This window comes from Ictalurus furcatus, chromosome 6, assembly GCF_023375685.1.
Source record: "Ictalurus furcatus strain D&B chromosome 6, Billie_1.0, whole genome shotgun sequence".
Taxonomy (NCBI): domain Eukaryota; kingdom Metazoa; phylum Chordata; class Actinopteri; order Siluriformes; family Ictaluridae; genus Ictalurus; species Ictalurus furcatus.
In genome coordinates this window covers 33,501,130-33,573,172 of record NC_071260.1, presented here as the reverse complement: position 1 = coordinate 33,573,172, position 72,043 = coordinate 33,501,130, and the positions used below count along the sequence as shown (strand labels likewise).

The following is a 72,043-nucleotide window of genomic DNA, read 5'->3' as shown; positions in this document are numbered from 1 at the left end:
TAACATGTGGGATAACTAACAAGGACTCAAGTATGTGTGTTCAGCGTGAGCTTGATTATAGGCAATTCAGGAATTGTCATTTGGGGTCCAAGCAGGGATACGAGTAAAAGCATACAAGTTTAGGGAGGCAGGACAAGGGTTCTTGCTGGAGTTGGAGTGACGACATCCTTGTTGGAGTGAGTTATAAGACTGCACGATGATGTCTTTACAAGAATCGGGAGGTGAAGTAATGACATCCTTAATGGAGAGGGGAAATTGAGCAATGATGTATTTGCCAGAGCCAGGAAGTGGAGCAATGACATCCTCAGTGGCGTCGGTAAATGGTGTGATGATGTCTTAGCCAGAGTTGGGAGGTGAAGCAACGACATCCTCAATGGAGTAAGGAAACAGAGAAACGATGTTATTGTCAGAGGTCCAAGCACGGATCAGGGCACAAGCAGACAAGGTATGCATATTCAAGTCATATTTATGTGACATGCTCAATGCTGGTGTTTACAGTCAGCAGTAGACACCAGATAATTCATATCACTTAATTTCTTATAAAATTCTTATAGGCCAGAAAATTTGGCTTGAAAGGCAGGACCAGGTACAGGCAACAAAACTAACACCTTGTCATGAGGTTTCAATTCCCGTGGCACTGCTCGCTTATCAAAACAAGCCTTCATAGTGGACTGGGAAGTGCACAAGGACATATGGGCAACAGTACAAGCATTATGGAGCTTTTCATGGAATCACCTCACATCGTCTAGCAAATTCCCTTTTCAGTGTTCTTTTCCTTACAACAACTTACATTATCCATTAGTCATTTTAAGGGACCACGCACTGTGTGAACAAACACCAGCTCTGCTCAGCTCAGCTCTCAGGACTAAACCCTATTGAATCCTGAACAACCTCACAAAGAGCAAACATAAGGAGAGGTAACCCATCATCCCACTCCTTCCCAGACTCAAGACAGAACGTATGCAGATGAGACTTTAATGTCTGTTAAAACCATTCAACTGTTTCTTGTGATTCGGTGTGAAATGCAGAAGAGGTTCTTTGCCTGACATTCAGTTGTTGAAGCTGAGCTTTGCCAGGCCTTTACTATAGCCGACTTCAGTAGCTGCTTGTTTGTGGGTCTTTCTGCCTTCAGTTTTGTCTTCAGTAAGTGAAAAGCAGCTCAATTGGTTGAAGGTCAGTTGACTGACGGCTATTTAAGAACCTTAAGAAGCTCCTGGGTTGCTTTCGCGGTATGATTTGGGTCATTATCCATCTGTACTGTGAAGCACGGACCAATCAGTTTTGCAGCATTTCACTGAATCTGAGCAGAAATTATAACTCTATACACTTCAGAATTCATCCTGCTCCCTCTATCAGATCAACAATCAACACCAGTGACCCAGTTCCACTGGCAGCTGTACATGCTCATGCCATAACACCTCCTCCACCAGGTTTGAGAGATGATGTGGTGTTCTTTGGATCATGAGCCCTTCCTTTCCTTCTCCATACTCTTCTCTTCTCATCATTCTGGTACAAATTAATCTTGGTTTCATCTGTCCAATCTGGGCAGGCAGAGTTTTTTTTATCTTTTTATTTTGTTTAGCAAAGTCTAATCTGGCCTTTCTGTTCTTGAGTGTTACCAGTGGTTTGCATCTTGAGGTAAACCGTCTGTATTTACATTCATGAAGGTGTCTCTTGATTGTAGACTTTAACAATGATTCACATACCTCCTTGGCCACTCCTAAAGTTTCTGCTATTTCTCTAATAGGTCTGTTTTGTTTTCTTCATCTTAATGATGGCCTCCTTCACTTGCATCGACACCTCTTTGCACCACATATTAAGAGTTCCCATGAACAGCTACCAAATGCAAATTCAACACTTGGAATCAACTTCTCTCTTTTCTGTGACATCTCAAAGGTCCGTGATGCACCAGCCCAACTACCAGCAGGCCCAGGGGCAGCCATAGAATTCACACCACAAAAGACGATTTTATATATTAGGACAAATTCATCTGTTTGTAGCCACTTTCTTCTCATTCAGATAACCACTATTACTATAGGCACACAGTTAAAAAAAAAAAAAAATAGTTCACAGGATGGCACTTTGGAAACATTACACCATTTTCCAAACAAGCCTATTTTCTAATGAACAAACTCAACAATGGTTTGATCTGAAGATTTTATTACGAGACCGAAACCGTTGTCTATAGGTCTCAGGCACTAAATCATATGTTCAGCGTACAGCTGCTTTTACCGTACCATAATCCAGGCTTTGTTCCACACTTAAGGATGAACACACTTCCTGGGATTTGTCGTCCAGTTTACACTGAAGCAGTAAAGGCCACATGTCCTTGGGCCAATGTAGAGTAGCTGTCACCCGATCAAAAGTAAGTGAACTCCTGATACTCTAAATGGAGGCACCAGTGAGATATGTTTGCTTATATCAAAATCTGAAGATAAAACACACCAGGACGTGTTGTAATAGGAAAATAATCAACTTTGTGTGATAACAGTAACTCTGTTTCATCACCACGTCATTATTTTGATATAATAAATAAATGACCCCAAGTATTTATTTCTTAGTAACATGCTGTGATAATTTCCCCCCTAATTTATCTGGACTTTAAAAACAAAAATCAAAACTATCTAATTCTAAATTCTAACCCTTTTCACACACACACATGCACACACACACGCACACACACACGCACGCACACACACACACACACACACACACACACACACACACACGTTGCAGCATAATTACATCATCTGTATTCCATGAATTCTAAGTGATATTTGATAAATTATATTTCTATTGTGGGGGATCAGGAGCTAAAATGCTAACATTAAATAAATAATGGATTTTTTGGATGCAGTGTCACACTGAAAATAACAATGTCACAACAACGCACATATTGATTCAAGTCATAGGTTATAAAGAATATCAAAAGCACATTATTTCTCTGAAACTATTGGCAGTGTGTTGTTTAATGATTATGTATATTTTGTAATCTTTTTTTCACATTTAGAATGGCAAGTAATGTGACAACTGTGAAAACTCATTAGTCACAGCTTAAGTTGTTGCTTATTAGAGCTACAAATTTGATTAAAAAAAGGAAAATGCTTAGTTGCAGGGATTTTAAGCTAAATTGCAGTTTATCTTCTTTTTTCAGAGAAATAAAGCTCACATTATTAGCATTTATTCTGCTTCAAAAGCTTGACCTTTGATCTTTATGCTAATTGGTAACACCTTTTCCCACAATGGTTCTTTGCATCGCCTCTTTTGTCTGACCTCCAGAAACCACAGAACAAAAACACAGGAAGTAGCATAAGGCAAAAAAAGATTGTAATTTTTCCTACCCTCTTTGTTCACTCTCTTATCCTCCCCATTGTATTGGTTTTGTCTTTGTATTTTATACTTCTTTTCAAATTATTTCTCCCTCGCATACATTCACACAATCAGGTGTGAGTGAATGAGTGAGCACCCTGTTTTATTTAAAGAACAGGGATCTATCAGAGTCTGATATTCACAACACATGTCTGTGGAAGTGTATCATGGCATGAACAAAGGAGATTTCTGAGAACCTTGTTGAAGCTCATCAGGCTGGAAAAGGTCACAAAACCATCTGTAAAGAGTTTGGACTCCACCAATCCACAGTCAGACAGATTGTGTACAAATGGAGGAAATTTAACACCATTGTTCCCCTCCCCAGGAGTGGAGACCAACAAAGATCACTCCAAGAGCAAGATGTGTAATAGTCCACGAGGTCACAAAGGAACTCAGGGTAACTTCTAAGCAACTAAAGGCCTCTCTCACATTGTCTAATGTTAATGTTCATGAGTCCACCATCAGGAGAACACTGAACAACAATGGTGTGCATGGCAGAGCTGCAAGGAGAAAGTCACTGCTCTCCAAAAAGAACACTGCTGCTCATCTGTGGTTTGCTAATGATCACATGGATGAGCCAGAAGGCTAATGGAAATATGTTTTGTGAAACTTTTGGTTTAAAAGAGAAGCATTATGTTTGGAGGAAGGAAAACACTGCATTCCAGCATAAGAACCTTATCCCATCTGTGAAACATGATGGTGATAGTATCATGCTTTGGGCCTCTTTTGCTCCATCAGGGCCACGATGTCAAATACCATAAATGTAATGTAATGTAAAAATGAATTCTGAATTAAAGCAGTGAATTCTACTGGAAAATGTCAGGACACTGATCATACAGATCTATGAACTGAATCTCAAGAGAAAGTGGGTCATGCAGCAAGACAATGACCCTAAATACACAAATTGTTCTACCAAAGAATGGTAGTGATGTGTGTTACAAACAGGAAATCAAACCTCAGTGAGGAAACAAAATGCCCATCTTCAACTATTTGCAGTACATTGTCAACTTAAAAATGCTGCTTATGAGCCTTAGCTAAAGTGCATGCTGCCACTCAAGACATGCATACAATTAATTAGAGAAACAGACATCATGAACAAGAACAAGAGAAGCTGTCATGTAGTTTTCTCAGGAAAAGTAAAAAAAAAAACCTCCCCTTTGCTGTACGAGGTGGATAAAACGTTCATGGACTGCAAATCCAGTATGCTCTGGGATGTAACTGGGATGCAAGGTCATACGGGTGATGTAGGTCAACAAGAGGTTAAGTTGATGGATTGCTAATCCACAGTGCATAGCCCACATAGGTTTGGATACCGTTGTTCTTGGAAAGACCTTGCTTAAACATATTTGGTAATGGAAGCGTGCACGGTCATAAGTTACCTTTTCCAAAGAAAGTTACCTCGCTAATCTGGGCACTTAGTAGGTAGTGGAACCTAGTCACCCAACGATTTGATTGGGTATGTCTTACTATGGAATTGTCCTGTCCTCTGTGAACTTTGGGCCATCTCGCCACATCTGCTCCCTTCAATTTCTATGACAGCACATCGCATGCCTCAAGACATGCATACAATTATTTAGAGAAGCAGTCGTAGCAGTATTTGTGGCCAATAAAACACCTCTGTCTTGTAAGTTGAAGGCCTTCGATAATGTGGCCAAGAGGTTAAGGCGATGGACTGCTAACTCATTGTGCTCTGTACACGTGGGTTCCAATACCACCCTTGTCGTATGTGTGTTGTTTAGCATCCTCTTAACAGCAAAGTCTGGGTTTGTTGTAGTCTGTTTCACCCCTATGAGGCCAAGAATTGGGATGCTTGAGAATGAGACTGCACTGGAGTTAATTGAGAAATGGAAAAAGCTAGCATTGCGTGTTTCACAACCGTGGGCTCTATTGCATGTAAGTTGGCCATGCTAGCTATGTCAACAAGAGGTTAAAGTGATGGACTACCTATCCACTGTGCATAGCCATGTGAGTTTGGATCCCGTTGTTCTTGGAAAGACCTTGCATAAGCGCATTTCTTAAAGGACATGTACATGATTCAGACATTTTTCTGATTGATTCATTCTCAAGAAAGAAAGAAAGTAAAACAGTTCACTACATAAAACACTGAAACTGCTACTACACTTACTATGTCAATCTACGTTTCTATGTGAGTCACCATGGCAACACGAAATGCATTGTCCGGCTGTGGCTTCTTTGGGAACTATTCTCTGAGCAAAAATAAAGATGTTGTATAAAAGCAATATGATACTCACAACCCTGCTGATATTCACTACAACAACATGACTGTGGTTACCTGTGGCCTTGTGACTACAGCCGAATCACAGCCGCGCTGATCTTCACTACAACAGCACTCTTGCTAGTGTGATATTGATTAATTATGATGCCATCAACTGAAATTCAAACTTTCCAACATTCGGTCAGTGTGTTCTGAGTGTAAAGAATATTTAAAATATGTTTTATATTTTTAAAAGCAGAACTACTGTATCCACAGTATACATCTGCAGTTGTTTATCATTATTTCTCTTCTTCATCTCGTTATTATTCTACCGCCATGTTTCTGATTAACTTACTTCCATTGTTTAAAGAACTTACCAATGAAAACACTCACGTATTTATAACAATAATTGTGTGATCTGACATACATTTACATTTAACTCAGCTTACAAGGATGTGATCTAGCCATGTGATTAAGAGTTTTAGCATTAGCATATAAATTACATTGCATCTGGTAATACAGTCACCATTATGAGATTAGTTAACATCAACTGACCCTATGAAGGAGCCAACACTGGCTGGAATAGTTAGCGTTTAACTAATACCTTAACCCCATATTTAATACAATCCTCATTCACATTTTAAATTCCTCTTTTGAGTGACTAAAGAATGTTGCTCTTTGATGGATATATGCAGGGGTCATGGTTCTTATGCCAAAAAATACTCTATGGCCACCAAGATCTTTTATATATATTATATATCAAACAATCGGAATTAAATCTGATAAATTTCCCCAAAAACAAAAGTAAAGTGTAAGAGCAGACAGTGCGTGTATGACATACAGAAACATTTCTATTGTAAGATATATTGGAAAGATTGGGAGACTGAAAGGGGGTTATGAACTGGAGATTGCTCGGACATCAGAAATGCACATGCACCAGGGTCACCTTGTTTCCATACACAAAGGCTGAGAAAAAGAAGAAGAAATATGTCTCCCTTTTCCAGTGCCTGAATTTCTCCGGTTAGCTACAGTACAGGTCTTTGTGTAATTTCTGAGATGTATTTGGGCTGGAAATGTTCCTGAAACATCGCTGGTTAGCTCTTTTGTGTTAGATCACACTGGATGACTGTATGTTGTCGACTCTCAACCGCCTAATACAGAGTTACTCTAAAAACTCTAATATCACAGGTGAATATTTAAAGATGATGCGAGTGTTAATTCAGATCAAATGAGTGTTACTGTCTGACTTATCCAGGTTCACTTGAGGAGACACTTTTCTTTCTTTGGCTTCTTGTCATTTATTTCACTACACTCTGTTTGATGTTCTGTGTGTTTTTATCTTTGAAGAATCAGGGCGCAATGTGGCCTCCACCCAGAACACACACACACATACACACAGCAGGATGAAACACAGGCGATTAAAGTATTTTGTATATAAACAGTTTAAATAAAGCTTTATCAGTAACTTTAACTCAATAAGAAAATGCGATGCAAAACTATCCAGGGAAAGATGACTTTATTTCATAATGAATGATAAAGATCGGCCCTTTGAGGTCCAAATGAACACAGCAAAATGATGTTAATTACCATATTTGTGCACAAAAGCAAACATGCATACCCTTAAATGTCCCAGCGGAGGTTGGACAAAAAAAAAAAAACAACCACAAAATAATACTGAGGACAAAGAAAGAAAGTAAATGAGAGCAGAAAGAAACACACTGTACACTGAGTCAAACTATTAACACTGGAGAGTACGCTGGTATCTATGATGCTACTCTGGCGTCACATATTTGTCGCGAATAACAAAATATTCTTAAAAAACAGGAGATTTATGACAACTAAATTGATTTAGCTTTAGTCCACAGTCCTAATGTGAAGACACTCACAGTTTTCTCCTTTGTGTGAACTACTTTGTGTATAAATCTTTGTTTGTTCCTCATCCTCCTTTGCCAAAGTTCTTCCTGTTTGAAGAAGTTGATCATAAGTGCATAAATTCGGCATATTTTGGGAAATCCAGCAATCATCGTCATAATACCAGGTAGAGAACAGGCAGACAACAAAAAACTAGAAAATTCCATAATCATCAACACAGGCATGGGTCAAAACACGGAAGTAACTACAGTTTTAAAAAAAAAACAGGGAACGCTGGAAACAAAGGGTCAGATACACACATACTATGGACGAGAGTTTGTGACAAGACAAAGGAGCATGAGGGCATATAAAGACAAAATAATCAAGGGATGAACTCAGAACAGGTGCACACATTAGGTAAGTGATGATGGGAATGATGGGACAGGGCCAGAGACAGAAACAACAGGCACATGAAACTCAAAACAAAACATTTGCTAAGATGTGGAATGTCCTTAAGCTGTTGGAGGTCTACAGCAGGGCAGAAACGTTAGAGGGCATTGCTTGGGAGGAGCAATGACATCCTCAGCAGTATCAGGAAGAGTCACGACGTCAGGGTGAAGCAATGCGACAACAACGTCCCCTGCAGAGTCAGAATGGTGTCCTAAAGAACCAAGGACAACATCAAAGGACCTACAGGCCTCTGTCGCATCAATCAAGGTTTAGTGTTAGTGACTCCACTATCAGAAAGACACTGGGGGAAAATGGCTCCATGGAAGAGTGGCGAGGTGAAAACCACTGCTAACCCAGAAGAACATTAAGGCTCATCTGAATTTTGCCAAAACACACCTTGATGATCCTCAAACCTTTTTGGGAGAATGTTCTGTGGATGGATGAGTCAAACATGGAACTGTTTGGAAAACAGGAGTCCCATTACATCTGGTGTAAACCAAACACTGAATTCCACTAAAGGAACATCATACCTACGGTCAAACATGGTGGTGGAAGTGTGATGGTGTGGGGATGCTCTGCTGTTTCAGGGTCTATACAAATTGAGGGAAACATGAATTCTGTTCTCTATCAGAAAAACCTAAAGGAGGATGTCTGTTCTTCAGTCGGTAAATTGAAACTCAAAAGCAACTGGATTATGCAGCAAGACAATGATCCCAAGCGTAGTAGTCAGTTCTACTCCTAGAAGTAAGTGAAAGTCTGATCTCCAGTTATTGGAAGCGTTTGGCTGCAGGTACTGCTGCTGAAGGTAGCACAACCAGATTTTAAGGGGACAATAAAATAAATAACTAAAAAAAACTATATTGTGTGTTTACTCAGGTTGACTTTGTTTTATGTTGTATTTTGTTCGAAGATCTAAAACTAGTTAGTATTAGATATACCCAACAACAGAAGAATGGGTGCAAGATGGGGCAAATACTTTTTCACAGCACTGTATATGTTTTGTTTGTTAAACAACACATTTTTGTTTTTTTGTTTTTTATTATTAGTCATAGATGTGGATCATCTCTGTGAATGAATGATTACTATAGAAATGATAACATATTAGAACAAGCACATTATATACCTGTGATGTACAACCCCAATTCCAAAAAAGTTGAGACACTGTGTAAAATGTAAATAAAAAGAGAATGCAGTGATTTGCAAATCTCATAAACCCATGTGTTATTCACAATATAACATAGAAAACATATCAAATGTTTAAACTGAGGAAATCTACCATTTTAAGGAAAAAAATAAGTTAATCTTAGATGGGCAGAGTCTCACAGAAGTAAAGATGGGATGGAATCTGGATGGAAGCAGATCTGTATATACCTTTCAGCATTGATGGTGCCTTTCCAGATGTGCAAGCTTCCCATTCCATAGGCACTAATGCACCCCCATATCATCAGAGACACAGGCTTTTTAACTGAGTGCTGATCAAAAGCCGGATGGTCCCTCTCCTCTTTAGTCCTCTTTAGTTTAGAGGACGCGGCATCCATGGTTTCCAAAAGAATTTCAACTTTTGGCTCGTCTGACCACAGAACAGTTTCCACTTCGCCTCAGTCCATTGTAAATGAGCTTTGGCCCAGAGAAGACGGTGGCATTTCTGGATCATGTTCACAAATGGCTTCTTCGTATGATAGAGCTTTAATCAGCGTTTGTGGATGGCACGGAAAACTGTGTTAACAGACGATGAGTTCTGGAGGTGTTTCTGAGTCCATGCAGTGATTTCCATTACAGAATCATGCCTGATTTTAATGCAGTGCCTCCTGAGAGACTGAAGATCCTGGGCATAAAATATTGATTTTCACTCTTGTCCCTTGTGCACAGAGAGTTCTCCAGATTCTCAGAATCTGTACTGTAGATGATGAGATATTTATAGTCTTCCCAATTTTACGTTGAGGAACATTATTCTGAAATTATTCCACAAATTGTAAACAGAGTTTTTTCTCTTTTTATACCCGATCATCTTACTGACCTGTTCCCAATTAACCTCCAGCTGTTTCTTTTTAGTAACACTTACTTATCCAACCTTTTGTTGCCCTGTCCCAACTTTTTTTGAGACGTGTTGTGGCCATCAAATTCAAAATTACATTTCCTCAGTTTAAACATTGATATGCATTCTATGTTCTATTGTGAAAAACATAAGGGTTTATGAGATTTGCAAATCACTGCATTCTGTTTTTATTTACATTTTACACAGCATCCCAACTTTTTTTTTGGAATTGGGGTTGTACGTTACAGCCAGAGCTACAGTCAGAGATGCAGCTCTAGAAAATTATTCTGATTCAAGAATTCAACACGCTGTGATATAAGAACTCAGAAATACATTTTAAAAGGTTTGATTTTTGATTTCTGCCACTTTGAGAACCACTGCACTAGAGGACGGACTGCCATGGAAAAATTTAGTTCAGCGCCCACTTCAGCCTCCATCATGAACTGCACTTGATGCCAACTTTGTTTTTCATTCGCATCTTTATCAGTTTAAAAAACATAAAAAATCTTCGACTACATCCTTTCTGAAATTTGTTTACTTCTCTCCTCATAGTCATGTCATGTCGTATGTATACCCTGCCTGTCTGTCCTCGCTGTGAGTGCACTCGCATGACTCTTATTCAAACTGCTGCAAACGGCACATAATACTGTGGCAGTGCTGTTTTTTTTTTTTGTTTTTTTTAGATAAATAAAGTGCAAGAACATTGTTCAAAGTGGATTTCATAAGATGTCTGTTGTAATCCTTCATTCTGTTGTTTTTCAGAAATCTATGAAATGTAAATTTCCCTCAGAGGTGCGGGCCTCCAAATCCACTCTTTCCTCAGAGTGATAAACCTGTTACACTCATTGTGTCCATGAGGTTTCACTTTATTACCTCTGACAACCATTTAAACAAAGACTAAAAGGCGCAAAAGTGCCAATGGGATTTTTCCCCCCCGTCCAGCTCTAATACATTCAGCAAAACAGAGAGAGGGTGAATGAGTGACCGAGTGTGGCTCTTACTTCCTGAAAAAGTGAAAAGAGCGCTGGATGAAAAGGTGAAAGAGCGACTGAACAAAAGCACTTTGTCCCAATGACGGCGCTTTTTTTTTTAAATTGTGGCTTAAAGAGTAAGTGTATGTGTGTGTGTGTGTGTGTGTGTGTGTGTGTGTGGGTGCTTTAACAATGCGGCACCATACACTGAATTACGGCTTTTATTGTGACACTCGTTTTTCACCCGTCGCTTCACATCAGTGAATGACAAACTGTAGCAATCTCTCATCACCTCTCTTTATCCTTACTTAACATTTAATAAAAATATTAGCATGAGTGTCATAGTTCAGAGGAAACCGCTAAACCAGCTTTGAGGTGTGTCTGTGTGTGTGTGTGTGTGAGAGAGAGAGAGAGAGACACACAAAATAACAGTAAGAAATATCCTATAATGAGCCTCTGTTTGCAAAATGCGGAGGATGTCAGAGGATTTGCATTATTTTAACCACAATAAAAACATTGAATAAAAGGCTTTTGTATAAAAGGTCTCGTGTTTTTGTGTCTTTTGTCAGGAATCACTATTCTGTTCTAGGTTATAAAGAAAAGGTCATATCGACGTGTCGTTTGAGAATGAGTCGACTCTTTTAGGTGAACGACTGGAGTTGACTCTGGAGTCGTTTTATTTTTTTTGACGCTCTGGCTGAAAACGTGTCCGTATTCTATATTCATGACTAAGTGCACTTAGAACGCTGCTTCCACGTCATATCCAATTGTTTTGGTTCTAGTCCTGTCTCCACCCCTGTTCTGTCACTGGCTGTTATCTTACTGTGTGTACCTGTCTTGTGTTTCATGCTCTGTTTATGCAATGTCCAGTCCTGCTCTGAATTTTTTATGTTGTGGTTTTCTCTGTCCTGTGATTATGCTGTGTGTCTGTGTACTGAACCCCTACATGGAGATTATCGATAATATTACCGTGCATTCAAGTCCTCCTAGGAAGTTCATATTTAGTACTGAGTTGGGAAGTTGTAATTACGATGCCAGGTGCATTCAAGTCACTTTGGTCGGAGCAAGATGGCGGTGTACCGTCTATTAACTAACTATAAAAAATACAGCAAGGTTTTTAAAGTCTACTTCTGGAAAATTACAAACAAAGAATGCGCCTCGGGTGTGTTTTTTTTTTTTTTTTTAAATGATTTTAATCAATTTATGAAGCCACTGTAAAAATATTACCATTACATATTATATCGTGATTGTACAATGCTGCAACATATTTTGCGCAGGCAATTAGCTTGTTTTATTGTAAATAAAAAAGCAAAGATTTATTTTTTTTTGTAATATTTCATCCTTGTTGTTTTATTATTCATTCATTTTCGAGTATTAATTTGAGCTTGAGTTATGAAAATAAATTCATTGCTTTATTGTTTTCCACATTTTGTTCATTTACAAAAAATTTATTTTTTAAAGAATTAATCATGCTATGTAGCTAAATGCTAATCATATCCACAGATTTTCCACATTCAATTAAAAACTGTTTTAAAGTAGTGTGTACACTGATGGCTGTAAGCTACAGTAATGATATATATTGCGATTGTACACAAAGCATTATTTACTTGTTTTGGTTACTTGAGCAATGCTTTTATTATGGTGTAGTTAGCTCTTAAATGTAGCATTCTCTTCGTAGCGCCTGCTTTTTAATTAAATAAGTGTAATAATCTGTGCTTGCTACAAAAATCTGTGTGCTCTATCTCATCTAAATTTAGCCTATTAGCTAGCAGGCCTTAATGTACTAGAGGACAGGCGAAAAGTTAAGATGTGCTCTTTTCCAGCAGCTCGTCTTTGCGACACTCAAACCACGCGTTCTTTCACCGCCATTTTTTATCCCTGTCTCCGCTGCACAACTTTTCTATCTCTCCTCAGTGGATGTTTCTTCTCTTTCTTCTCGTTTTTTTCTTGCTCCGTCCTTCGTTCCACTCGTGCTTAATCTGTTCAGGCTGCGTAATCCGTAATCCGTCAGGAAATTGTTTCCAGATTAAAGAAACTCAGAGCATGACGCAGTTTTATTCAGGCATGAAATTACGTCCCGAAATACGAAAAAATATGAAAAACACACACACCTGGACGAGTTTTCATACTCATACACAGCAGAATGGACTGTTAGATATTACTGTTAGAATCGTTAAATTTATTGGCCTTCGAGAAAGTTCTACAGATATAAAGTGAAAAAACAAACAAAACAAACAAACCCCAAACAAAACAGGTCTTAATAAAATTGATTGGAGAGATTAGGCACATGTTTGTATTAGAATTCTTCTTCTGTTATCTGTATTTATGTAGTTTATTTAGCAATTCATAAAAAGCAAAAATTAACTTCCATATTAGCTCACAGCCCTGTCAAAGCTAGTCATGATTAACACTTCTGAAGAAAAGCAAATCAGTAAAATGCTCGGACACACACACACACACACACACACACACACACACACACACACAAACACACATCGTTCATATTTCATTCCCACACAAAGGTTTTCCTGCTGAAGTTATGCCAATATAAATAGTGATTCAGTGTAGATACTGCACATTCTGTGAGTGTGTGTGATATTTGTTCTGTCATCAATATAAAAGTGTATTGCTTAAATAAGACTGTAGTTGGAGATTAAAAGCTGCTGCGTGTTCTTCTGTGCTTTATGACCCGTGTCTTTGTTCAGTGTGATTGTGTTACTATTTGGAGGAAACACGTTCGGTAAAGGTTTAATATGAAATACTGTGCGTTTGATAAGTGTGAGAGCTAATGTGTGTGTGTTCTATCCAGAAATATTAGCATCGACAGACATTGTTTCAAATAAAGAGAAATGATATGAAATAAATATGTATATATACCTTTTTAATTGAACATGTGGCAGCCTGGGAAAAGCCTTCATGTGGCGAAATTTTGAGGTTTTTAAAATGATATATATATAGTTCTGAAAACGTCAGGATTTCTTGAACTGTTTCTCTTTTGCTTCAGAAGTAAAGATATAGCATTTTAAAATCTGATTCCCTCCGAAAGTTAAAAAACGGAACAAAAAAAAATCTCATTTAAATTTCACTGAAAGACAACACACTGACTGTCGTAACACAAACGAGGAACGTAATCTAATAAATAAAGGCATGATGTGATGAAACAGAGTTACAGTGACCACCCCAAAGTTTTCCAATAACAGTGCAGACATCATCATTATTATCTATTCATACTGTTGTTACATTTACCGCTGTGGAACATCCGGTTCTCGTTTACATTACGGCAGCTCGCCTTTCTTCAGCTTTCGTGTTAAGGATGCTAAACCGATGAATGACTCTGCACTCCTTATATTCACACACATCATCTACTGTGTGTTGTGTTTAATACTGTGCTACTGTATGATCATGAATAAATATGTAAACTAAAGAGCTCTATGAGTGTGTATGCGGACGTGTTGTGAGCTCGTTAATGCGTAGAGTTGTCTTTGGGTCAAGTCTGAGACAGAGTAGGTTCTGTACCAGGCAGTGATGCTACAGGTCAGTTGAGGATGGGAGTGCATGCAGGAAATAGAGATACTGTTGTGCCTTTCTTCATGATGGATAAGGTTCTGAGGGACAATGACAAGTTGCCCATGTGTAGAATGGTGTGAGATGCTCAGGTCTTCCTGAAGTCATCTCTTGCTAACATTCGGGCTCACTAATCTTTTTTTTTTTACCTCCAGTAAAGATGTGTGTAAATGTTTGCGAAAGCAAAACTCGATTAATTTCGAAAAATTCTCGAAAAATTTCCACTAGAATTCTACTCACGCATTAATTAGCAGGCACGTCCACAGCAAAGCTGATTTCCATTTGGTGACGCCCACTAAACTCCATATAAGGCATAACTCGTACAGCTGAAATGACGAGTAAACGGCAGAAAGTCAGAAAGACTTCCTCAGAAGTCGAGGGGAAAGTTATTTTGAGCTATATCTATAATAAAAAATATATTATGTAACAGTGTAAATGCAGCAGAAAGACCCGAATCTGGAGCTAAATTACAGAAGAAATGAATTAGAAGTGAATTAACGTATGAATGTATTTCCAATATTTAAACAGGTTTGTAGTGCGACGTTTAGTCATAATTCAGCGTGAGCTGATTAACACTCGGCCAAAAGAGGAGTAACTTTTAAAAATGTTTAGAGGTGCACAGTCTTAATGAACTAGTGTTAGCGTTCGTGCTCATATACCATAAATAAGGCGACTTTACGGTGCTCATTTCATGGAAAAAAATGGAAGAGACAGTATGGAATGGAAGAAGTAGGTGTTTGTGTTTGTGTGTGTGTGTGTGTGTGTGTCTGTGTGTGTGTGTGTGTAGAACTCCAGTGGTGATTTGTGCCATTTTTTCCTGCCATTTCAGGAGCACATGCTACCTGCTAACTGTCATGTTCGCGTGGCGAATTGTACTGTCCTGTTCACATCCAGATAAAGAGGACACTTTGTAGAGCTCAGTGTGTGTTTGTGTGTGTGTTTGTGTGTGTGTTTGTGTGTGAACTCCAGGTGTGTTTATTCTTCACAGTTAGAGGAACACATGGTAACGCCATGGTTCGTGTTGCGACTCATACTTTCCTGTTCACATCCTGATAAATCTGGGTCTCTCTCTCTCTCTCTCTCTCTCTCTCTCTCTCTCTGTGTGTGTGTATGTGTGTGTGTGTGTGTGTGTGTGTGCGCGCTCAACTGGACGCTAATAAACTCTTAAATCCATTCTCTCCACCCAGGCGTAGCCTTTCACACATTTAAACTGGAGAAATGCGTGTGGAGGGAATGTATTAGCAGCTCACACACACACACACACACACACACACACACACACACACACACACACACACGCTATATCATTGCAATATTCCAATGAGAATTATTTTTACATTACGATGTCTTTTGATATTCAAGTGTGTTTTCTATTAGAGACACCTCTTAAAGAGCCAGAGGTCAAAGGTCAGAGGTCAGAGGATAGAAACCGCTACTTTTACGAATTCAATCACTTGCTAAAGAAGAGCTCTAAACCGACTTCTGGTCCTTTTTCCAAAGCGGTTACAACAGAGAGGGTGTGTGTGTGTGTGTGTGTGTGTATTAGTTATTGTTATTATTATTATTATTATTATTATTATTAATAATAATAATAATAATAATAATAATATTATACAAACATTCACTTTACTGAACTGAGTGTGCACTTTTTTGAAACACACACACACACACACACACACACACACACAGAGCGTTTGTCTAAATGTCAGATCGGCTTAAAGCCGGTATTCAAACATTAAAACAGTGACAAACTTAAAACACAATGCCACATTACACACAGGTAGTGTTTACTTTCAAACGGCTGTGGCACTCTGACATTAGAACACACAAACACACACACACACACACACACACTCTCTCTCTCTCTCTCTCTCTCTCTCTCTCTCTCTCTCTCTCTCTCTCTCTCTCTCACACACAGACACACACACACACACACACACATTTCTTTAATCCCAGCATGCACTGTAACACTACCAAATCAGCTTCAATAAGGTCGGTATTTATTATTAACGCAGAAATGAAATGAATGAAATGAATGAAATGAATGAAATGAACGTTCATCAGAAACTTTGGGAGCCATTGAACACTTCACCAACAGTGTAAAAGTCAACATTTACACACAATGACAGGAGTAGTTCAATCAATATTGAATTTACGTTTACCTTTCAGCACTCCATTGTTCACACACACGACTCATAAACAGCCCTTCAACACCCAACCACATGATATAATTAACTCTGTGTGCAAATGTCATATCTATGTTAAACATACTTCAGCACACTCACTGAACTCACTGTGTACATAATGACTTAAACCCCTGACAACTGACTTATTCCCACTGTAGTCATACATATAAAAACAGTAACGCAATATGAATTATTACTATTATTATTATTATTATTATTATTATTATTATTATTATTATTATAAACAGCAATTATGACTAATAATAAAAGAATGTGAACATTTTGTAACACTAAAACCTTGTGTCAGCTTTGACAGGAGTTCAAATACAGGTTTATATTAATGTGTTCGTACTAGCACATTAACACTAACTCACATGGGGACTTATACGGCGGACGTCCCACACAAACAAGTTCAAATTCAGTGTCATCGTTAATACTAGAGGTCGAGTGATAGTGGCTTAATCAACCCATAGTTTTTAAAATTTTTACTGAATGAAAACATAACACTCGAAGTATAACTTTATTGCAAAATAAAGAGTGCTGACTGTACCATGAAAATGTACTGTAGTTTTAAAAACGTTATACAGTGAGGGAAAAAAGTATTTGATCCCCTGCTGATTTTGTATGTTTACCCACTGACAAAGAAATGATCAGTCTATAATTTTAATGGTAGATTTATTTGAACAGTGAGAGACAGAATAACAACAAAAAAATCCAGAAAAACGCACATCAAAAATGTTATAAATTGATTTGCATTTTAATGAGGGAAATAAGTATTTGACCCCTCTGCAAAACATGACTTAGTACTTGGTTTAAAAACCCTTGTTGGCAATCACAGAGGTCAGACGTTTCTTGTAGTTGGCCACCAGGTTTGCGCACATCTCAGGAGGGATTTTGTCCCACTCCTCTTTGCAGATCTTCTCCAAGTCATTAAGGTTTCGAGTCTGACGTTTGGCAACTCGAACCTTCAGCTCCCTCCACAGATTTTCTATGGGATTAAGGTCTGGAGACTGCCTAGGTCACTCCAGGACCTTAATGTGCTTCTTCTTGAGCCACTCCTTTGTTGCCTTGGCCATGTGTTTTGGGTCATTGTCATGCTGGAATACCCATCCACGACCCATTTTCAATGCCCTGTCTGAGGGAAGGAGGTTTTCACCCAAGATTTGACGGTACATGGCCCCGTCCATCGTCCCTTTGATGCGGTGAAGTTGTCCTGTCCCCTTAGCAGAAAAAAAACCCCAAAGCATAATGTTTCCACCTCCATGTTTGACGGTGGGGATGGTGTTCCAGGGGTCATAGGCAGCATTCCTCCTCCTCCAAACACGGCGAGTTGAGTTGATGCCAAAGAGCTCCATTTTGGTCTCATCTGACCTCAACGCTTTCACCCAGTTGTCCTCAGAATCATTCAGATGTTCATTGGCAAACTTCAGACGGGCATGTATATGTGCTTTCTGAAGCAGCGGACCTTGCGCGCGCTGCAGGATTTCAGTCCTTCACGGCGTAGTGTGTTACCAATTGTTTTCTTGGTGACTATGGTCCCAGCTGCCTTGAGATCATTGACAAGATCCTCCCGTGTAGTTCTGGGCTGATTCCTCACTGTTCTCATGATCAATGCAACTCCACGAGGTGAGATCTTGCATGGAGCCCCAGGCCGAGGGAGATTGACAGTTCTTTTGTGCTTCTTCCATTTGCAAATAATCGCACCAACTGTTGTCCCCTTCTCACCAAGCTGCTTGGCAATGGTCTTGTAGCCCATTCCAGACTTGTGTAGGTCTACAGTCTTGTCCCTGACATCCTTGGAGAGCTCTTTGGTCTTGGCCATGGTGGAGAGTTTGGAATATGACTGATTGATTGCTTCTGTGGACAGGTGTCTTTTATACAGGTAACAAACTGATATTAGGAGCACTCCCTTTAAGAGTGTGCTCCTAATCTCAGCTCGTTACCTGTATAAAAGACACCTGGGAGCCAGAAATCTTTCTGATTGAGAGGGGGTCAAATACTTTTTTCCCTCATTAAAATGCAAATTAATTTATAAAATTTTTGACATGCGTTTTTCTGGATTTTTTTGTTGTTATTCTGTCTCTCACTGTTCAAATAGAACTACCATTAAAATTATAGACTGATCATTTCTTTGTCAGTGGGCAAACGTACAAAATCAGCAGGGGATCAAATACTTTTTTCCCTCACTGTATATATATACATATATATATATATATATATATATATATACACATATATATATATATATATATATATATATATATATATATATATATATATATATATATATAAATTAACTATTAATAAATAAAGTAAATAAACGATATACGTCCAAATTGAACCAAAAAGGAACACTCCAAATAACAAATGAAAATAAAGACATCCAAAACCTTTACTACTCTTTAAAGAGTACTAGTAGTCTTTACTTCTGGTAAAGAGTAGGGGTGTAACCCCGGTGTCCTGGCGACTTTCCCCCATTGGCCCTTCTCTATCATGCCCCCCTAATAATCCCCATCTCTGAATTGGCTACATCACTCTCTACTATCCACTAATAACTGGTGTGTGGTGGGAGTTCTGGAGCACTATGGCTGCCGTCGCATCACCCTGGTGGAGGCTACACACTAGTGGCGGTTGAGGAGATTTCCCCATACAATGTAACAGCAGTTTGTGCGTCTAGACAAGCGCTATATAAATGTAACTGTAACTAACTCACTAACTAACTAACAAAATGAATCAAAAAACACTTCAGATAACACAACAAAATTTGCCAGTGCTATTTTTTATTTCACCTCTAAAGGCCGCTCTTGTACTGTATAATGACAGCTCCTGCAGCGGACGCAACCGGGAAAACTGTAGGTGTGGATTTTTGCTGATAACTGATAGTTCCTGCAATCAGTTATCTGTGCCGATTGATCGGCAGAACCGATCAGTCAGTTGAACTCTAGTTGTTATGGAGATGTTTATGCAACATTTATGGAAGGAGTCTCCAGTGTCAGCGCTGTGTAACAGTCAGAGGTAAAGCTGCAACTTTACATTTTCTGACATCTTCAGGACAGAGGAGTTTACACTTCTTTACTGTTTCTCTGTAACACAACAGTCTCTGTTTTCAAGAGAGAGAAAAAGAAAGTAACAACAATAATGAGACCATATGGCCAAAAGTATGTGGACACCTGAACATCACAGCTATATGTGCCCATTCCAAACCATGGGCATTTACACAGAGTTGGTCCACCCTTTGCTGTTATAATAATAAGCTCCACTCTTATGGGAAGGCTTTCCACTAGATCTTGGGGTGTGGCTGTGGGGATTTGTGTTCATTCAACTACAAGAGTGTTATTGAGGTTGAGGTCAGGCGCTGATGTTGAGACTTCAGTTCCAGTTCTTCCCAAAGGTGTTCAGTGTGGTTGAGGACAGGGCTCTGTGCAGGACACTTGAGTTCTTCGTCCATCTTGTTCCAATCTTCACACACCATGTCTTCATGGAGCTCACTTTGTGCACTTTGTGTCTCGCTGGAACAGGTTTGGTTCCACCTAGTTCTTAGGGAAATTTTAATGCTACATCATACAAAGAAATTCTGTACAGTTGTGTGGCAGCAGTTTGGGGAAGAACCACATACTGTGTGGGTGTGATAGTCAGGGGTGCACATACTTTTACCATATAGTGTAACGTGTTTCATGCACCTTCCACAACATTAAATGTGACAAAAAATGCATAAAAAGTATGACAAGTATTCTTTAATTAAAAAGATTTTTTTTTCTTTTAGGTGAGTACGTGTGTTTGAAGGAGTTGGTCTCTAGATCAGGGTTTCTTAATCAGTGGTCCGTGGACCCCTTGTGGTCAGTGGCATATTTACATGGGGTCTGTGTTTGTGTTTCTAAAAATATTTCAGATATGTCTAAGTACGTATGTGGTTTTGTTAAATATTTCAAAATATACTTTAAATACATATTTAGGCTCATTACATTTCAGAAAAGCCACCAATAATGATAATTCAGAGTGATAATCACATTGTGTGTCATGTTAGCAATAAAATGTCTGGACATTTTACTATTCACGCTCAGCTGCGAAAACCTCAACTTCAGGTTTGACCGGTGCTTTACAGGCGCTCCAAATGCACCCGTCTTTAAAAAAAATACACTTTATAAATTAGTGTCCCATGTGTGTCTCATTTTGAGACAATTAGTGTCTCATTTTGTCTCTTTTCCTCACAGGGACCAGCCAGATGTCCCCACAACATCAGATATTCCTACCAGAAGTTGATCTGAAGAGGATAATTATATTGAGAGCTCATTTGGCACAGTAATGATCGGTTCATAGCATGTAGCGTGGCCTGATAAATATCCAGGCTTTACATTGCAGATTCTTTTAGGATCAGAACTTTTTAAGGCAGTGTGTAACATATAATATGATGCTCACCATAATCAGCCCAGACTACAAGTGAATGCAAACCTAAATTACAGCAGCATATCTAGCAAAAGCTAACTTAAATTAGCTAGTGAATGCTAGCTTGCAAAGCTAACCTAGATTTCCTGAGAACGGCTAGTGAAGCTTAACTGACTCATGATTATCTAGTGAGTGCTAAAAGGAAATTACCCCAGACTAGAGACCTAGATTATCTCAGAGTAGGCTACATAGCAAATGCTAAGCTAAATTATTTTCAACTAGCTTTAGTTGAATTATTTTCACATACACACACACATACACACACACACAACCCACTGAGCTATAGGTATGTATATTTTCACATGATTTGTGTGGAAACATTTTTCATATTTGCTCACAGAAACAGGCTGGTGTGGTAGCTAGTCAGCTAGCTAGCTGTGTTTGGTAGCTAGAGTAATGCTAATTTATATTAGCTATTATTAGCCAGATTCCATGGCTACGTGGGTTAAACTTAATTTGAGCCATACTTTTCAATCAGTGCATAACGGTAGCCTAATATAGCAATAGGTAGATTGCCACCCCAGCATTGATTATATCCCAATAACGGCACGTTCTGAAGTGTTTAATTTCTTACGTACCCTTTTTAATTTTAAATTTTTGTTGCATTTAATGTTGTTGAACATCCATGAGACAGGTTAGTTCCTGTTCTCACTTATTATATCAGCTATAAATAATCATTCCCTCACCAGCCTCTATTTTTTTGTTCCTCTTAAAGTTAATAATAAAAACAACAAACCCCCAAAAAAAAACAACGCAGTTTGTCATTTTACTTAGAAACCAAGACATTTAATGTAAACCGCATAGTGTAAATTCCCCTGCTGAAAAAATACCCACCAGAAACCATCACAGAAATTATAATGGTTTCCACTACAAATACCATTACAAACCATTACCATTATTGGTCCTTAATGATAGCCAGTAGACATAACCAGCAATAGAAGGCAGCAAATTACCAGTAGAGCCCCACAGGGACCATTACATTTTCCGTTAAAACCGATACAATTCCCATTGTAACCATTAAAACCATTACAAATTCTATGAGGTGAAATTCTTTTCTGTTGTTGTTGTTTTGTTTTGTTTTTTTTTACAGCAGGGTCCTTTGTCCTGTGTTAGAAAACAAGCAAGTTACAGCTTTACTTCTGACTGTTACAAAGCGCTGACACTGGAGACTTCCATCAGAACCAGTACCACACAGCATCGGAACAATTTTTCTACACAACACTGTTCATTCATCTCATCCGTCTACAACAAATCAGCAGAACTGACCTTCCCTTTCCACACAGTGTTGAATGTGGACCTACTCACTTTTGTAGTTCTGTGCATTTACACACTTGCCTGTTTGCACATTATATGATCTGCCAAGTTAAATCCTTTTGTATGTGCATATTTGGCAAATTAAGTGATTCTGATTTTAATTAGAGAAGTTTTAGGCTCATCATGTCAGAGCACTCGGTATGGTGAGAAAACTTGTTTTCATTACTCCAACTTGAGCACTGCAGCAGATGGAGTGGGGTGTAGCTGCTAGTCAGTCTACCCAGCAGCAAGGAGTGCCAAGCTGTTTAAACACCCCAAAGTACACTGTCACTGCTAGCAGAAGAAAAGGATCTGCCCTTCCCCCGTTTGTTCAGAGGCTCCTCAACTCCTTCAGGTGGTGGCTGAGGCACAGCCCTGAAAAGCCAGAGGATATGGTTGATCGAATAGTGGTGGAGGAATTTGTCTCCTGAATTCAAGAAACAAAGAACAATATCATTCCCACACTCAGGACTGCCCTTGCTAAATCCTAAGTGAAAGAAGTCCCCGCAGGAAGCTTGATTGTGAGGACCGACACCCCTTGCTGCAGAAATGAGAAATCGCCCAGCAGATGCTGATGAGAGGAATGGCCAAGGGAGATGAGACTCAGCGTGTCATTGACACAAGCCCCCTGCAGCGAGCGACCCAATTCCTTCCGTACCTATACCTGTACTAAACTCTCTTTTCTCTCCTCTCTTTCCCAGAGCGAATGCACCTAATAACAGTCCATATTCAAGGACATAAACACCAGGCTTCAGAGGATTCAGGCTGTACCCAGACCCTTTTTGAGGTGCCACTCGAAATTGAATTCACGGGCCAAAATCATTAAAAAAGGTTCCCTACTTTTTCCACGAGGTAACTTCCGGAATTAATCAGTCCCTTCAGGATTTCACAATTTTGCGATCGTAGAAACGGAGCGTGCAATTTTTCACAATTACCGCAGATGTTCTGCACATTCGGGCCGAGACGTGTCATGTGACATCATCACAACACGCATTCAGCCAAAACCCTCTTCAATTCACATGCATCGAACATGAGTACAGCTAAAAGCACTTTTTTTTACCAACAATCATCACTGTGAAAGCTGTGCAATTGCATTTTCAACCAATTCAAGCAATTTTCCGCAAATAAAAGCACTAAATTCTTTGAAGTTTTCTGAAAAAAGCTGCACCCAAATCAAGCATTGTTGGCCACGACAATCACAAAAAACCTCTGCGAAATCCTGTACAGACTGATTTAATCAGCCAGGGTTTATTCAGCACAGGAGCAGTGTCCTGGCTAGTAAAGCGGCGTGTAAACCCGATGTAAGGTTTGTGCTGCCCCAGCAGAGGATACCTTTGAACAGGTGAAATTTATGGGCACAGTATTCAGGCTGGGATCGTGCTGACCTTTCACCCATTTCAAAAAAATAAGATTTATAGAGTGCTCTCGAATTTGTTATAAAGACGTTCATGTATTGCCATTTTGTTCACTAGATAAAACTAGATAAAAGCAATATTATATAGCAATTTAGCAATTTATATTTTAATGTGTTCATTTTATATTAACACAATTAAATGTATTGAAATATGGTAATACAAAAAAAAAGAAAAGATGAATGGACATAATGCATGTAAACACACGCAGACAGTTTTAGCTCCATGCAACATATTCAGTTAAATAATCAGAAATGAATGAATGCCCTCTAGTGGACACGATAGAGAATCACAGCCTCTGTGGTGTTTTAGTGTTTTATATATTTTAGGGTTTATGAATATTAGCGGTGATGAGGGAGTTTGACAGTAACAGAGTTGGTGTTTATTACTCACACATTACGTTATTATTTTATTATCATGTCTCACATCAGTCTAACTGTATTGTTATTCAAGGTTATTGTGTCAATGACACTGTACAGTATATAGCAGTGTTTAACTTCTAAATACCAAGATTTGTTTAAGAGGTGAATCTGCACACCAACAAATGTAGTGTCAAACGAGAAAAATACACACTAATGCACCAATTTAGCAAATGTATGAAGTGAAATAATGACATACGTCTTTGAAAGGAAAAAGCATGTTGAATTGCACTAATCGGAAAACAATAATGAGTTGCATTAACAGTTTTTGCATTTTAATGCATTGTATTTTCGAGGCTTGCATTTTCAGGGGCAGCAATTCGACATGGTTGTATATTTAAGCTGTGAATATTTCAATTGGAAACATTTCACACACATTTTCATTATTAAAAATTAACCTTATAAAGTTCCTTTCCAAAATATTCAGTTTGTTTAAAAATACCACCTATAATATTCGATGGGCAAATTTCGGTCCATTTCATTACACTTAAAAAAATTCACTTCCACAAATTCAGTGGTTCTGATTCAACTGAAATATTCACAGCTTAAATATATAAACATGTAGAATTGAAGCCCCCAAAAATGCAAGCCCTGAAAATACAAATTGGATCGAGCTGCCAGGAAGAACATAGTAACTCATATAATCACTCTTTATAACCGTGGCGAGCAGAAAAGCATCTCAGAACACACAATACATTGAACCGTGAGGTGTATGGGCTACAACAGCAGAAGCAATATAATGACTACATATTGAAATCTCTTGTGTCTTTTTGTCGAGACCTGAGGTTATTTGTTTGTTTAAAGACGTTGGTAAGGTCCACATAATTGTTTTTAGACCCTAATAACTAAAAACATAGGATTGAAGAAGGGTGTACCTTTTGTTTTCTGACAAACAAGATGTTTCATTGCTTCTGAGGCTGTTCGGAGGTCATGTAGAGGTGAGTCAGCACGATGGTAACAGATTTGATTTCTCTGTATCCATGTACAGTGGTGCTTGAAAGTTTGTGAACCCTTTAGAATTCCTAAAAGTAGATAAAGAGAACCCAATTAAACAAATGGGACAAAAATATTATACTTGGTCATTAGGAAAATGATCCAGTATTACATATCTGTGAGGGGTAAAAGTATGTGAACCGTTGCTTTCAGTGTGTGGTGTGACCCCCTTGTGCAGTAATAACTGCAGATAAACGTTTGGGGTAACTGTTGATCAGTCCTGCACATCGGCTTGGAGGAGTTTTATCCCGTTCCTCAGTACAGAACAGCTTCAACTCTGGGATGTTGGTGGGTTTCCTCACATGAACTGCTCGCTTCAGGTTCTTCCACAGCATTTCTATTGGATTAAGGTTAGGACTTTGACTCGGCCATTCCAAAACATTAACTTTATTCTTCTTTAACCGTTCTTTGGTAGAACGATGGGTGTGTTTATGGTCGTTGTCTTGCCGCATGACCCACTTTCTCTTCAGATTCAGATCACAGACAGATGTTCTGACATTTTTCGTTAGAGTTTGCTGATATAATTCAGAATTCATTGTTCCATCAGTGATGGCGAGTCGTCCTGGTCCAGATGCAGCAAAACATGCCCAAACCATGACACTACCACCACCATGTTTCACAGATGGGATATGGTTCTTATGCTGGAATGCAGTGTTTTCCCTTCTCCAAACATAACGCTTCACATTTAAACCAATAGTTCTATTTTGTTCTCATCTGTCCACAAAACATTTCTCCAACAGTCTTCAGGCTAGTCCATGTGATCTACGTATTAAACTGCAGACGTGCAGCAAGTTTTTTTGGAGAGTGGTGGTTTTCTCCTTGCAGCCCTGCCATGTACACCGTCGTTGTTCAGTGTTCTCCTGATGGTGGACTCATGAACATTAACATTATCAAATGTGAGAGAGACCTTTACTTGCTTAGAAGTTACCCTGGGTTCCTTTGTGACCTTGTGGACTATTGGAGTGATCTTTGCCAGTAAAACCAACACAGGACTCCTTTTGGTTTCAGTGAAATTTTACAGCACTTATTGATGATATGGGGAAACTTGATAAAAGAAGCAAACATACGCATGGTTATGTGGGACGTATGAAGTCTGTAATTTAAGTCATAATTGTGACATCTTTCACCTAATAGTAGCCGTCAAAACATGACACTCATTCCATGGTGTTCCAAAGTACTGAAAGCATAGATAAATTCTGTATTTTTGTTTGTTTTACATTTCATTTAATTGGTCCCAGGCAGTGTGTTATAGGAGGGGTATCGTAGCATTGTTCTTCACTTCCTGTATTCTATTTTGTCTGTATTTCTGACTAATTGCACATTTTCAAAGACTAACAGCTAATCAGAGACTATCAGCTAGAATAAAACACCATACTCTCTTAAATTGCCATTTGAACCAACTGGAAAGCAAAGACCTTTTAAAATGCACCGTAAAATAAGCAGCTCTCCATATAATGCCACTGTAACATATTTGGAAGCAGTATCCTCTCAAATGGCCACTCTAACCCAAAGCATTTCCCACTTAAAATTCCACTTTAACCAATTGGAAAGAAGTTTCCCTTTAAAATGCTACTGCAACCAATAAGAAAGCAGTGGCATATTAAGAGGAACTGCAGCTGATCTAAAAGCAGTTCCCCCTTAAACTGCCACTGGAATATATATATATATATATATATATATATATATATATATATATATATATAATGTCACAAATCAAATTCCATTGTAAAAAACTTTAAAATGCCACCTTAAAATGCCACTGTGACCACCCTTTTATTTGGACAATGTGGAAATTATTATGTTTCTTGATAGATAATGTGTTAACAATGATGCTTGATTATTAATAGTGTTTGTGCTCCCTGGACTAAAGTGGTAAACCTCTGTACAAAATTAACCTGTAACCCATGAAAGATTATTTCAATATAAACAATACTTACTCATCATGGGGCTCACGAGTTACTACTCATGTCTAATTCATTGCGAAGAATTTCTTCAGTAAAAATTAAATGATGTGCCTTAAAACTTCACTAGCAAGCATTTACACTGAAGAAATAACATTTTATACAAAACCAATTTAATAAACAACAGTGTGCGACATATAAAATACAAATAAAATGAGCATCAATCAAGTAAACAGGCTGTATTTTTATGTAATACTTTTAAAAACGCTCAAAACTACTAAAATCTGATCATATTTTATTTTGCTTCCATTCAAAAATGTCCAGTTGGGATCCCACTTCCTTTTTTTAAAAAAATAATTTGCATTTCTAGTGGCTCCTCACTACAAAGTTGTTTACATCTGGCCACAATGTCTGACATTTAGTCTCCTCGTTTAAAAGTTGTTCGAAGTCGATTGTAAGCATCCTCGTCACATTCTGCCAGCTCAGCAATACATGCTGAATCAGCAACCGTCTTCCTATCTATGCCAACTTTAGAATTGGCCTCTGTCTTTGTAAGTCCTGATACCACTGCTTTCAGGACCCTCTGATACCGGTCCAGTGCATGATCTGGAAGGAGAACTGTGAGAGGAAAAACATCAAATTAAGTGTCGTAGCAGTAACACTGGTTAGAATCAATAACTCAGTACTGGTGGGTCTGTGAACACACATCATGTTACGACTATATACTATGACTATATACTTATCAGTAGATCAAAGTACAACACGAACTACACTGAACAAAAGATAATTAAATAAATAATCATTTTATAAAGATGTTTGAAGTAGGAGTCCAACTACATTAGTCAGAATGAATGGTAAATGGCATACTTATATAGCGCTTTTATCCAAAGCGCTGTACACTGTGTCTCATTCACCCACACACACACACTCACACACCAATGGTAGCAGAAAATGCATCTGGAATGCAAGGCGCTAACTTGCCATCGGGAGCAACTTGGGGTTCAGTGTCTTGCCCAAGGACAACCCACCCGACTACCTGAGCCACAGCCGCCCATAACATGTAGGGAATGGATAACGTGTTTGTTAATTCATCTTTAGGAACTGCCTTGTCAGGATTGTGGTGATATTTAAATTAGGCTATGATAATAGAAAATATCGCAGGCAGTAACAAACAAAAATAATAATTGGGTTTTAAAAAAACATCTAATGCTGACACGCAGAGACTTGCGTTATGACATTTTTTCTGTTTAGTTTAATCGAATTCAGATGAATACTGTTTAATTCAGAGGAATACCATTCAAAGTACATATTTAAGTGGAAATTTTCAATCAAATTTTCCCTCCATCCATTCATTTCCGTCTTCTATAGACGAGCTTGTGCTCTGACCGATATTGATTTTTTTATAACCGATAATGATACAGATTATTTGCATGTTTATGTGCCGGATAAACGATATGACAACCAATATTTATTTATTGTTTTACTTTTCTGTTTTTGACAAAATGATACCAGTGAACTGAACAAACCGTTTTATTTATGACAATTTTGCCAATTTCACTTCCTCCTCGCATACAGAGTGGTTTGCAAGAGTGCAAAATATAAAAAAAAAATAAATCGCACTGTTACTAAAGTGTTTTTTTAAATAAAAGCTTAGATGAGGTAAACAGATTATATGACTCCGTGAGTTTGTCTCTATTTCTTAGCAGGAAGCTGCTTAAACTCCATATCAAGCAGTGATGTAACACATCTCATTTGTGCATTAATGGCTGTTATGTTAAATAAAGTTTATTAATTAAAGCAAAGCAAGTATACCTTACCTGTTGACTCGTCTCCCCACAGATTTAGTGCTGCAACAGCGCTCCTGCGCCGCAATTCTCAAAACACCCAGAAGATGGCGCCATTTATCAATTTTTCCGATTTTATAAAACCGAAAACCGATTATGGAAAAATGCTTAAATATCGGTAAAACCAGTTACTGATCGATCTCTAATTTAAACACTATTTACATTGAAGTGTTTCGATACAAGAGTCGCTCAAACTGCTGAATACAGACCAGTTAAAACACTTCACAAATGCTTTCAGTGAGAATTCACTTGGTTTATAATTAATTTATTTTACCCAGCACTTTTCAGAACAAAATTAAATCCTTTTTATTTTATATTTATCATTCCTACACTGAAACCATGAAAGTCTGCCTTGTTTTCGGGCCTTCTTTGCTGTGTAAATAAGTAAGTTCCGGTGTGGGTCGTGCGAAAGCGCCCCCTAGAGGACATGCACATGTTATGTGCAAGTACAAGTACTCCAGCCTGTGCTCGACGTGCTCGCCGACACTCCTGCAGGTGTATAAATCAGCCCTAATGTCACTAATAATGCAAAATGTAATGAATGTATTGAACATACCTCTTTTCTGCCTTTTCTCACCAACCCTGCTCTTCTTTGTCTTTTCCTTTCCTTTACCCTTTTTATGCTTCTTTTCCTTTGCAGTGAAGACGATGATGAAGAGGACGAGGAGGGAGAGGCAGAGGAGGAAGATGAGCTACATTCCCTCTTTTTAGACACTTTTTTCTTTGCCCTCATCACAGGTGCTTTTCTATCTTCTTCGAACACTGCGTCCTCTTCCAAACCAGTCACTTTCTTTGCAAGTGCTAAGGCAAAGACATGCATAAGAAATATCTTAGGACTTATTGTGGGAGAAATTAGATAATGAACAGATCTGCACAAATGTAAATGTTTTTATTCCTTTTTTTGTAAACAATATCACAACTGTACATAAAATGTTATTTCTATACACCCTACCACTGACACCCACCCCTTCCAGTGTGTAAGAATCAAACTCACCTGCTGAAAGACTATTCTGAAAAAAAAAAAAAAAAACCTTGTCAGCCTCAAGGGCAGCTACCCGCTCTTGAAGGATGTCCATTTTTTACCTTTAATCTTAACTTCTCATCCTGACCCTTTTGTATGCTACTTGAAGGTTTGAAGTAGCTCCTGCAAATAAAGTCAATGGTTGTTAGTTGGTGTCTCCCTAAACCATTTTTACATTGTCAAAATAATAGAGCAGAACAAAATAAAATGTATAGGAAGATAGAAGAGAACAATGTGTACTTTATGAAATGTGTAAGGAAGAAATGACTCCTTCAACTCTTGCTTCATTGTATTATAGATTTGTGTGATTTAACTGACTTTTTTGGCCATTAATCTACACGGAACAATGTGTCAAAACAATGACAAAGCAAAAAACAACAACAACAACAAAAAAACGTTTTAAAGGATTTTTACGGAAAATTATTAAAAATCAAATACTGAATTATCTCATTTAGCAAAGTATTCAAACCACTTGGTTAAGTCACTCCAAACTGAGCTCAGGTGCATCCTGCTTGCTTTCTCGATGTCTCCCATACTTGACTGGAGTCCACGTGTGGCGAATTCAATGGGCTTCTTTCATTCACTTAAGATTCATTTCAGTTTTAAAATAATGCGGCACTGTTTCTGATAACATTGTTTATGTTTGGAGCTGAGTGACTACCTCAAAGACTAATGCTCTTATTTTTCACATTTTCAATAAAGAATTGATTGAAATTGAAGTTATTTGACTAGTGATTGTTTTATATTGACTCATCCAGGTTATATATGATGCCAAGTCTACTTACAGACAGGTGATACATTTTGAACAATGAAATGTGTTTTCCTTTAATTTGTCATCCTTCTGTAGAATGCTATTTTTTTTATAGCACAATAGCATCTTATTTAATGTGATGAAGTACATATATTATATATATATATATATATATATATATATATATATATATATATATATATGAATTAGACTTAGAAAAAGTGTGAGAACTGGTATTTGTTATTGTTAGAACTATGCGTTAGAACTAATTTCTATTTTGATAGTTTAAGATTTTTAAGTTTAAGTAGCCTTGTTTTTTTAGTTTTGCTCAGATTCTGGTTGTCCTGGTCTTCTGGTTTGTCTGTTCCTAGTGTCCATTTCCCTGAAATAAAGAAATTCTGTATTTGCATCCACCTCCATGCACTCACTTCAATTTGATGATTTATGCTTATAACGTTTAAACTATTTGAACAGAATTCCACACGAATCCTTGGCACATGTTGAGTTCATCAGCCCTTAAGACATAACAACTTTTAGTTTTTAAAATAAAAATCTGTAAAATTTTTCACCAAATTTCTTTCAGATGATCTTCAGGTGAATTTACATGAAAATTATAAGAAGGATTTTTCATGTTCAAAACTGTTCTCCTGTAACATGCAACTGAATTGACAGAAGTCACCAAACAGGAAGTGAAGTCATATCTTGAGAGCAGCTAAATGGATTGGCATGAAACTTACTTACTATAATTACACGTCATTTGAGCACTAAAGAGCACTGAAACATGAAAACCTGTGTTTTTGCTCTTTGCTCTGGAACCATTTTGTTCTGGTGTCATCTAATTTCCGACATGATGACCAGAATGCTTTCTGAACACATATTTTTACGTCACATTTTTAATTCTGTGCTTTGATTATAGTCATACAGTGGACACAAAGTCTAAACATTCCTGTTAACATTACACAGTATCCTCACTAATATTGGCACCCTTGGTAAATATTTGGCTGCCATTTAGGCCAGCCATGCCCCTGTTGATGGAGCCTCTGTCAGGCGGCTGAGACCCATCTGCATGCCGTGCATACCTTCCTGGAACCTTTCTGTGGTCCTGGAAGGTCTGTCAGGTGCCCCATTTCAGCCCTTATACAAGTGATGTTGTATAGACCATGTTGAACCCTAGAGCACCATCCACGAGGAAATTGTATGCGCTCAGGTTGCGGCTTTTTGTCTTGTGGTGTGAGGATCACCAGCTAGACCCAGTGAACTGCGCAATAGGTACAGTCCTGGAGTTCTTACAAGGGCGTTTCTCAGCGGGGTGGGCTTCTTCTACAATCAGGGCTTACGTGGCCGCCATTTCAGCTAGCCACGCCCCTGTTGATGGAGTCTCTGTGGGGCAACATCCTCTAACTTCGAGGTTTATGCATAGTACAGGTGGCTGAGGCCCATCTGCAGGCTGCGCATACCTTCGTGGGATCTTCTGTGGTCCTGGAAGGTCCGTCAGGTGCCCCATTTGAGACCTTAGAGTCAGCATCTGAGAAGCTTCTGACGCTAAAGGTAGCTCTTCTGCTGGCCCTGACATCTCTCAAGCGAGTAGTAGATCTACAAGCTCTCTCAGTTGCCCCTTCCTGCCTTGCCTTTACCCCGGATTAGCCAAGGCCTTCCTGTATACTAGGTCGGATTATATTCCTAAGGTGCCTACATCTGCTGCCTAGCCTGTGGTGTTGCAGGCTTTCTGCCCTCCTCTGTTCCTCACACAAGAGATAATGCACCTGCTGTGTCCAGTAAGGGCTCTCTGTACTTATGTCCACCGCTCCGGCCAGTGGCGTAATTTGGAGCAGCTGCTGGTCTGCTTGGCGGCGACAGTAGAGGTGATGCTGTGTCAAAGCAGCGCATCTCTAATTGGATAGTGGAAACAATCTCTACCACTTATGAGGTGCGCAGTCTCACTACACCTCTGGGCATAAGGGCTCATTCCACTAGGGGGATCACCTCTTCGAAGGCTTTGTCCAACGGGGTATCCTTTCAGGATGTGTGTGCTGCTGCAGGGTGGCCTACGCCACACAAATTCATTCAATATTACAGCCTGGATATTCATTCCGCACCGGGCTTGAGTGTCTTGCAGTGACCCTCGGGCTTGGGTCTTTTTGAACAGGCCGTACCCTCAGTATGACGGAGTGGGTATTCTCGTTTCCATGGTGTTATTCTAAACGCAATGTGAAGTTTCCTTTGAAAGGGAACGTCTGGGTTATGCATGAAACCCTGTTCCCTGAGAAGGAACACACGACGCGCTTAATTGCAACATCACCTGATCATGGCAAGCCTATAAATAGGCATGATTTTACATAAGTTTCAGATGCCGGTCGCGCACAAGAGGCGCTCCCCATAATGTTATGCTAAACACAACGTCTTGTTCCTGTCACGATCTCCCCTTTAGGCAGCGCGCTTGGAGAGCCGGAGGGCACGCGTGTGTGCGTGAGTCAGGTGCACGATTGCTCAGCGAGCACACGCTCTTCGAATGTTGACAGCTGTGACATTGTTTACTGTGTTGTTCGAGGGTGTGCCTTTATTGTTTTCAGCTGCCAGCACTTAACACTGATTATGTTTGATATATATATACACCGCTCGCATCCCTGTAAACCTCACGGAGTATTATAGTTAATATAGTTCGATGGTAGTTAGTTTATGTCACGTACCTCGATAGATTTAGTTAGTTTAAAGTTAGATTAGTTTACTTAGATTGTAGTTTTCTGCTTCCAGTTCCCTGTCATAGCTTCATGTTTCATGTTATAGAGCTCCAGAGCTCCCAGAGCTCCAGTCTGAGGTCAATGTGGCGAACTCCTCCCCAGAGGTGATCACTCAAGCCAAGTTTCTGTCTGAGGTAGAAGAGCTGACCTCTCAAGCCAAGTTCCTGTCCGAGGTCGAAGAGACAGCCCCCTATGACATGTTCCTGTCCGAGGTCGACGAGGCAACCTCTCACACCAAGGTTCTGTCTGAGGTCAAAGAGACAACCTCCCAAGCCAAGTTTCTGTCCGAGATCGAAGAGACGGCCTCCCAAGCCAAGTTCCTGTCCCAGGTCGAAGAGACAGCCAACCCAAGCTCTGCTCATGCCAAGTTCCTGTCACAGGTCGAAGAGCCGGCCAACCCAAGCTCTGCTCACACCAAGTTCCTGTCCGAGGTTGAAGAGATGACCTCCCAAGCCAAGTTCATGCACAAGGTAGAAGAGGCGACCACTCAAGCCAAGTTTTTGTCCAAGGTCGAAGAGACGACCTCTCGAGCCAAGTTCCTGTCCGAGGTCGAAGAGACAGCCTCTCAAGCCAAGTTCATGCCTGAGGTCAACGGGGCAACCTCTCACACCAAGTTTCTGTCCGAGGTCAAGGGGACAACCTCCCAAGCCAAGTTCCATTCCGAGGTCAAAGAGACGACCTCTCAAGCCAAGTTCCTGTCCCAGGTCGAAGAGACGGCCACTCAAGCCAAGTTCCCATCCCAGGTCGAAGAGACAGCCAACGCAAGTTATGCTCATGCCAGAGTCTGTTGATACAACCAACCAAGTGCTCCTCATGCCTGAAACTGATGTTACGACCAACCAGGTTCTGCTCACGCCTGAAGTCGGCGTCATGACCAACCAAGTTATGCTCACGCCAGAGTCTGTTGATACGACCAACCAAGTTCTCCTTAAGCCTGAAGCCGACGTCATGACCAACCAGGTTCTGCTCACGCCTGAAGCTGACGTCACGACCAACCAGGTTCTGCTCATGCCTGAAGCCAACGTCATGACCAAACAAGTTCTGATCACGCCTGAGTCTGCTGACATGGACAACCAAGTTCTGATCAAGCCCGAGTCTGCTGACATGGACAACCAAGTTTTGCTCGCGCCCAAGTCTGCTGACATGAATAACCAAGTTCTGCTCACGCCAACTTCATCCTGCAGAGTTGAAGGAGGATGATGCTCCGCTTTCCTGCTCCGCCGAGGACGTCGCTCTACCTTTCTGCTCAGCTGAGGAGACCGCTCATTCTAATCACATCCAATTTCACACACTCACTCCACAGTATACAGAGACTGTTTTCTAACAATGTTTTGCGAAGTATTAGTGTTACCACTGTACCAAGCGATTATACCCTGTTCCTCATTTTGTTTTATGGGTCTTGATCTTATTCTCGTTTCTCGTTCTCGATTCTAGCCTTGCCCTGTTTATGCCTGTTTGCCAATCGCCTGACTCTGCCTGTTTCTTGACCTTGCTACTCTATCGTGTTTTAGATTTGTCTACCTGTCTCTTGCTCTCTCATTAAACTCATATCTGCATTTGCATCCATCCTAACCTTCTGTCGTATCTAAAACGACTAGGTTACTGAATTTCTTCTAGTTAGTCAATACAATAATCCTCAATTTACTGATCAAAATGAAGCCACGAACAAGATAGATGAGAGAAGCAAAAGTCCAGTTTATTGTTCAAAAAACAACATCAGATCCCCTCGTGAGACGTCCCAAATGTGATCTGAATCTAAGCACAGATTCAATGCCCTTATTATTCAATGTCTTATCTTTAGGTTATGCACAATTATCTCATTCTTTTGGAATCCCAATATGCTTTATTAACGTCTTTTTCTGATGCCCCTTAAATCCAAGTTTCCTCATTTTGAAATACCATGAGAACAAGCTTTCCTCGTTCTGAAATCCCCTTAAAACAAATTTTCAGCAATTGGATATCCCCTTATTTTCATGTTTTCTTTTTGGGTATTTTAAACATTTTCCAAGGCCCTTACTGCCATTCCCACTTCCGGTAATTGAGCTGTGCGCATCTCATCGCCCGTTGTCCTGAACACTGGGTATTTTCATCACTTCTTCATTATGGGTGAGATCTATTTTTATTATTGCTTAATGCTACACATATTTCTTCTCTAATTCTAAGTTTTTTTTAATGGTTTTTGGTGCTTCTTAGACATTCTGTGAGTATATGTGTGTGTGTTTCTCTTGAACATTTTTGTGAGTGTGTGGGTGTGCGTGTGTTTTTCTCAAAACATCGTATGAGTGTTTTTTAAATTTTTTTTTTTACAATTTTATGCTTTTTCCATGTCATGTATTGATACCTGCTTCCTACATTCTTTGCATGTGCTTGTACATGTATTTATGTAAATATTTTTTAAGTGTTACCACTACTGTTTTGGTTAATTTTCGTCCTTTCTCTCTGATCTCCGTCCAGCTGATCAACGCTCTCCTGTAGCTGGATTTCCTCTCCCTCGGCTACTCAATCTCACAGGCCTGAGTGAATATATACGTCATCAGCTGGCTTGTTTGGACGTCGATGTTACAGTTCTGCTGGACCCACAGGGTTTCCTTATTCTCCCGCTTATCCTATCATTCCATTGGTGACCTATGTTCATGCCTCCACTCAAACTGAAGCTCAACTTGTTCCCATAACTTCTGTGGAGAGCCCGTTTATTATTTCCTCTGATGATGATAGCAGCTTTGCTACAAACACATCATATGACCTCTCACCTACAAATTATTCTCCTACAAGACCTATTCCCTCCCCAGAATATGTGTATAATAGTGATTCTCAATAAACTACATAATCTGTTACCCTCGTGTTTTCCTGTCTTAAATTTATTCCCAAACCTCATTACGAGGAATATGTGACACCTGTGTTGTGTTTGCAGTTGTTTGATATCTTTGAGAGCAGAGTATTTTTGTGAATTTTTTAACAAAAGATCAAAAGGTTAAACAATAAAGACAATTTTTCACAGCCTTCTTTGCTCATATTTACCAAGGTTGGCAATATTAGTGGAGGGTACTGTATATGGTTGAAATGACAATAAAGCCACTTGACTTGAAAAGAATAAGGTCACAGTAGGTAGTGGAAATGAGGTGATATGGTAAGGGACCAGGAATCAGCAACCAAAATAGTTGCTGCTCCAAATGGAGAGAAGCCAGTTTAGGTAGTTTGCCCTGGTCAGAAGACCCGGGATCCACTAGAATGATTATATTACACACTTGGGTTGGGAACAACTTGGGTCCTGTGATAGATGTAATCTTTGGCTGGAGATCTCTGGGCTAACCTTCTCAGCATGCTGCCACCATTGCCCCAACAAGAAAAAGCAGAAGGAAAATTAATGGATGATTTATCCTCTGGAGGAATCCTATGTACATGTGAATAGCCTGATTGCCATTGCCCTTCCTTGGCTAAATACACTTTCACATACAAGGAATTTAACGTTATCAAGCTCTCATTGTACAAGATACAGACAAGGATACAAACAAGGATACTACTCAAAATTACTATTTTAATCATTAAGCATGTACAGTGTTAAAATCACATTTTTGTGATGTAAAAAATTAAACCAAGATAAATCATGTCAGATCATTTTCCATCTTTAATTTGCTACAGAAGCCTGTGAACAACATTCAATTGAAAAACAAGTAGAAAAATTTTAAGAAAAAAAGAAAAAGAAAAAACTTATAATCACCTGTGGAAAGGCATCTGTCTAGCCACCCTACCCTATTGCCCAGACACGTGAAGAATACAAGAGATTGTTTTCATATGCAGGGAGTGATCAGTACATGGTTTAGATATTACTTGTGAGAATGGCACCAATTAAAGAATAAATAGGGAATTCTCCAACCTTAAACAAGTAAATTATGTGAATGCAACAAGGCTTTATCTTAGACCTCTTTTTTTTTTTGGACATCTCCCATGGAGCGATATATTTCAGAAGAGCAACATCAACTGTCACTGTTATATTGACATCACCTAGTTGTGCGTGTATGTACACATGTCATGGTTATAATATTTAGACACTGACCAAGTTAGTTATTTTATCTGTATACCACAGTGTATTTGCATTTTACAAGATCAACTCTTGGAAAGAGTTCTTGGAAACATTCTTGGAAAGAAAGAACACAGTAGTGAGCTCAGGCACATCAAAACACCTGGAAGACCAATTGCGGGAGAGGTGCACTAAAATCTAGACAGACATTTGGCTACTGCCAAATTTCAGAAAGATAGAAATGGCCTAGCTTTTTCTTGCAAAGAAAATTCATTTAGTAAGGGAGCTTTCTTTCTAAGCCATAACACAGTGCCTGTATGTGGAAACGCCAAGTTTGCCAATGAGCAATTTTTAAATGACATTTAGTCCAAAAAGGGCTAAAACAGTCAAGTACAAACTCCCCATTGCATACACACAGCCAAGTTAAACAAGTTAGCCAGCTGACCACGATCCAGCTGAGAGACAGAATTTATTGGGGGGAAAAGCAGCCAGGACCACTTTCACAATACCAGAGATGTCGACAACCTAGACAGAAAGTGGAAACTTACTCACCAGATTAACCAACATGCGATAGCTCAACAAGGGCTCCATCCTACACAGCTCACAATTTGGATGTATTTACAATTATATGGTTATATGTATGATTTCAACTCTAATACACATATTTAGACAGCTAAAATAACAAAAACGTTGTCAGTGTCCAAATATTTAATTACCTGATGGCATTTTCCAAATGTGATAAGTTAACATAGGTCTCTAGGTTAGCAAGTGGCATTTAGGATACCAATGACTCCATGGCTAGGAATGTTCTTTTACTCAGAATGAATGTTTTTGTCCAAAGAAATAATTGAAATGATAACATTTGGATTACTATAATGTCCAGTGCCCTGTTGTATGTATCAACAAACCTTCGAAGTTGAGCATGGGCAAAAAGAGTTCTGAGATGTTTGTACTATTTCCACTCTATTGACATGAATCTTCAGTTAAGTGGCAATTGAAGTTTATGGTGCCTTAGGGAGCTCCCTTTGGATGGCTCTGCTTTATTCTTATCCTGCACTAGTTACTTCACTGACAATATTGCATTTAAATCATCTGCTCAGAAGTTATGGATTTAATGTTATGGCTATTTAAGAGGAAAAGGAAACAAAACAAGGATATTAATCATTGCAATAAAATTACATATGATAACTTCCACAGAAATTTGAGAAGGCAAAAGTATTTTTTATACAGCTAATTTAAATGAGAGTTATATTTAATCTGACAAATGATTAAAATCAGATAATGGCTCTGTTAGTGCACTTGTGAATCTTAAAACTACTCTCCAGTGTGAATGCGCTGATGGACTTGGAGACTACGATGTTGAGAGAAACTCTTCCCGCAATGTGAGCAATGATACGGCTTCTCTCCTGTGTGACTACGCTGATGTCGTTGGAGATTACTCTGTTGAGAGAAACTCTTCCCACACTGTGAGCAGTGATACGGCTTCTCTCCTGTGTGAATGTGCTGATGTAGCTGAAGATTACTCTGGTAAGTAAAACTCTTCCCACACTGTGAGCAGTGATACGGCTTCTCTCCTGTGTGACTGCGCTGATGTTGTTGGAGATTACTCTGTTGAGAGAAACTCTTTCCACACTGTGAGCAGTGATACGGCTTCTCTCCTGTGTGAATACGCTGATGTACCTGGAGATTACTTGGAGCAGTAAAACTCTTTCCACACAGTGAACAGTGATACGGCTTCTCTCCTGTGTGATTGCTCTGATGGGCTTGGAGATTTTTATGCTGAGAGAAACTCTTCAAGCAATGTGAGCAGTGATACGGCTTCTCTCCTGTGTGACTGCGCTGATGTCGTTGGAGATTACTCTGTTGAGAGAAACTCTTCCCACACTGTGAGCACTGATATGGCTTCTCTCCTGTGTGAATGTGCTGATGTAGTTTGAGATTACTGTGGTAAGTAAAACTCTTCCCACACTGTGAACAGTGATACGGCTTCTCTCCTGTGTGACTGCGCTGATGTTGTTGGAGATTACTCTGTTGAGAGAAATTCTTTCCACAATGTGAGCATTGATACGGTTTCTCTCCTGTGTGAGTACGCTGATGTATCTGGAGATTACTTGGAGTAGTAAAACTCTTTCCACACTGTGAGCAGTGATATGGCTTCTCTCGTTTGTGAATGCGCTGATGTTGTTGGAGTTTACGCTGATCAGTAAAACTCTTCCCACACTGTGAACAGTGATACAGCTTCTGTCGTTTGTGAATGCGCTGGTGCAGCTGAAGATCAACCTTTTGATTAAAACTCTTTCCACACTGTGAGCAGTGATGCGGCTTCTCTCGTTTGTGAATGCGCTGATGTTGTTGGAGATTACTCTGATCAGTAAAACTCTTCCCACACTGTGAACAGTGATGCAGCTTCTGTCGTTTGTGAATGCACTGGTGCAGCTGAAGATCAACCTTTTGATTAAAACTCTTTTCACACTGTGAGCAGTGATGTGGGTTCTCTCCTGTTTGACTATGTTGATGTGTTTTGAGAAGAATCAGATTGGTCAAACGCTTTCCACCAACTGAGCAGTGGTGAATTTCCTTCTGCATTTCTTTCTGAGAGGTGTCAGAACTGAGAGCATAAGATGATGTTTGCTGAGTACTGGAGTCATTTGTGGGCATATGAATTTCATGTTTAATCTCCGCTGATTTCTGCAGTCTCACAAACTCCTCATAGTGGCATCTCTTGATGTGTTTGTTGAGATAAATTTGCGATGCATAGGAAAGTGGACAAAAGCAGCAGGAGAAGCCTTGCGACAGACCGTTGTTTACTTCTGGAGCAGTGAAAGAGAAAATATGAGAAATGCAACAAAATTATATAAAACTAATGTTAGGAACCCATGTTTGAGAATTATACTCTACTATGTTATTATTATTGGCAAAATTCTAAACTGATGATAAATATAACTCAGATTCTTTGAAGCAATGATGAGCAAATACAAACCTACAGTTGCAATCAAAATTATTCTATCCCCACTGCAAATCAGGTTTATTGTCAAAATTTACAGACTTTCAGCTGTTTGCAATGAACAAATCCAACAAAAGCCATTGAAATAGTTCAACACAACAAATGCTTCAAGTGGTTTTCCCCAAATTCAACTGAAAATGCAACTTATATTTAATTAATGATTAGTTAAGGAACACTTTATGCTGGAATCCATCAACATGCCAGATGCCTATCATACTAGTGAATATTTAAGGGCCACATGGCAATAACCCTTTTAGTGGTTAGCTCTTTGCTTGCAGGCTACAATTTTCATGTATTTCAAAAACCCGCATGACACCCGCCCATCCTGCTTTGAGTCTAGTACTTGTGCTCTGGTAGAAGACAGGAGAGGAGGTCAGTCCTGAAGGGAGGGTCCAGTTTTGTATATTCTTGCACATAACCCTTATTATCAGTGCCTAGTCAATGGTGGATTCACTGGTTCTATTGTGCTCACAGACAACATGGGGATTCTCAGTGCCCTAAGAGATTTATGTCTCTTCATGTGTCTACTCACCTGAAAGGTTGCCTTGTCTCTGAATACCACTTGCATGTGAATGTTGGGTTCCAAGTTCACCTTCTGCAAAAAGTAAAACTGTTGCAAACATCAAGTGAATTCTGCATCATCTGCAGATGATAGGGCTTGTATTCTGCTTTCTGCTTATTGTGCCCGGAAGCAGGAAGCAGTGAAGGAAGCAGGAAGCAGGAAACAGTTCCCCTCGAGTGTCCCTTGAGCTGATGCTATTTTCTTCTAATCGCTATACTTTAGAAAAAAAAAAAACTTTTTTGTATGTTTATAATTTTTACAAATATCACTGATACTATTTTAGATAAAAACAATCATAACCAGTCCTCCTGGATACAGTTATATACATCAGCCGCGTTTAACTGGTGGAGGAGGTGTTGGTCTCACCCATAGTCAAAATCTAGGACCAGAACTGTTTGAATAGCAAAATTAAAAAACAAAAAACAAAACAAAGGACAACTCTGTAATTGAAATGTTATAAAGCCATAAAATTCATGAACCAGTAACAGTATTGAGGCCTAAGAGAATAAATTGCTACTATGTTAAAATTTGAAAAAACTCTTTAGCAGGGTTATATGTAAGTTATAATTGACAACTGCCCACATACTGCTGATGTGATATTCTTTTACAGTTTGTAATTCGCATGTTGCTGGTGGAACCATCGTGGTGGAAGGATTGGCCGCTCAGCAGTATGATACTGAACGTTGCCCAGGGTGCACCAGGCGCTGTGACGATGAGTGTCGACGGATACTTCGATTGCGCCATACGGGGAGGCTCCTTCCGAGCATCATAACCGGATGCCTCAAGCCGACCCCACTCAACACGCTGTACCCGCTAGCTGGAGTCGCTCCCCCAGAGATCCGGAGAAAGGTTGCCTGTGCTATCGAGAAGGGGAAGCAGAAGCAAGACCCGCTACACCTGCTGCACAAACACCGCCTGCACGCCTAAGGAGCCACAAGAGTTTCATGAGGTGCACGAGTCCTCTGTCGGGCGACCCATCCAAGGCATGCTGCTCGTTCTGGCGGGACAAGTGCCCCCTGCCCGACCTCTATGTACCACCTGCCGAAGACCTGCCGCCTGGGTACAAACAACTGTGGCCAATATGGAGGGTGCTAAACAGAACACAAGTCGGCTGCTGCGGGGAGAACGTGGCCAGATGGGGACTGCTTCCTGGCCAATCGATTCATTGTGCCACCTGTGGATCAACGCCACAAACCATGGCGCACCTGCTGGCATGCCCCACGTGTCCACATTCCTGCACGGCGCGTGACCTGTGCGACGCGATGGACAGGGCTATCGAGACCGCCGCCTACTGGGCAAAACTAATATGAAGTGGAACCTCGACATGAAATGAAGAAGTTGTTTGTAATAATCAAAAAAGCAAAGGATTTAGGACAAGTAAGGTTATTCTGGAAATTAAAAGTACTCTGCCTTCTATTAAGAGCTATAGTTGAGACCAAAAGTTACATACACATAGTCTAAAGACATTCAAACTCAATTTTTCACAACGCGACCCAGTTCACATTACCATACATTTCTTGTCTTAAGTCAATAAGGTTATCTACTTTATTTCCAATAGAGCTCATTTCAAAATAATAGTTAAGAGACCTATTCATTTGCATTTTTATTTACTATATCAGTATTTGTTGGCCTCCATGCTTAGACCTACTTTCAGTCCACAGATTTTCTACGGGATTCCAGTCATGGCATGACTAAGTCATTTTGTTACAACTTTGGAGGTTTGCTTAGGATCACTGGCCTGCTAGAAGACCCAGTTGCAACCATGTTTTGCCTGATGTCTTCAGGTGTTACTTTAGTATTTTACATAATACTCTATCCTCGAAACTAGGTTGCTATAGAAACAAGGGACACGCTACTGTTAGGCAGTTTAACTGCATTTACATTTATACAAAAAGCCCCAAACAAATAAACCACAAAATATGCAATTTATCCTGAAGAAAATCTTTGTCTACTCGAACTTTGTTCGCCTCAGGACAGAAGTTATGCCTCTTCCAGACACGATGTACTGCCTTCAGCAGATCAACATCCCGCCCGAGCTGCCAGACATCCTCAAACAGTTCACTAAAGTTGCTATTAGGACACAGCCGCCATATGTGCTGCAGCACTATCAGAAGGTGAACCTCTTCCAGCCAAAGACAGGATGGAAACCTCTGTAAAAACACAGAAGACAGACACTGTGCTCACTCCAGTTCTCCTCAAAGTCCTTCATAAACAGCTTTCATCCAAGAAGGACGTTAGTAAAGAAGAGTTAGAGCAGAAGTGGGAAGGCCTGTGTCTGCCGGCCGAACAGCTCGAAACGCTGCTCACGCTCGGGAACTTCAGCACGGAGGTCGACTGGATGCACTTCTTCGCTCTCGGGTGCAACGCTTTGAGCGGAACAATCATCAGCTCTCTGAAGTTTGCATGTGAGATCCTGAGCGAGGACCCTGAGGGCGGAGCAGCTCAAATCCCCTTCCACACCTTCGTCGAACTGTACACGTACCTGGCCCAGCTGGACGGAGATATTCCTCAGGACGAGATAGACAGCTTCCTGTCCAGCCTACACAAGCCTGTGGCATGTCGAAGGTGGGATGGACCAGCCGTCTGATTTCGCTGACCTCGATGTGTAGAGGTGCGAGTGAAAAACAAAGCACAGATGGCTTTCGGATTCACTCTTCACACCGAGATTGAGACGTCTTATATAACCACACTAATGATGCAGCAGGATTCAAACATTAACCCTATAAATCCTGGGCATATTTTTAGATTTTTCTGGGTGATATATGTATTATGCTTATTAATATGTCCTCAGATTTTTACTAACCAATTACAAATACCCACTATGACCCAAAGTTGTTTTCCGCATCTTACACCACAGCAATTTGCCAATGATTACGATATGGATTTTTTTTTTTTAAAGAACAACATGAAACAAGTATAGCAGCTATAAGCAGTCGTTCCCTCGCCTCTCCTTTTACTCTCTCTCTCTTTACGTTAATAAGAAGAAAAAAAACCCAGCAGCTTGTTGTGCTACTCAGAAACCATAAAGAAGCGTAAACTCCTCTGTCCTGAAAACATGTCAGAAAACTTAAAAGTTACAGCTTTACCTCTGACACTTTAGCGCTGACACTGGAGACTCCTTCCCTAAGTGTTAACTAAACCTCCTTATTTTAAGAAAACGTCAACGATTTTTAAAATTTATTTAGCGGAGCGTTCGCCGTACAAGTCCCTGTGAATGAGCGCTACTATAGAAATGATAACGTATCAGAGCGTAATATAAAGCTCTGATTTGTAGCTGCTGGTATAGAAAATTAGAAAACATCTTCTAACCAATCAGAATCCAGGATTCAACAGTGCTGTGGTGTAATTACAGATACTGGATGCCTGTTGTCTAAGGCAGTAGGACACTAAATGTACGTTTTTCACACACGTGTGTAGTGTGAACTGTATAGTAAACGTGTGCTTTGTTTAAATGACAAAATGTTAAAGTAGAATGGATTATAGGTTTATTTTAATAAAGTTTATTACTGCTGAAAAAAAAATACTCCATCCTCAAGATGCCATCTATTTGAAATGTCCCTTTTCGAGCAAAACACCTCCACACTATGATGCTGCCACCTCCAAGTGAATCCAGTGGTTGGAGCAGCAATGGCAGCCCCCAGTGCCTCCTGGAAGGCCGATGCTTGGCCCTTATGAAACCCACAACAAAGTTGAAGGGACCCAGAGAAGCCAGAGCATGAGCTGATGCAGTACATTACCACACTGCACCTGGAACAAGAACCAACAGTCTCGGTGATGGTCGGGAGGGAACTACAGGTGCCCTTCATGATCGACACTGGGCTACATATTCAAGCATTGGGAAAGAAGGCTCACAGCTCTCCCTCCCCTCTAAAACAACTCAAACTATGGGCTTCTCTGGGAAAATACAGACTTTACGACTTACGGAGCCCCAAGAACTCACGCTTGATGGTGTTACCATAAAGACTCCCCTATTATATCTCCGGGGGCACCAGTGAAATTATTAGGCTGAGACGCCCTGTGCAAATTAGGTGCAAAGATTCAGTGTGACCCGACTGGACTCTGGGTCACGTTTCCAAGACCCATAGGTACTCAGTACTTGCTCCTCCAAGAACAAGACACTGCTACTCCAATGATAGACAAGGTGTATTGGCTGCAAGTGATGGACCTGAAAAGTCCGAGTTATGGGAGAAGTTTGGGCAGTGGAAGTTGTGGTTGAAATATATGCGACCGGACTGTCATAAAACACAAACTCCATTACATACATCAAGTATGACAATGGAGGACAGGATGAAGAATTTGCCCAGTTATTGGAGCAGCTTGAAGGAGGATATGAAGTGTCTATAAAGACCCTGGATTTAATAAGTATCCCACAAGGAATAACGGCCATGGTACTACCAGAACGACTAAGGAATTGGTACCAAGTGGAGTATGCGGTCCCCCATGTCTCCCCCATGGTTGCAGACAAATTCGAGTCTAAAGACCTAGGGCCAATGATTAAACGGGCGGGAGAAGTGTGAGAATGGAAACCAAGGGAGAACCCATATGTACATAGGTCACCAAATGGGCAAGTTCATATGCATCTCTTAGACAGCAGTAGACCCAATGATAGCCACTAGTGTAGTACTTCATGGCCAGATGAGGCCAACTACAGGGGGAAAACAGACGACAGTGGGAGAGGCAGAAAAAGTTCCCAATAAGAAAGAGTTGCTAGGGAAGGTGCCAGAAAAGTTGTGGACAAAACACCCAACAAATATATGTCTAGTTAAATCAGCAAGATTAGCAAAAACAAAAATAAAGGAATATGCCCCTTACCTTTTAAAAGACAGTATACCTTGTTACCACAAGCAATGGAAGTTATAAGACCAACTATTCTGGGATTAACCTAAGCAGGGGTGTTGATTCACACTAGAATCCCTTGCAAAAGTCCAATTTTTCCTGTCAAGAAACCCGATACAGAGAATTGAAGACTGGTAGATGATTTGAGAGCAATAAATCAAGTAGTAATACCTGAAACTCCTGATCCGCATATGTTGTTAATGAATATACCAAACTACAGTAATTGATCTGTGCTCTGCTTTTTTATTTTAGTGTACCGCTACACCCGGATTCACAACATCTATTTGTGTACACCTATGCTGGTCAACAATACATGTAAACGAGGCTCCTGCAAGTGTACTGTGAAAATCCCTCCATATTTAATCAGGTACAGTCTCGTGACCTTGCTAATCTGAACTGTCACAGCACCCTGTTGCAGTATGTCAACGACTTATTACTCTGTAGCCTGACAAAAGAACAGTGTCAGGAAAATTCAATAAAGGTGTTGACCATGCTGGCCAAAAATGGCCATAAACTGAGTAAAGAAAAACTTCAATTCTGTAAAACAAAAGTGGAATACTTGGGCTGAATATTGGAAGGGGTAAGCAGTAAAATTTCACGTAAACATGTAGAAGCAATCAGAAAAGCGCCCCAAAAATGTTAGCATTTTTGGGAATGGCAGGATTTAGTAGACCATGGATGTGTGACTTCACTTTTATTAGTCCAACCCTTATGCGACCTAATTAAAACTGCAGACCAAAAGCAACCGAATGCTCCCCTTTCCTGGACCCCTGAGGCATAAGTCACAGTTGAATCAGTTAAAGCTATGTTAATCTTGGCACCCGCACTGGCGAACTTCTATGTATTAGAAAAACAAGGGTTCACCTCCGCCATGTTGACACAGCAACAATAAGGGGCAGGCAAACAGCGTATTGCGTATTACAGTACTGCGTTAGACAACATTGAAAAGGGAATGCCACAATGCCGCGATCGCATATCAGAATGCATCTTCAATCATCATGGGACATCTGGTTACATTGTACACGACACGTGTTACATGCATTATTGACAAGCCAATCTTTTGATATTACTAACTCGCAGTGCACAGGATATGATGTTATTCTGACAGCCCCGGAGCTAAACATAGAGAGATGTTATATAGTTTATCCCGCTGACAAAATGGTTACATCAGAGGACAGGTTACCTCGTGAATGCATGGGTAAATCGGAACGATTTCTCAAAGCACGGGCCGGTCTGGAAAACCAACCTTTATTAACCGCACAACGTGTGTTCTTTGTGGACGGGTCATGTTTTCGCACAGACACAGGAAATAAAGCCGTATATGCAGTCATAGAGGCTAAAAGCGATCCCGTTGCATTCAATGCAGTAAGAGGTCTCACTACCGTATTCAGCACAATTGGCAGAAATAATTGCTCTCAAAGCTGCATGCAAATTAGCCAGTGGTAATAGCTGCACAATCTACACTGACTCGGCTTATGCGTACAGAGTACGTTATGTGTTTGGGCCCATATGGGCACAGAGAGGGTTCCAGACAGCGGATGGGTCCACGATCACCCATGGGCCCGCAATATCAGATCTGTTGTATGCAATAACTTTGCCAGCCAAATTAGCTATTTTAAAGTTTCAGGCACACAAGACTGACGGCACTTTTATTACTAGAGGTAACTTTGTGCCAGACGAGGCAGTGCGGAAGGCTGCATTAGGGGAAACCCAGATGATGCCACTGGTAAACCCAGGAGAGGAGGAGGTCCGACACCCACAAGAGGATAATGTGGAACGGATTGTGGAGACACAAAATGAGGCCAGTGAAGCCGAAATGGCTAAATGGATAGCTAGAGGAATGAAAAGGGAACGGGGCACTGGATTGTGGTGAAGTATAGATGGATTATGTGCGGCCCCATTGAGCCTACTTCCATTGCTTATAAAAGAGGCACATGGCATACATCATGCCAATAGAGGGGAGACCTTGAAGAAAATTAGGGAAGTTTGGTGGTCCCCTTATTTAGCCAGTATGATCAATCAGGCAGTGAATCAATGTGAAACGTGCATTCGCAATAATGCCCGCAAAAGTTTCACCATGCCAACTGGGCACATTCCAGAACCTAGGGGTCCATTCAGGCATCTAATGATGGATTTCATAGATATGGGAGTCAACAATCAGAAAGAGGGCAAAAGATACATTTTGGTGGTTGAGGATCGCTTTAGTCGTTGGGTGGAGGCAGTAGCAACAGCCAACCAAGATGTGTTGACCATGGCCAAGTTTCTGTGCAGGGAGGTTATATCACAGTTTGGGGTCCCTGATTTCCTCAGTTCAGACAATGGCAGACACTTTGTTAACTTAGCAATAGAAGCAGTAGCAAAAGCCTTGTGTATGGAGTATAAGCTGGGATGTGTATATCACTCTCAATCCCAAGGTGTGGTGGAAAGAGCAAATAGGACAATAAAGCAGAAAGTTACGAAGATTCGCAAGAGTTCAAAACTTAACTGGGTTCAAGCACTACCATTGGCTTTGATGAAAAACCATATTACTCATCTAACTCCACTTGAAATGCTAACGGGGTGTCCTATGCAGGGAAAGGAAGACTCCTACACACCACTGAAGGAGGGAAGGAAGACGACACACCCCCCCGATCTGCCGTGGTCGAGTCCTGAAAACGGGGGGATAGACTTTGAAAGTGACAGTGACCCGCAACAGGGAAGGTCTCATAGAACATGGGCGGAGACTTGGAAAAGGACAGAAAGACAAGCACGCCCACAGGTGACCAGTGCAGACAGTTCTCTGCTAAGCTCCTTAAGCAGTGATGTAAGAGCGCCTGATCCATTGACGACACCCAGAGATGATTCATTCCCTGCTGAGGTAACAATACCTGAACCTGACGGAATACCTGAATTTACTCATATTTGTCGGACAAAGAAGTAATGCAAAAAGTAATATAAGCACGTATTTTAACAACATAAAATAATCACATACAGTAGTCAATAGATGAAGTAGCAACTCACCTATAATAAAGGAATATGTTCCAGTAAAAGAATACATCCCAGGAAAACCAATACTTGCACAGATAGTTAGATCCTTACAGCACAATGGTCAGGAGGGGAATGCTGATGTAGAATGTGGAGATTTTCTTTTATGTCCAAAAAGGATGACAGGAAGATAAGGAGATTTCAAGAAACTGAAAATGGATTCTAAGGGTATTTTAAAAAATGATGTAGACATTAAAGGCTTTCCAAATAATGATAAAGGATTTTAAGGGGATTTCAAAAGGAGAAAAACGGAACATAATGGGATTTACTAGAAGAATTGGTGGAAGTAAGAAAAGGGGCGTAGACCAGAGACACTGAACTGTATAAAAGGGGAAGAAACACAGATCAGAGATCAGATCACTTTGGGATGTCTCACTGTTTGGATCTCATGCTGCTATCAAGACAATAAAACTGAACTTTTGCTTCTCTCACCTTCCATGTTCGTGGCTTTATTTGAGCAGCAAGTTTAGAATAATTGTTTGATTATTTGAAAAGGCACTCGGCACCCCTAGTCATTTCAGATACGACAAGCTACTTCTGGGTAAACTTAATCATAAACATGGTATTAGCTTCCACTGTTTCAGCAAAACCGCATCCTTCTTTAATTCTGACAAGAGGAGCACTTGTACTAGGACCACATGCACCTTTCCGATTACATAGTAATTCAAGATGGCCTTTCTGTTTCATCATGTGCAGCATTAAAAGACCTTGGTGTTAATTCAGCCTTTCATTTGAAACTCACGTAGATAACATTACTAGGATAGCCTTCTTTCATCTCATAACTATTGCTAAGATAAGAAATGTAGTTAGTTCATTCTTTTGTTGCCTCTAGGTTGGATGATTGTAATGCCTTGGGATCTGGATGTTCCAGTATATGCAGAAACAAGCTCCAGTAAGTCCAGAATGCAGTAGCAAGAGTCCTTACTATATGCAGAAGATATAACCACATCAGCCCTATCTTATCCACACTGCATTAGCTCCCAATCATATTTCATATTTATTATAAAATACTACTACTGATCTATAAAGCACTTAATGGTTGTGCGTTGCAGTACCTGAGTGAACTTCTGGTCTTTTATAATCTGCAGTGCCTACATCGATCAAAAGTTGCAGGCTCTTTGTTGGTATCTTAAATAGTGAAGGCTACAGCAGGGGGCAGAGCTTTCTCTTACAAAGCCTCACAGTTATGGAACAGCCTTCCAATTAGTGTTTGGGACTCAGACACAGTCTATATGTTTCAGTCTTGGCTGAAACGTTTGTCTAGTCAAGACTTTTGTTAATTTTTTTTTAACATAGGTCTCTAGGTTAGCAAGTGGCATTTAGGATACCAAAGACTCCATGGCTAGGAATTTTCTTTTACACAGCAAAGATAAAGTTTTTGTTCCAAGTAAGAAATGTGAGTATAAAAGTTGGATTATTGTAAAGAACTTGAACTACTGTAAAGTTTAGTGCCCTGCTGTATGCATAAACAAACCTCAGCATCCTTTCTACCAATGTCTGGGATTCAGATGCATGCAGTCTAAAAACCACCCAGTTTTGGCAGCAAACACTTGGCATTCTATATTCAAATGGGTAGAGGAAATTGAGCATGGGCAAAATGAGTTCTGGTGGCCTGAGATGTTTGTACAATTTCCACTTTATTGATATGCATTTAGTGATAATTGAAGATTATGGTGTCTTAGGGACCTCCCTCTGCTTGGCTCTGCTTTATTCTTATCCTCCACTAGTTACTTCACTGACAATGTTGCATATAAATCATCTGTTCAGAAGTTATGCGTTAATGTTATGGCTATTTATGAGGAAAAGCAAACAAAATAAGAAAATTAATCATTGCAATAACATTGCATACTTTGGCTTCCACAGAAAACTGAGAAGGCAAAAATACAGTTGATACAGATAATTTAAGAAAAAGTTATTGCATTTGACAAGTTATTAAAATAATATAATGGTTCGGTTAGTGTACTTGTGGGTCTTAAAACTACTCTCCAGTGTGAATGCACTGGTGGACTTGGAGACGTCTATGTTGAGAGAAACTCTTCCCGCAATGTGAACAGTGATACGGCTTCTCTCCTGTGTGACTACGCTGATGTCGTTGGAAATTACTCTGAGTTGTAAAACTCTTTCCACAGTGTGAGCAGTGATATGGTTTCTCTCCTGTGTGAATGCGCTGATGTAGCTGGAGATTATTCTGGAAAGTAAAACTCTTCCCACACTGTGAGCAGTGATGCGGCTTTTCTCCTGTGTGAATGCGCTGATGTCGTTGGAGAGTACTCTGATGAGTAAAACTCTTCCCACAATGTGAGCAGTGATACGGCTTCTCTCCTGTGTGAACGCGCTGATGTTGTTGAAGATGACTCTGTTGAGAGAAACTCTTTCCACACTGTGAGCAGTGAAATGGCTTCTCTCCTGTGTGAATACGCTGATGTACCTGGAGATTACTCAAAGTAGTAAAACTCTTTCCACACTGTGAGCAGTGATGTGGCTTCTCTCCTGTGTGAATGTGCTGATGTAGCTGGAGATTACTTTGATGAGTAAAACTCTTCTCACACTGTGAGCAGTGATATAGCTTCTGTCCTGTGTGTCTGCGCTGATGTTGTTGGAGATTACTCTGTTGAGAGAAACTCTTTCCACACTGTGAGCAGTGATACGGCTTCTCTCCTGTGTGACTGCGCTGATGTTGTTGGAGATTACTCTGTTGAGAGAAACTCTTTCCACAATGTGAGCAGTGATACGGCTTCTCTCCTGTGTGGATGCGCTGATGTCGTTGGAGAGTACTGTGATGAGTAAAACTCTTTCCACACTGTGAGCAGTCATATGGCTTCTCTCCTGTGTGGATGCGCTGATGTCGTTGGAGAGTACTCTGATGAGTAAAACTCTTTCCACACTGTGAGCAGTGATACGGCTTCTCTCCTTTGTGACTGCGCTGATGGGCTTGGAGATTTTTATGTTGAGAGAAACTCTTTCCACACTGTGAGCATTCATATGGCTTCTCTCCTGTGTGAATGCGCTGATGTCGTTGGAGATTACTCTGATGAGTAAAACTCTTTCCACACTGTGAGCAGTGATGCGGCTTCTCTCCTGTGTGAATGCGCTGATGTTGTAGGAGATTACTCTGATCAGTAAAACTCTTCCCACACTGTGAGCAGTGATGCAGCTTCTGTCGTTTGTGAATGCGCTGGTGCAGCTGAAGATCAACCTTTTGATTAAAACTCTTTTCACACTGTGAGCAGTGATGTGGGTTCTCTCCTGTTTGACTATGTTGATGTGTTTTGAGAAGAATCAGATTAGTCAAACGCTTTCCACCATCTGAGCAGTGGATTATTTCCTTCTGCATTTCTTTCTGAGAGGTGTCAGAACTGAGAGCATGAGATGATGTTTGCTGAGTACTGGAGTCATTTGTGGGCATATGAATTTCATGTTTAATCTCTGCTGATTTCTGCAGTCTCACAAACTCCTCATAGTGGCATCTCTTGATGTGTTTGTTGAGATAAATTTGCGATGCATAGGAAAGTGGACAAAAGCAGCAGGAGAAGAAGACTTGCAACAAACCGTTGTTTACTTCTGGAGCAGTGAAAGAGAAAATATGAGAAATGCAACAAAATTATAAAACTAATGTTAGGAACTCTCCCAATATTTGAGGAGTATACACTTCCATGTTATTATTATTGGCGAAATTCTAAACTGATGATAAATATAACTCGGATTCTTTGAATTATTGATGAGCAAAGACAAACAAATATTCTCATAAAAAACATAAAAATGTCTCTGCATACTCTAACTAAAGTAACAAAACATTAGTACATGATGTCAGCTGCTACACAGGATCTGCACCAAGTAGTTGGAACAGTTTTTCTGTTATTAAGCTGGTGTGGTGAACGTGATAAACATTCATTTATTCATTAATTAAATAAACACTTTTTGCTGGAATCCCTCAAAATGTTACTTGCTCATCACAGTAATGCAGCCAGATCAGTGCACTTACAAAGCTGATCTACCTCACCAGTGAGATGCAATTAACATACTACAGGTTTGCCACTGAAAGCCAGTCCACCATGATAGCAGTTCAACCAGCTCCTGTGTATGGTTTCTGCTGGAGTCAGACAGATGAACTCATGGCAGTCCACATGTGGGAGAGCTTCATTCACTTGCCCAGTCAAATTAGGGCCAATCATCAAGAGACAAAACCTCCTGGGACCAGTGAACCTAAATGACCAGGAACCACACAATCTACGGGCAGGTGGCAGCTACCCTGCCTTAGGGGGAGGGAAACACCTTAGTACAAAATCCTTCTGGAATGTCACCAAGAGGGCATCTCTAATCTAGAGTACTGGAACCCTTCCATATGTAAGGGACCGATGCTAATCAACCAAGCATGCAAGAACTTGATTGTGGGAGAGTGCTGTCTGCCAGGACACTGTTGCATAAAACAGGATACTGTTTATGCAACAGTAAGAAAGAGGTGGACTGGGGGGATTTCTGGTACATGCATTGGTGGATGTACATGCACTCTCACACAGGCACTCTCACACAGGCAGCGCTGCCTCCCAGATGAGATGCCCACTCGAGTTGGGACCATAACAATCTATGCATTGTAACATGCCAGGTGTCTATCATACTACTGAATATTTAAAACCTGAAAACCTGCACCCACACCGGCCCTTTACGGATAATATTGGACCCTGCTCTACAACATACAACATCTTAACATCTTAGGGAGTTTTTCCTTGCCACCGTTACCACCGGCTTGCTCAATTGGGATAAATTCACACATTTAAAATCTGTATACCATGATTTCTATGAGCTACACAAAACAGATGTGCAGGTTATTTGCAACAATTCGACGTGTTTGTTGCTGACCACTGTTAGTAATCAGCATCTGAGCTAATGGTAATTTAAAATAAAATAATTTAGCCTGTCCCTATCTGGTCCTCCACAGGACTTGTTCTACGGACCACATCCCTGGAGACTGGAAAATCAATCAATCAACAATCACTGCCCCCCGCCAAATCAACATTATCCAGTACTACATAAAACCTGACCAGAAGTGATTGAAAAGCAAAATTAAAAACAAAACAAAGGACAACTCTGTTATTGAAATGTCATAAAGCCATAAAATTCTTGAACCATTAACAGCATTGAGGCCTAGGAGAATTTCCTAGTTCTGTAATATATTTAGAAAACAAGCTCATGTTTGAGATGTCTACATGATGCCCTAAATAAAAGAAAACTAGCAAGTGACCAGCAATTTTACAGTACATATCTACATAGCAACTGCCCCTGCTATAATCTCAAAAGAAAAAACACCTAAAACATTTTCATTTTGCTGTATCTCTATTTTAAATATACTAACCAACTTGATTTAATAGCTATAAAATATGCTGAGACTTACCCGTCAGACAAGATTTACCTGACTCAGTCTGACATAAGTTGCTATTATATTAAAATTTAAAAAAGTGTATTCTTTAGCAGGGTTCTATGTAAGTTATAATTGACAACTGCCCACATGCTGCTGATATTCTTTTACAGTTTGTAATAATCAGAAAAGCGAAGGATTTAGGACAAGTAAGGTCGTTCTGCAAATGAGTACTCTGCCTTCTATAAAGAGATATAGTTGAAAAGAAAACGTCACATACACCTAGTCTAAAGACATTCAAACTCAATTTTTCACAACTCGACCCAGTTCACATTACCATACATTTCTTGTCTTAAGTCAATTAGGTTATCTACTTTATTTCCAGTAGAGCTCATTTCAAAATAATAGTTAAGAAACCTATTCATTTGCATTTTTATTTACTATATCAGAATTTGTTGGCCACCTTGCTTAGACCTACATTCAGACCACAGATTTTCTATGGGATTCCGGTCATGACCACTGTGATTGCCACACCAATACTTTCACATTGTTAACTTTAAGCCATTTTAGTACAACTTTGGAGGTATGCTTAGGATCATTGGCCTGCCAGAAGACCCAGTTGCACCCAAGTTTTGGCTGATGTCTTCAGGTATTTTACATGATACTCCATCCTCAAGATGCCATCTATCTGAAATGCACCAGTCTCTTTTCCAGTAAAACACCTCCACAATATGATGCTGCCACCTCCATGCTTCACAGTTGGGATGGTGTACTTAAGATTAAATCCTTACTGTTTTCCTCTATACACAGTGCTGATCATTATGGCCAAATTACTTAGTAAAATTTTTTGTTTTATCTGACCAGGTAAGACTACTCTAGGTTTGGTCTTCCTCCTGGTTATGACCTGCAAACTTCAGGCAGACCTTTTTGTACTACAGTAGTCTTGGAGTAGCAGCATCTTCTTTGCACCACAGCCTTTCAGGCCATGGCAATATAGGATTCTCTTAAGCAGTTATGCTCACCTACATAGAAATAACATTTATGAAATCTATCAGTCAGGATTTAGGCCTCATCATAGCACAGAGACAGTGCTGGTTAAAGTGGTAAATTACCCACAACTGACCTCTGATCAGGGTTGTGTCTCATTGCTTATGTTGCTTGACCTTAGTGCAGATTTTGACACCACTGATCATTCTATTCATCTTGATACACTAGGAAATGTTGTTGGAGTTATGGGAATGATCCACTCCTGGTTCAGGTCTTATTTGACTGATCGTTATAAATTTGTAGGTGTAAATGGTGACTACGCATAGTAAGGTAAAGTTTGGTGTTCCATAAGGTTCTGTTTTAGCTCCACTGCTTTTTTCTCTACATATGCTGCCACTGTGTAAAATTATTCGTAAACATGGTATTAGCTTCTACTGTTATGCTGATGACACCCAGCTGTATATTTCAGGAAAGCCAACTTCTTTAATTCTGACAAGACAGGAGTCATTGTACTAGGACTGATATGCAGATAGAAAGCTTAGTGTCACTTCAGACTTTCATTTGAAGCTCATGTAAATAATATTACTAGCATAGCCTTCTTTCATCTCAGAAATATTGCTTAGATAAGAAGTATAATGTCACTACACAATGGATGTTCCAGTAGATACATAAACAAGCTCCAGTTAGTCCCGAATGCAGTAGTGAGAGTCCTTCCTAGAACCAGAAAATATGACCACATACCCTTATCCACACTGCATTGGCTCCTAATCACATTTTGCATTTATTATAAAATACTACTACTTATCTATAAAGAACTTAATGGTTGTGCGTTGGAGTACTTGAGCAAACTTCTGGCCTTTTATAATCTACCACGCATACTTCGATCAAAAGACGCAGGCTTTTGTTGGTACCTTAAATAGTGAAGGCTACAGCAAGGGACAGAACTTTCTTTTACAAAGCCCCACAGTTATGGAACAGCCTTCCAATTAGTGTTCGGGAATCAGACACAGTCTCAGTATTTCAGTCTAGGCTGAAACATGTTTGTTTAGTCAAATATTTTGTAAATTTTTTTCCTTAGGTAAAGGAGCAGATCTGGGGTTCACGGGCATGATATTCTTGATATTTACATTTTTAATGTGATTTCTTGATATTTACATCTAGATGTGTTAAAGAACATAGAACATGGCACCTTTGTTGGCAGCCCACCCAGTTTTTAGGTGAGCAAAAGTATTGGAGCAGATATGAATAACCTTACTTGTACCTCAACTTCATTCAGTTGTTTGTTTTGGGGGTTTTTCCCTTCAGGAGGTCTTCTTCTTGGTTGTCCGTCGTAGCGACGAAGATCATTTTGTCATCAGAGATGATGTGTGTGTAGATGGCTGGTCAGGCGAATCTTTGCACGGAAAGTCCTATGGCAAGTGGGACAGGGGATGGGGTGGACGTCTCCGGGAGGGTTGCGGGCATGGGTTTTTCTGGCTTGCCTCTTTCGTTCAGCTGCAGCTGTCCGATTTGTCTCACACAGCAAAGAGCCCTTGTGGATGAAGGAGCACCAGGCGTCACGATCCAATACAGTCTGTTCCCAGGAGGCAGGATTGATGTTAAACGCTTTCAGTGAGGCTTTGAGGGTATCTTTGAAGCATTTCTTTTGGCCTCCTTGGCAACGCTGGCCTTGCTGGAGCTCGCCATAGAAAATTCTCTTTGGTAGGCGCTGGTCTGTCATGTGTACCACATGTCCTGCCCAGCGGAGCTGGGTCATCATCAAGATGGTGAAGATGCTAGGGAGGCCTGATTGAGAACCACAGTGTCTGGGATTTTGTTCTGCCACTTGATGCCAAGTACTTTCCTGAGACTGTTAGTGTGAAAATGGTTCAGTTTCCTGGCATGATGTTGGTACACTGTCCATGTTTCGCGTGCATACAGCAGTGTAGGGAGCACAACTGCAATCTGTACACTTTCAGCTTGGTCTGGATGGTGATGACTCTTCGGTTCCAAAACTTGGCATACAGTCTCCCAAAAGCTGAGCTGGCTCTCGCAATGCGGACCTTAACTTCATCATCTATTGTAGCATTTTGTGACAATGTACTGCCGAGGTAGGTGAACTTGGTCACTGTTTTCAGTCTCTGACCATTGACAGTAATGTTGGGCTCTGTATAGGGCTTCCCTGGGGCTGGCTGATGCATGACCTCAGTCTTCTTGGTGCTGATGGTGAGACCGAAGTTTGTGCAGGCACTGGAGAACCTGTTAACACTGCATTGCATGTCCGTTTCTGTGCTAGCGTTAAGGGCACAGTCATCAGCAAAAAGGAAGTCCCTGATGATGTCTGTCGAAACCTTGGTTTTCGCTTGGAGCTTCCTGAGGTTGAACAGATTACCATCCATGCGGTACTTGATGCCTATCCCAACATAACCGTCTCTAAAGGCGCCAGTCAGCATTGCGGAGAACATGAGGCTGAACAGGGACGGCGCCAGGACACAACCCTGCTTGACGCCACTGGAAACTGGGAATGGCTGAGACGCTTCTCCATTGGCTGGAACTCTTGCCTGCATGCCGTCATGGAATTGCTGCACAATGGCTATGAACTTCCTTGGGCATCTGTACTTGGTCATGATTTTCCAAAGGCCTTCTCTGCTGACAGTGTCAAAGGCCTTGGTCAGGTCGACGTAGGTAGAGAAGAGGTCAGCGTTCTGTTCCATACATTTCACTTGTAGCTACCGTGCTGCAAACACCATGTCGATGGTACCGCGCTCTTTCCGGAATCCACACTGGCTCTCTGGTAGAAGCCCTTGGTCGAGGTGAGCAATCAGGCGCTTCAGCAGAACCCGGGCAACAATCTTGCCTAAAATGGATAGTAAGGATATGCCACGGTGGTTGTCGCAGGACTGGCGGTTTCCTTTGCTCTTGTACAAATGTATAATGGAGGCATCTTTGACATCCTGGGGGGTCATCTCTTGTTGCCACATCAGTAGGAAGAGTTGATGAAGCCTCTGTGTTAGAGCTATGCCTCCTTCCTTGTAGACCTCTGCTGGGTTGGAGCCTGAGCAGGGAGCTTTGCCACTGGAGAGGAGACATATCGCTTTCTGGGTCTCAAGCAAGGTTGGAGGATCATCCAGTGCTTCATTGATGGGTATTTCGGGGAGACATCCGATGGCTTCATCATTGATGGCTGAAGGTGGGTTCAGGACGTTCGGGAATCTTCTTCTCATCAGTGATCAATGTATACCCATCTGCGCTGAGGAGAGGACATAAGCCTGATGACGTGGGTCCGTACACTTCTTTCAAAGCGTCATAGAATCTCTTCATGTCACGCCTGTCTGCATAGCCTTGGATCTCATCAGCTTTGTTGCTCAGCCATGTGTCTTGTATCTGGCAGAGTCTCTGCTGTACCAATCTGCGTACGCTTTTGTACACATGTTTCTTGGAGGTATACGTAGGGTTGTTGGGGTAGGTTTGATGGAGATGGTGTTTCTCGTTCAGCAACTGCTTAATGTCTTCGCTGTTCTCGTCAAACCAATCTTTGGGCTTTCTGGTTGAAAGACCCAGAATATCAGCAGCTGTGTCGTAGACCAGTTCTCTGAGAGCCGCCCAGTCAGCTTCCACGTTCTGGCTGTCCAGAGAGGTGGATTCCAGACAATCGTCCAGGGCATCCATTAAAGACTGCTTGGTTCTACCACACTTCATCTTTGTAATGTTTACATGCTTAGGGGCCTTTTTCCCCTGTGGGCGTCTCTTTGGCTGGATACAGATGTTGAGCTTGGTGATGAGACGGTGGTCTGTCCAGCATTCGGCTCCACACATGGACTTGGTCACACGTGCATCCTGCCTGTCCCTCTTCCTGACGATGACGTAGTCGAGGAGGTGCCAATGCTTTGAGCAAGGGTGTAACCACGACGTCCGATTACGGGTTGGGAGGCGGAATACTGTGTTGGTAATCAGCAGTTCATGTCCGGTGCAAGTCTGAAGCAAAAGGAGACCATTGCTGTTGCAGTGACCCACCCCGTGCTTTCCTAGCACACCATCCCAGGCAGAGCTGTTATTGCTGACTCTCGCGTTAAAGCCGCCTAGAATGGAGAGTTTGTCTGTTCTAGGAACATCAGCAATGACAGAGTGGAGGTCCTCGTAGAACTTGGCCTTCACTTCATCTGGGTTGGTCATGGTTGGCGCACAGCAGCTGATGATTGTAAGGTGCTTTCTTCCAGACAGGAGGGGGGGTTTCATGGTCATGAGCCTGTCGTTGGCTTCCTTAGGAAGGCCTGCCAACTTGCCAATCAGCGCGGATTTTACTGCAAAAATGACACCAGCTTCACGGCGTGCGTTGTTATCTCGACCACTCCAGAAAAAGGTGTACCCAGAGCCCCTTTCACAAAGTTCACCTATTCAGGGGGCTGCCGGACTTCACTGCTGCTCCCTTTCGTGAAGAACGACCATATGGCCTGGGCCGCCTGTGTGCAGGGTTGCGGCTACAGCTGCCAGTGTACCCACACCTGCCGCTTCGTTGCTTGCCTGTCGCCACAGGATTTGGTGGTTAGGATGGATGGTAGATGACAAAATGACTTGCGCGGTGACTTGGTAAAGTGAGGAAGAGTTGCGCATTTCCTCAACCTCTCGCCCAAAACCAACTGGGTCCAACAGCAAGACGGTCAAGACGGCTGGAGTCGGAGTTTAGTGCAGTGGATGACCTTGACGACCTTTGTGACTCACCATGCTCTTAAAGCGCTCCACGACACTTTGCTGGGAATCGCCTTTCTGCCCGTTGGCCGGTTAAGTGGTTCTTCCGTGCAGATTGCCAAGTCCAGTCTTTACTATTTACCCATAGCTGGGAGGCTCGTGGAGGATGGGAGCGTCTATCTTCCCATGCAAGTCCTTATGACTTCCCCACTGTCCAAAGGAGGTGAAATGCTATTGAATTGGTTTAAGAGCTGGTGATTGACTTGGTCAGTCTAAAATCTTCCACTTTTTCCACATGAAGTCCTTTGTTATGTTGGCAGTTTGCCTGTCATTGTCTTTCTGCGTGATGTTCCTCTCAATTAAATTGGATGCATTTCTCTGTAAACTTGCAGACAGAATATATATGTAGACTTCTGAATTAATTCTACTGCTTCCATCATGAGTTGCATCATCAATAAAGATTAGCGGGCCTGTTCCAGAAGCAGCCATGCAAGCCATGGCACTAACTTCACTGTGCTTGACTAATGAGCTTGTACAGTGCATTTGAAAAGGTATTTGCCCTGACCCTGATTTCTTCAGTTTTTGTGTACATCTCATACTAAATAGTTTAAGATCTTGAAATGCAATACAACATAAAACAAAGGCGACCTGAATAAACACACAACAGTTTTAATAAATTTTTTATTGAAGCAAAAAGTTATCCAACATCTATCCCCAATGTGGAAAACTATTTGCCCCTTAAACTTAAAATCTGTTTGTGCCACCTTTAAAAGAAATAACCATCTTCCAAACAGTTCCATGTTTGACTCATCTACCCACAGAACATTCTCTCAAAAGGTTTGAGGATCATCTAGGTGTGTTTTGGCAAAATTCAGATGAGCCTTAATGTTCTTCTGGGTTAGCAGTGGTTTTCACCTTGCCACTCTTCCATGAATGCCATTTTTGCCCAGTGTCTTTCTGAGAGTCGTGTCATGAACAGCGACCTGTATTGATGCAAGAGAGGCCTGTAGGTCCTTTGATGTTGTCTTTGGCCTTTTTGTGACTTCACGGATGAGTCGTTGCTGTGCTTGTGGAGGAATTCTGGAAGATTGGCCACTTCTGGAAAGGTTCACTACTGTGCCAAGTTTTTCCATTTGGAGATAACGGCTCTCACTGAGGTTCTTTAGAGTCCCAGGGCCTTTGAAATAGCCTTGTAGCCCTTTCCAGACTGATGCATTTCAATCACCTTCTTCCTCATGATTTCTAGAATTTCTTTCAACTTTGGCATAGTGTGTTACTGGTAAAACCTTTTAAACAACTTCATGCTGTTCAAAAAGTTCTATTTAAGTGTTGATTTGATTGAACACGGTTTGCAGTAATCAGGCCTGGTTGCATCTAGTCCAGCTGAACCCCATTATGAATGCAGTTTCATACATTTGGGGAATTAGTAACTATGGGGGCAAGTACATTTTCACACAAGCCCAGTTGGTATTGGATAACTTTCTTGCTTCAGTAAATAACATCATATAAAAACTTTATTTTGTGTTTACTCAGGCTGCGTTTGTTTTATGTTAGATTTTATTTTAATTTCTGAAACAATTTAGTATATGAGATACACAAAAACAGAAGAAATCATTATTGGTCAAATAGTTTTTCACAAGACTGTATGTTTTGGATCATGAGCAGATCCTTTCTTTCTGCACACTTTGGCCTTTCCATCACTGAGGTTAATCATTGTTCCAGAACTTTTTTGGCTCATCAGATAACATTACCCTTCACTGGAACTAAAGGGCCCAAACACTGAAAAACATCTTCACACCATTATCCTTCCTCCTCCAAACTGTTGGCACGATGCATTCCAGTGGGTAGCGTTCCTCTGGCATTCACTAAACCATCAGACTGCCAGATCAGCAGTGGAAACCCATTTTATGAAGCTCCCAATCACAGTTCTTGTCCTAATGTTGCTTCCAGAGGCAGACTGGAACTCTGTAGTGAGTGATGCAACATAGGATAGGCAATTTTTACATGCTGCAGAAACTTGGCAATCCCACTCTGTCAGTTTGCGTGGTCTAATGTTTTTTGGTTGAGCTGTTGTTGTTCCGAGATGCCACAGCAGTTAATTTCTATTATTGTGAAATGGCAGGCGGCTGATGATCAGCGCGGCAGCTTTCCACCATCCAGCAGCCGACGGAAGAGTATAAAAAGGCCATCCTCCGCTAGCAAAGGGAGAGAGGGCTCCCAAGGCATGCATGCTAATTTCTTGTGTTTTTTTTTTTTTTTTGCAGAGGATTCCGTCGCAACAGAAGTCTCCGCCCCCTGCCTGCACCCGCGGCGATGCCTGGCTGCAGAATGGGATCCCAGCTGCTCGGGAAACCCCCAGCATGGCCCCGACAGCCCCACGGGCGACCCCAGCACCTGAGCACTTCACCCCACGGCATCACTTTTGCACACACCCCCTCACGGACTTTAAATAAACTTTCCACGTGTGACACTTAAACAGCCTCCTGTGTCTCTGTGCTCTGCCCACTGCTGGCTAAGTACCCTACACTGCCCAGAGCAGATCCAGCAGGGCAGAACTTTCATAAACAAGGTGACATCCTATGACAGTGCGATGTTTAAAGCCACTGAGTTATTCAGTACAACCCATTCCTACTGCCAATGCTTGACACAGGAGACTGCATGGCTATGTGCTTGATTTTATGCACCTGTTAGCAATGAGTGCGGCTGAAATACCTGAGCTCAATATTTAGGAAGGATGTTGACATACTATTGTCCATAGGATATTATGCCATTTTCATACAACGTAAGGTGGTATGACAAATTTTTATGCCACATATTTTCATGATTAAGGTGATGACACTGGCTGCTGGGTTTTGCTTTGGGATTCTGGCTCATACAGTACTGAAATTACTAAAAGTTAAGTCAATCTTATCAGGTTTAAGATTAAGAAAAATGAATTGCATTTTTTTTTTACTGGAACCTTACTGTTGAGCTCTACAGAATACAGGACAGGTTTGCAAAGCTCTGACCACTGTATTTCTCCAGACTGTACATTATATACGTGTATTACTTTATAGATCAGTCATTTCGCTACAGTCTAAGTTTCTAAACTGTTTACAGGTGCAGAAGCATCCTGTATCATTCACATTGCTTGTTTCAGTTAGTAGAAATGAAAATGGAACAGAGTTCTAGCTCAGTGGTTCTGTTTTCTTGTTCAGGAGACCCTTGAAGTATAAAGCTACCTTTATCTCATCCAAGCTAAGACATAACAGACACAATACTTAGGTTTTAAATCATAAAGTCTGTTCTTAAGTCCAAATATTTATCATAAAATCCCTAGACTTTACCATTTGTGGTGCACTTTTTGTTCCAGAGGTTGTCAAATGCAGGGCCGAGATCTTCAGCATAGTCTGCTTCATACCACACCAAGAGCTCCTGTCCTGGATTAATGGGTCGACAGCATCGATACAGAATTCCCCCTTGATACTGAAATGCCATAAGATTCTGCTCGCCATCATTATGAGCACAATTCACATACCTGAGAGAATGATGCATGGTGTCAGAAACAGCAAAAAAAAAATTTGAAAAGAAAAAATATCAAAAATCAGTTATACAAAGTGAGAGTAATCATGGTGGAGGTGTGAATGACAAGACTGTTCCCAAAAACGAGTATTCTTTACCTCATCCAGTTAGCATACATCTCTCTCTTGGCATCTATGTATTCCTCACGCTGCCCACTCCTGGATATCTGCACAAAAAAAAATTATATATATTTTCTTCTGACCTCTCTTACCAACAAGTCGTTTCCACCAACAGAACTGTCGCTCACTCAATGTTTTTTTGCACCATTCTGTGTAAACTCTAGAGACTGTTGTGTGTGAAGATCCTGGAAAATCAGCAGTTTCAGCAACCGTGTAACCATGAAATGCATTAGTTTTATCATGAAGACTACTTTGTTGAAGTAATCAACTGTTCAGTGATGGAGATGAGTGCAAAACTGTTTGTGGAAATTGCAGTCCTAAAGCCATCTTCATGCTTTTTAAGTGGTACTGTCCTCAGTAATCTCATTGATCTTTAGGCTGTCCATGTGGGGCCATCCTCAACATCAACTGCAACTCTTGACATGTACCTGCATGATTATATGCATTGTGCTGATTGGATAACTGCATAAATGAGCAGGTGTACAGGTGTTCCTATTAAAGTGGATGGTGTAAGACAAAATGAAGACCGCTCAAGGCAGCAAAATTAATGCGAAAATTTTTATTTAAAAAATACATACATGGAAGTTAGAAGAAGCGCATTATAATATTCCCTGTAGTTGGCACACTCCTTCACCTATAATTCACAATAAGGGACTTCTAATTGGAGAGAGACTCATCTCTGATTCTCAGTGGGAAAATACAGTGCAGTAGTTGCCCCCATCCTCATTTCTTCTGTTTCTGTTATCTCATACTAAAATTGTTTCAGAAATTTAAAGAAAATCTAAGATAAAACAAAGACAACTTGAGTAAACACGAAATACAGTTTTTCAATCCTTATGTTATTTATTGAAGCAAAAAAGTTATCCAATACCAACTGGGTCAGTGTGAAAATGTATTTGCCACCATAGTTACTAATTCCCCAAATCTATGAAACAGAATTCGTAATGGGGTTCAGCTGGACTAGACACAACTAGGCCTGATTCCCGTCAGTCTGGGAAGGGTTACATTGCTATTTCAAAGGCTCTGGGACTCGAAAGAACCACAGTGAGGGTCATTATCTCCAAATGGAAAAACTCAGTAGTGAACCTTCCAAGAAGTGGCAAACCTTCCAAAATTCTTCCAAAAGCACAGCAACTACTCATCCAGGAAGTCACAAAAGAGCCAAGGAAAACATCAAAGGAACTACAGGACTCTCTTGCATCATTAAAGGACACTGTTCATGACTTAACTATCAGAAAGACACTGGAGGAAATGGCATCCATGGAAGAGAGGCGAGGTGAAAACCACTCCTAACCCAGAAGAACATTAAGGCTCTTCTTAATTTTGCCAAAACACACCGTGATGGTCCTCAAACCTTTTGGGAGAATGTTCTATAGACTGATGAACCGAAAGTGGAACTGTTTGGAAGACAGGGGTCCAGTTACATCAGGCGTTAACCAAACACAGAATTCCATGAAAAGAACATCATACCCACGGTCAAGCATGGTGGTGGAAGTATGATGGTGTGGGGATGCTTTGCTGTTTTAGGGCCTGGGCAACTTGCAGTAATTGAGAGAAACATGAATTCTGCTCTCTACCAGAAAACCCTAAAGGAGAATGTCCAGTCTTCAGTCCGTAAGATGAAACTCAAGCACGACTGGATTATGCAGCAAGACAACCATCCAAAGCGTAGAAGTAAATCTTAGTCCTAGAAGTAAGTGAAAGACTGATCTCCAGTTATCGGAAGCTTTTGGTTGCAGTTATAGCTGCTAAAGGTGGCACAGCAAATAAGGGGCAATATAGGGGACAATTAGTTTTTTACATGGGTGATAGGTGTTGGATAACTTTTTTTGCGTCAATAAAAAAATAAAAAAATAAAAACTGTTGTGTGTTTACACAAGTTGCATTTGTTTTATGTTGTATTTCGTTTGATGATCTAAAACTTTTTAGTATGAGATACACACAAAAACAGAAGATATCAGGAAATACTTTTTCACAGCACTGTATGGGTATTGACAACACGTTTATTTAGCGAAATCAAGAAGATATCTAGCTTGCCAGGTTCCTCCTCCTCCTTTTACTTGCAGCTTAGGTTCACGCTGAAAGCACATGGTGTCCCATGTGGCCACTCACCCAATTAGTGATTTTCTAGGGTAGAGTGTACAGATTTTAGCAAATTTTGGAGGCAGCATCTATTACACCAGGCATTTTTGCATTCAGTCTACACACCACTGCTTTATAGCCCAAGTACGTAACTTAAATGTTCCAAGTTTCTTGTCAGTTTCTTGTGTTCATTAAAGAAAAATGACATTCCCAATATCTTCTGGAAATAAAATTCCATGCTACAAGAGGTTCGCAAGTTATGCCAGTAGCTAAACCTTTCAGGGATTTAAACATCATAAGCAGGACTTCAATGCAGAAAAGGTTATAAAAGCATAAAGTAGCTTTACAGGTTCCACCAAACAGCCATCAAGCTCCAGGGCAAAATCAGTAACCTTTCTGCAAGCACACTTGGTACCCAAAATCCTATTTTAGTAATTATAATACATTTAAAATAACTCACCACCCATGAGTAGCCACTGTTCATAGCTTCCTCTCGGTCTACCAGCTCTCCTTGGTAGGGTCCGAAGTGTGCACCAACTGGTACAGTCTCCCCTTTATTAAACACTCCCAGGCCTGCATCAGGAATACCGGACTTCTGAACCTCCAGACCAGGAGGAAGAGTTTGTTTGGCTCGGTCAGCGACCCCCATGGGAACAGGAGTATCAGTGATGAAGAGTGCCGGCCCGTGAACCTCACACTTTTTGAAGAAGAAGGATTTGCAAACTTCACAGTCTGGAAGGAGAGAAAACATAACTGGAAGAAACGATCTCCAAAATTATTTAGAAATCTGGAATTAGACACAAGTTTTAAAAAGGAGTTGCAAATGTCACAGTAGAGCCACTTTTGAGTTCTCCGAGTCATACATGCAAGGAGAACATGAGAGACCACACCATACAGACAGAAACCCATGCTCAGGACTGAACCCAGGACCCTCGAGCTATAAGACTTACAGCTTCTGTAGAATTAACATAACTGCATGTCCAGTCTGCAATCCAGCCCATTTTCAAATAATAATAAACTGCATACAGCTGCAGTGAAAGGTATTTACAGTTCATCAGCTGACTTATTTGTAGCTATTTTTTAGTTGTAAGCATTAATAAAACGTAAAAACTGGTCTTTACATTTTTATTACTGATATTAAATGAAAATATAAAATGAAACCACATTTTCTGCATAAACAGTACAAACGTAGTGTAAACACTACTTAAAAGGTCTCATATCCTACATTGTCTTCGTTTATCTAGTAATAATAATAGTGTGTGTTTATCAAACCTGCCAAGCCTTAAGATGAAATATACCTGAAAGCAGCGATTAAGGGGGCCAAGCACTTTCTGTCACCACCCTTAGAGACAGAAGAAGACTAAAAGCCATAGGGACGATCACCACTTGCATCCACGGAGATATTCTAAATTTGAAGGTAATAAGTCAAGCCATTGCTGAGGTTTTGCTTCTTAACTTTAGGTCATGCTCTTTTACTGTTGGTGTATTTTAAGTGATAACTTGTATCAGTGTACTCTGATGTTAAAAATTTGGCAGGTCTGAAAATGGATAACCTGCTGTAAAATGTCCAGGCAGGGCTAAGCTGCTATAAAGTGACCGGATGGGGCTAAGCTGCTATAAAATGACTGGGTAGGGCTAACCAGCTGTAAAATGACCGGGCGGGGCTAAGCTGCAATAAAATGACTGGGAGGGGCTACGCTGTTATAAAATGACTGGGTGGGGCTAAGCGGCTATAAAATGATTGGACCAATATCTAAACTAAATAATCAGAGAGAGAGGCTCATATATAAATGACTCCCTAGTGGACATTTAGTCAGTGACATTTAGTGACATTTAGATAGTGTGTAGGGTAGAATAATCAGTGAGAGTGTTACTGAGCTCCAGAGTGGCCCCATGTCTTACAGAGGAAGTCTTTATCGTCAGCTTCTTCCTCTTTAATGGAGGAAACTTCAGGAATGTTGTTCAGGTCGTTTCCACTGTCGCAGATGTTCAGCTCCAGCATCTCTTCTTTCTTCACACAGACTTCTAAAATACACACACACAAAAACAGAGATTCTTACACACACTGACAAAAATCCATCACAGAAATCCAGAATGAGACATTTACAGAGTTCAAATAAATTCATATCAGTAGAAAGCAGACTGACGAGGTGTGAGCTTCATATGGACTCCTCCATTCTGCTGGTCCACAGGGGGGGCATGTTCCACTGAGCCTGTTTCTATTTTCACGTCCTCAGACAGCTAAAGATAAAGCAAGAGTAAAACTTATTCAACAAAGTACATCAACCAAGTACATTTTTTTCATTTAAATCAATTATGATATAGTTTGAAATCTAACACTATCTCTTTACAATTGTGACATGTTAATCATATTTTTCTCTCCAATAGCTATTACCTCAGAACTTTTATCAAATATTAATGATATAATTGAACACAGACTAGCTCCTGAATGATAATTTACTATATTAAATTATAACATTGTTGATTAGCAATCAAACACTAACTGAAATGATCTGAGCATCCCTCTCTGTCTAGTTTCTAAGTCTAAGTGTAAAACGTTTAGCGAATTAGCAGCATTAAACACACCGATGAGCTCTTTTAAAACATTGTCGTCATCGTGACTGTTGTCTTGAGCTGCATCTCAAATCTAAAACTATGACCTGACATTCAAAAAGGATTTACTAATCTACACAGTTCAGTGGACTGGTATGCAAAACAGATCTTTCAGTAGGTTTGAAGGCAACATGAGAAGTTCTTTTTAAAATTCAAACACTAACTGTACATAGGAAAAGCTGTTAGTGTTCGTAATCAGTAACAGTTTATATTAGAAAATATAATCCAACACTTGGGGGTTAAGGTTAGATTTATAGGAGGAGTTGAACCAGGTCCTGCTCCACCCCGTGGACTTTTCTCACATAAATCCTGAGACTGTTAGACACATCATTGAGTTTTACCTGTGAAGGATCATCAGCCTGAGACTTTCTGGAGAAGTGTGGTCTGTCTCCTGCTGAACTCATTATAACAGGTCTGAAAAGAGATCAATAATAATAATAATAATAATAATAATAACAACATGTTAGATATTTCAGTAAACATTAAAGGAAATAAGAGGAATATAATTAAAGCTGTATATATTCCTCTCATTACTTAAATTTATATATATATGTGTGTGTCTATATATATCTATATATATATATATATCTATATCTATATATATATATCTATATATATATATATATATATATATATATATATATATATATATATATATATATGATAAAAAGTTAATACTAATTGTTTTCATCTTCATACTTTAAACATGTAAATAAATGGGTTAGCTACATACACAAATGCCTCGCTCCGGCAGAATTACACATTTATCCTCGTTAGATAAATAGTGCACTACATAGGGTGTACACGTTATTATTTAATTCCTTATGTAGTGCACTTAACCAGTGAAGTAGAGATCCATTTGGAATTCGGACACACAGCGTCGGTTTACCTTACCTCAGGGTTTTAAAGCAAAATGAAGTTTTAAATCCTCAACCACAGACACAGTAATGTGTATTTTATTTCTAACTGGATCCAATCTAACTATAAAACTCTATCAGAAAAAAAATATTTGGAGATTATAAAAATAATTCACGTGCTCAGGCGAGAATGCTTTTGCATTTGCAGTGTCTTTTTCTTCCTGTGTTTTTTGGCGGTTAGAGAAGCGGATAATGGGCGCGTTACCGCCACCACCTGGACTGGAGGGTTTGACGGAGGCCTAACAAACTTCCACTCAGCGTCGGCCACGGGGGGGCCCCAGAGGGCCCGGCCCGACCACCTAGATCACTGTGCCCCATCACCTCTGGCAAGCACCCCACCTCACTCCCCCGAACGCAATTGTAGCCGCTGGGACTCAGTACCACGCCACTGTGCCCTATATTAACTATTTTTTGTAAATTAATTTAGTTTTACCATGAATACTGATTATGAATGAAGACTAGAAGTTGACTAAAATGTATTATTATTATTATTATTATTATTATTATTATTATTATTATTATTGTTGTTGTTGTTGTTTATGTAATAATACTTGGCAAAGGTAATATGAAATGTGAGCCTCTCTTTACACTACTCACAACCCAAAATTAACCCGCCGCCACCACCTTAACTGATCTTTATTGTGAGCATAGAGTAGGTCCCTACGAACTGATCTGAATTGGTTTGATTGTCTACCAATTTGAAATATCCATTTTAAAATAGATTAAAAAGTGCCTCCTCTGACAATTATTTTGACAGATCTACTAACTTTTAATTGCAATAACTTAAAAATTCTACCATAAAAGTTCATTTATCTTTATTTTGAGAATAGACTAGGTCCCTATGAAGTGATCTGAATGGGTTTGATTGTCTATTAATTTGAAATGTCCATTTTACTTCAGCCTTAAGATGGAGTAAAATATTAATATTTTTATGTCAGACTTAAAATTATAAAATTATTAAATTGATAAAATTATTTATGATTTATATAATTAGTTAGATTTATAATAATTACAGCAGCAACAACAACCATATAGTTTCTTAAAATATGTTTTAGTAAATGTGTTTTTATTCAGTTTAATGTTTTACAATGTGTATTTAAACAAGATCGACTTTGCCATTTTATAATGTAAAGAATTATAAAAAAATAAAAATAAAAATAAACAAAAAACGTTTAGCCTGTAAACTCAGAAATAGTATAAATTTTTGGTTTTGTTATTTATTTAAAATGATCATTGTTAATTTGCTTTTGCAGCTAGATTAACTGCACGTTCAGGAAGAGCGGCAGCTTAACCACAGTCTTTAATTAACCAGGGAGGTGCGGGAAAGGAATCAGATCAAACACTCTGCATCCACAATTATAAGGAAAATATATGGTACTTTATTAACACTTAATTATTTGAAATTATAATTAATAATTATTAGTGAGGTGGGCAAGGTGTCCCCCCCCCAGTGACACATCGAGGCCCCCTCGTTCCGAATGCCCTTGCGCCGACCCTGCTTCCACTAATCCCTTCCAGTGAATACGCTGGTGACTATAGAACACCTTTTTAGTCAAAATTAAATAATATATGATATGCCTATGATATAAATAATAAAATGAGTAAACAAGCTATCACTATATGTGAATGCACACACATGCACCAACCATAACATTAAAACGGCCTGCCTTTGTACCCCTTGTGCCAATAAAACAACTCTGACTCATCGAGGCATGGACTCCACAAGACCTCTGAAGGCACCAAGATGTTAGCAGTAGATCCTTTTGCGAGGTGGGGCCTCCATGTATCAGATTTATTTGCCTAGCACATAGTACAGATGCTTGATCGGATTGAGATCTGGGGAATTCGGAGGCAAATCTTGAACTCTTTGTCATGTTCCTCAAACAGTTCCTGAACAATTCTTGCCGTTTGTCAGGGTGCATTATCCTACTGAAAGAGGCCACTGCCATTAGGGAATGCCGTTGAGATGAAGGGGTGTACTTGGTCTGCAACAATGTTTAGGTAGGTGGTACATGTCAAAGTAACATCCACATGAATGCCAGGACTCAATGTTTCCCTGCAGAACATTTCTCAGAGCATCAAACTGCCTCTGCAGTTTTGAAAGTGCTCTGACCCAGTCGTCATGCCATCACAATTTAGCCCTTGTCAAAGTCGCTCAGATCCTTGCACTTGCCCATTTTTCCTGCTTCCAACAAATCAACTTCAAGAACTGTTTGTTCACTTGCTGCCTAATAAATATATCCCACTCCTTGACAGGTGCCACTGTAACGAGATAATCAACGTTATTCAATTCACTTGTAAGTGGTTTTAATGTTATAGCTGATCAGTGTATATAAAAGGCAATAACTGAAAAAGAATATTTGGTATTCGTCATTTTATTTTTTTCCTGGTTCTTAACTTTGATTTTTACTGTCAATTTATGTATAAGGTCTGCAACTTAGTTAAAACAGTGTTTAATCTCCATAACCTTAGACGTATTGCTTATTTCACAGTTTCTCCAAACAGCTTATCACAAAGTGCATTCTGGGTTGAGCGAGCAGCACTGAGCGGTCTGAGCAAGCAGAGCAGAATCTTAAGAAAGCTGCTCTCCACTCCCCACTCTGCTCTGCTCACATGCTCTGGTTTGCAAGGAAATCTTAGCTTTCACTGGAAATTAATTCTCACCTTATTTCTTAGTTGGTATGGTCTTGTGATAATGGCAAAAAAGCCATTGAGCCATAAACAACGTATACTTTAGTGTAGCCTATTTATAGATCATAGATTACAGACTTATAGATCAGCTGTTTGCAGCCTCTAATTACCCACAATTAATACCAACTTAATGATTTACTATTATGTTTGGGGAG

At 40.2% G+C, this 72,043-nt stretch overlaps 1 protein-coding gene and 1 pseudogene across 5 annotated transcripts; one reads left to right on the top strand and one right to left on the bottom strand.

Annotated features, from left to right (window-relative positions):
• Nucleotides 1–36,368: 36,368 nt before the first annotated feature.
• Nucleotides 36,369–69,558, bottom strand: LOC128609273 (zinc finger protein OZF). 5 transcript variants are annotated; one of them, XM_053627791.1, is made up of 10 exons: nt 69,175–69,558; nt 68,622–68,694; nt 67,815–67,908; nt 67,570–67,692; nt 66,128–66,399; nt 63,565–63,632; nt 63,232–63,422; nt 50,883–52,461; nt 44,536–44,546; nt 36,369–39,960 (listed from the first exon to the last, which is right to left on the bottom strand). In XM_053627791.1, exons 2-10 carry the CDS (start codon nt 68,682–68,684, stop codon nt 38,789–38,791), a joined length of 3,573 nt encoding a protein of 1,190 aa, XP_053483766.1. In that variant the 5' UTR covers nt 68,685–68,694; nt 69,175–69,558; the 3' UTR covers nt 36,369–38,788. The 5 variants fall into 5 exon arrangements, with proteins under 5 accessions (XP_053483766.1, XP_053483763.1, XP_053483765.1 ...); XM_053627788.1 differs by lacking the exons at nt 44,536–44,546; nt 50,883–52,461 and adding an exon at nt 41,011–41,073 and having other exon boundaries at nt 36,369–40,284; XM_053627787.1 differs by lacking the exons at nt 36,369–39,960; nt 44,536–44,546 and having other exon boundaries at nt 49,133–52,458.
• LOC128609282 (ropporin-1-like protein) lies at nt 42,915–43,666 on the top strand (annotated as a pseudogene).
• Nucleotides 69,559–72,043: the final 2,485 nt, after the last annotated feature.

Excerpts from the sequence above, each read along its gene's own strand:
- LOC128609273 (XM_053627791.1), bottom strand. The coding sequence starts at position 68,684 with ATGAGTTCAGCAGGAGACAGACCACACTTCTCCAGAAAGTCTCAGGCT. Across the intron at positions 67,909-68,621 it reads AGGCTGATGATCCTTCACAG|CTGTCTGAGGACGTGAAAAT; the intron begins GTAAAACTCAAT and ends CTTTATCTTTAG. Across the intron at positions 63,633-66,127 it reads ACAGTGGCTACTCATGGGTG|ATATCCAGGAGTGGGCAGCG; the intron begins GTGAGTTATTTT and ends TTTTTTGTGCAG.